The sequence below is a fragment of the Haliotis asinina genome, chromosome 14 (genome assembly GCF_037392515.1).
Source record: "Haliotis asinina isolate JCU_RB_2024 chromosome 14, JCU_Hal_asi_v2, whole genome shotgun sequence".
Classification (NCBI taxonomy): Eukaryota; Metazoa; Mollusca; class Gastropoda; order Lepetellida; family Haliotidae; genus Haliotis; species Haliotis asinina.
The window spans coordinates 28,969,478-29,041,566 of NC_090293.1; the positions used below are offsets into that span (position 1 = coordinate 28,969,478).

Sequence of the window (72,089 nt, forward strand, 5' to 3'; positions counted from 1 at the left end):
GCCAACACCGGATCAAAGAAGCTCTGGGCTTTGTTTCAACGTAATTATAGCAAAACGTGTGCCATTAATAGCATAGCTTTATCAACTTTACTTTCTAGGTTTCAGCTCTTTTTGAAACACGCATGTTCAAATACACGAATATGTGTTATTTCCACTTATTTATTTTAGTAGTGAGTGAGTGAGTTTAGTTTTACGCCGCACTCAGAAATATTCCAGCTGTATGGCGGCTGTCTGTAAATAATCGAGTCTGGACCAGACAATCCAGTGATCAACAACATGAGCATCGATCTGCGCAATTGGGAACCGATGATATGTTAACCAAGTCAGCAAGCCTGACCACCCGATCCCGTTAGTATTTATTTTAGTAAGCATATCTGATGCAAATCTTGATACCTCATTGATATTGAAAATGTGCAATATCTCTTGCCCTCACACCATCGGTGGCTAGGCAGGACACCCGAGCTGCTTAATATGTGTATTAGTATCACGGTATTAAATATCGTAAAGATGTACTCTTCATCTTGTTTATCTTGTAATGAATAGTTTTTTTCGATCCCATAAAAACACACTAAACCCGCTCACACGATCATACATGCAAATGAGGTCAATTAGGAAATTTTTAATACGCTTCCACGCATAGATGCAATGGATATTCAACACATTTGTGCAAATGTTATCAATACTAGTCACAATGTGTGCGAGTTTCTGTCCACAAATATCATTTATATTCACTCTGTATGAAACTGACATCTCTTCATCGCAGAACTGCATTCATAAGCGGTTTCAGAAGGTACTTAAGTGTAATTTTCCATCGATTATTTTCATCGGAGCATGAAATGAGAAAGAGAGTTTAATCTTCACGTTTCCGTATCCTGATTGTAAAGTGGGAATAGGAAATATGCATTATGAACGCCACATGGATGATTTTCTCCACAATGTATAGGAAAATGCGGATACTTTCTTTCTGGTCTGCTGCATGGGGCATCTATCCATAAAGCGAACTGTCGATTACCGTGTTCACGTTTCAGTCGTACTGTACCAAGGGAGGTCAAAAGATGGTACTTGGTGTTCTCTGCTTGGCAATCTTGCACTCGACATTAAGGGAATAAAACAAGAAACTGTTTCGTAGTCAATACGCTGTGTCTGAGTGGGATCATGCTGAAACTACTTCGAGGTGGCTTTGTTTGCCAACACTGTTTTTGTCCAAACTAGGGGTAATGCCAGACAGAGACGAGCACACAACTGAACACACGCCATATGTATTGAACGCGACTTTAAACGCCATTTTGATTCATTTCGTAAGAAAATTACTATCTTCGGACCAAAAAATAATATCTCCGGACAAAAGAAATATATTTATGATATCTGACTTTTCTGAACTCAGTTCACAATATAAATTGGAATCGACGTGTTGGGTCAAGAGAGCGTCGGCCTAAAGACGTAGGAACTGGTTTTAAGTGTGTCTGTATGGCTGCCTTTATGTCCGCTGTTGTGCGCCCGACTCATGGTCATAACGGTATTACGTGAACGGCAGTATTTACACTGCTAATTTAGTTAGAGGCAAACCTCATGCATGTAAAAGACCTTGAAGCAATGTCATCGGCAACGATGTAGTGCCGAAACACCAACACTATCTGGATCGAAGACTTGAAATTGCCGCATTAGTCTAAAACCATCGTGCAAACTGTGAGCCCAAATTCTTGTTTCAAATCAGCCATAAACATACAAAACCGCAAATTGATTTTCAAATTCATCTTTCATATTGAATATGTCGGTGTTGACTTGTTTTACTATTCATCACTGTCGCCCAAATGGTGCATGCATTTAGCGCCTGCATCTTGAAGATGGGAAGCAATTTATATACGGTGATATGTGTAATTTAAAGAACAGAAATAGGCAATGTACACAGTAGTCACAATGTTTTAATTTAGGGATTTTTGCTCAGTGACCAATGCGGCTGAAAGAAACTCGAGAAGTGAGGGAAGTGATGTTTCGTGATAGCAGGTATGAAATACCCATTAACTAAATTATCGCAGAAGTTGCGTTACACTACGGCTCTGTGAAGCGGGAAATCAATAAACATTTGAAGATAATCAGAAACGTGACCTCTTCTAGTAAATATCTCTCTTCGGCAATCCCTCCGCCGCCATATTTAATCAAAATCTGTGACCTTGTCGAAGGACAAATTTGTTGACTCATCTTACACTCTGAGCAATTGGAGTAATATTGCTGTCTCTGTTTCCACATCGGCTCCATCTGAGAGCATTAATGCTAAGTTTACAAGTAGGTCATCGTCTTGATGCAACGCACACATAAGATGAGTGTGATTGGCAGGAAATTGGGCCGAATATTTTACAGCATAACGTTTGTTTGGCAAATACACACTTCTATGTTATTGGTAAACATTCCATGGCACATCTCTATGCGTTGTTATTTTCAGCGTTTATGAATTTGGTGATGGAAGTATTCATGAGTTGCAGATGGATGGATGGATGATGGCAGGCTTGCTGGCTGGATGATGGATTAATGGATGGATGGGTGGACGGATGGGTGCATATTGCATGGCTTGCTGGTCGGGTGCAGGGTGGATCGCTTACTGGATGGACAGTTTTGTATACTTATCATGTTATATACGACCATTGGTACAGTTCACAGCATCTGCCCAGAATCAATCCAAAAGTCATCAAACATGATATTTTATTCACATGTGTCATGGCAAACCTGTTGATGAATGCGCTAAAAATTGATATTACCAATATTGATGCTGTAATGCCAATGATATAATTTATCAATGTCCGCCTCTAGAAACCAGGAAGCGCTTCCAGTGATAGCAGGTTATCCTTCATTACTCTCCTTATCAACGGACCTTACTACCAGAATATACTTCATATTTCTGTGACCATCTCAGTGCCCAAGGGTAAACTGTGCATACCCGTATACCCTAAATTGGACACCGCATTAAGGTGACAAAACAGTCATATTTCCGACTCCGAGAGGGATGCCTTACCTTTGATAGCTGCATAGCGATTGCACGTTAAATACACGTCACATAGTGTGTCCTAGACCTTTCATATTTTAGTTACGAATGTATTTTTATGCTGTATTATATATATTCATACGCGTTAAACATGACATTTTGTAAAAAGAACGATGTGCATATTGTATTTATATATTGTACTTATTTGTTTGTGTGTGTGAGTATGCGTGTGTGCATGCTTGTGTATTCAAGAAATTGATAAAGAGGCAATTTTCTCCGACATCTTTTAAAACCATAATTTGTTTGATCATCTTGTTTATGTTCTGGAGAATTTACGATTGTTTTGACCCAATTCCCATTTGTTTATTAAGATTCAGCCTCCGCTTTTGTCAAAATACGGATAACTGAACATGTGGTACTTTGCATTGAGCGTTAACCAGGTTTTGTAGCAAAATCACATTTAGCTGATGAAAAAGATCCAACTATTTGACGTTGCGTATACATGTACCATGTATGTTGGTGCACACGTCTTCCCGGAATTGGTGCAGTCCACAATGTCCAATTTTAAGAATCAATACAGTACTAACGGGAGAGCCCCTGTGCTACAATGATTTAATCTTATCAAGTATTTGGTTCGTGTAATGAAATTGTACCCCCACACACTACTGACAATTTAGACTTTTGTGGTTCCGCTGGGACTATAAATAACAACGATAATCCCACGTTCTTTCGGCACTTTTAAAGACTTTCATCAAGCTTTCAGAAACATCACTTCACGTACCGACGTATTGTGTTGATCGGCTTGCAGTAAACAGACTCAATCAATGTTACTCTACTCTGTGAATGTAGACACATGATGCCTCTGTAGGGAGGAACATCAAACCCTTAAGGAGCAATTCTTCTGTGTGACGCGGCAGCACCGAGACAAACTATCACGATCATGTTTTGCATGCTAATATAATCTTCTGGACATAGCTATAGAAGCCCGCCAGTACCTGAGATGATTCACACAACATCTCGAAACGGTGATGGCTAATGTTTCTGGCACGTTTTCACGTTCTATGGGGCTACGCTTGCCAAAATATGAATTATTGATACGACACGGCTGTTGTTTATCCTTCCTGTAAACGTTAACCAGTAAAAAATAAATGCCGTCGCATTTTTTCAAACAGTGATTGCGTTGTTGATACAAAAGCCGTGGATCCTCTCATTTCTGCTTCTCGAGAATGTACTCTATGGTGTCCATCTGTATTGGCAGATTTGTCTCGTGCTTCATGAGATATTACTCCGTCGCATTTTTTTCAAACAGTGATTGTGTTGTTGATACAAAAGCCTTGGATCCTTTCATTTCTGCTTCTCGAGAATGTACTCTATGGTGTCCATCTATATTGGCAGATTCGTCTTGTGCTCCATGAGACATTACTCTGTGGTGTCATCGCTGTTGGCAGATTCGTCTTGTTCTCATTGAGATATTACTCTATAGTGTCAGTCTCTATTGGCAGATTCGTCTTGTTCTCATTGAGATATTACTCTATGGTGTCAGTCTCTATTGGTAGATTCGTCTCGTGCTTCATGAGATATTACTCTATGGTGTCCATCTGTATTGGCAGATTTGTCTCGTGCTTCATGAGATATTACTCTATGGTGTCCATCTGTATTGGCAGATTTGTCTCGTGCTTCATGAGATATTACTCTATGGTGTCCATCTGTATTGGCAGATTTGTCTTGTTCTCCATGAGATTTAGCTATATGCTGCCCAGCATTGTTGGCAGGTTCATCTCGAACCGGACGGGAGATTGGAACGCCGAGTTCCTCCCACATGTCTAACGTCCTATGCTCTTCGCCGCTTTGAAAGAAAAATCAGGCGACAGACCATACGGTAACTAGGCGTCATAGTTTTTGTCTACCGAAACAATCGCAGAGCCGTTTCTTGGAACATTAGGAGAAATCATCACGTGATAAAACTACACATGGAAACGTGAATGACGTTATATTGGGTATAACAGGACCATTAGAGAAATGTACGAGACTCTGCTCTGGCCGTAAGTCAGGTTTATCGTTAGCAATAGGTTCGGAATTTCGCTTTTTGCTGTATCAGCATCTTTCCTCCTCTTAAAACATATTTCGCCCAACTGGAACTGCAGCCTGTTAACTCCGTAGACATGGCCAGATGCCGTCTTCGGAGTTGTTAATTTTAACCACCAGTTCACCTCTTACTGGCAATTCATCAGCCTCAGTTATCTGAAAGGGAACAAAAACTTTGGAGTCGATCGATAATAAAGATCCTCAAACGAAACGGATTTATTGCATGTTGATGGCGTTGCTTGTTACGTTCAAACGAACGTGAAAGACCACATCGCATGTTTTGGATGAATGTTGAAATCATTAAAGTATTTGGATATTTTATAAAACAAGCCAGTAGGGTATAGAGACAGTATAATGCTATGGTAAAGCGGAAATGTTTCAGGTCTTTGGCGTTAATGTTTAGATCCGTGAAGATTCGAGTAGTTAGAATAGCTCTTCAGCAATCGTAAGAGTCGACTATCGGATCGGGTGGTCAGGTTCGCTTCCTTTGACATTGTCTCTTAATTGTTGTTGACCATTGGGTTGTCTATACTCGATCATTTACAGACCGCCGTAACCTAGCTGGAATATTGCTGAGAGTGACGTAAAATTAAACTCACTCAATCATCCATCGTAACCGTTTAGGTTTGGTCTGAAATCAGGTGCCGACAAACCAAGAAAATCATCGAGAGGCGACAGGACTTCAACCCAGGAATCATGGGTTCACAGCATGCCCATGAAACGATTGGGGTCGCGTACTGGCAAACAAGGATAAGTTGAACACCGGTCTTACAAATGACCCGTATTAGCATGCATGCATGTCCCAGTTTGTCCGTGATCAAGTGTAATCACTTGCGAGTGTTATGAGATAGTAGTGTATAGCTACGCGCGGTATCAATTTCATCATCATGTACTGCACGTGTACCAGTTCTACCTTTCACAAACCAAATGGGTTTGCTTCTTGCCGTGCACCACCTACTTCTCGTAATTGCATTCTCTGCGCTGGTCCAACTTATCCTTGTAGCCAGGGTTTATCAATCGTAAAGACGACGGTCAAAGTGATGTTTTCTGAACCCTCAAACATGAAACTTGTGTTGTAAATGGTGTTGACATATCATGACATTAAAAGCAATAATTTCCTTTTTCACTGATAGTCAAGAAAATGCTAATCTCTACAACCCTCTAGTCCCTTCATTGCCACGACAACTTCATTTCGACTGCAGCTCCGTGAACGGCAATGCTTACCTCAAGGAGAAAGCCATTACAAATTAGGAAGTTTTCACCCGTGAGCCAGTCACGGGATGCCATCAATGTTTATCTGCTACTTGTGGTTGCTTGGCAACACCCGGAAGTTGGTATTATCTGGAAGCGCGTTTCTCATTGGGTCAGCGTGGCAAACAAATGTAATTGCTATTCCGTCTGAGCCATTTGGTCATTTCAAATTATCTTTGGGCATGACAAATATCTGCGGATTTTCTTTCGTACCAAAGGAGTGAGGTGAGGTTAGTTTTACGCTGCCTTTAGCAATGTTCCAGTAATATCAGCGGTGACACCAGAAATGGGCTTCACACCTTACACCCATGTGGGGAATCGAACCAGGGCCTTAAGCGTGACGACCGAACGTTTTACGCACTAGGCTACCCCATCGTCACAGGAATAAACTCAACAAAACATATCATAGATAAAACCTAACAAAATCATCATACGTTTGCGAAGCTCAATGAAATAGTTTTTCAAAAGACCTACATTATATTTTTGAAACCTCGGTCTTGCTGCTTGGGGGAACGCTCCAGAGACTAGGTTACGAATACAAGTGTAAACTGAAGTGAAAGACATCATCATCCATGTATCAAACATCCGATGACAGATTTATTGCCAACTGAATGCTTTACCCTTCAGTGACGTTAGGCTCGGTCGATGAATGTTTTCCTTAATAAATAAATAAATAAATAAATAAATAAATAAATAAATAAATAAATAAATAAATAAATAAATAAATAAATAAATAAATAAATAAATAAATAAATAAATAAATAAATGCCAACAAAGTTGGTTTTATCACAAAAACCAGCAGATGCTTCTAAGCAGGCGTTGTATTGAGTCGAAAAGGGCTTCTTCTACAACTAGCTGGATAATCTGTCTGCCCTTGTTTACCTTGTCCTATGAACCAAGGATAACACACAAGTCATCACGCGCCCTGCACCAGTCACGTATTGTCCCGTGACGTTGATATTCACGGCCTTCCGCGATAGAAATCCAATACCAGCAAATAACAAAGAAGGACCTTTCCGTCATCTCAGAAAATCACTTTTACAAGTAGAAACCACTGTGCGATTCAGTCATTCGGATACCCATATCGGGCTGTTAGATACATACCGAGGAAATGTTGATGAATCATGCGTTGCAAAAACAGAACAGATATGTTAAGTTACAAATCAATTACATTATTTGCTAATGATTGGATCGTGCTATCAGCTCCGATGGACAGCCCTGCATGTAAAACTGTTGATGAAATGTAATACGTGTTGACGGTTGGCTTAAACGGCTTGAAATAATAAAAGGAAAACTATTTTTTAATATGCAGTTTCATGTTATGACTTTACCAGATGCTAGTTTCCATGAACTTTGGACTGATAGCCTCACGTTGTATGTTTGCATGTGTACATCGCAGTGTTGAACAATGAAACCTTATATCCCTCACGAATGAAGACAGCATTTATGGATTTCTTGTATAAAAAAAATTAAACAAAGTTGAGATTCATAGGTATTGACAACATAAAGAAGGCATAAAGTGAAACCTAAGCTTGCTATTATCGATATTACAGCTTCTAAATCCTATTTAAAGATTTGACTGGTCTTTGAATGATAGTTCGTGTTAGATAAGAGTTTCTTGAAGTGTTTTTGAAGGAAACAGAGAAACATTGTGCAACAAAATATTGATTTAGGAAGGCATTACTTTCCTCTGTTCATTTGTAAGACGGAATTTAAGTACAAAATCTGATTTGGATCTAGACGTCTTGGCGATTGCATACATTATTAAGTGTTAATAGCAAACATACTTTCATTTCATGTATCGATTCGCGGTCGTCCCTGGTGCCTTGAATGGTTTGAGTGTCATGCCACCTGCAAGGTTGTTTAAATATGACTTCCTTGCTTTCCAGGCAATACATAAACACCCGATGAATTATAATTCGAGGGTGAGTTAGTTTAGTTTTACGCCGCACTCAGGAATATTCTAGCTATATGGCGGCGATCTGTAAATAATCTGGACCATACAATCCAGTGATCTGTAAATAATCTGGACCATACAATCCAGTGATCAACAGCTTGAGCATCGGTCTCTACAGTTAGGATACGATGACACGGTCAACCAAGACAGCGAACCTGAACACCTGGCCCCGATTTTTCGAAACAAACTTAAGTCTTAGATTTTACTCAAATTTGAGAAAAGGCACTTCCCAGAATGAACTGAAATCGGCACAAAACTCAAAGTATAGGAAACAATTTGATTTTCATGAAAAGATTAGTTAATTTGTTTGGGTTTTATATGTCAAAAATGCAGTTGAGTTAAAAATTCAGCTGTTTCAAATTGTGAAACTCAGTTTGAGATTTGAGTAAAAACTTAAGTTTGTTTCGAGAAATCGAGACCTGATCCCCTATCTCTAACCACAAGCATGGTCGCCTTTTGTGTCAAGGGATCTTCACGGGTCGAATTTGAAACATCAACACATTCGAACATTATTTCAGAACAATGTTAAGATTTCAGATTTTTTTATAAAACCCCGAACTTTCATGTCTTTGCAGTCGGTGAAGTTGGATAGACTTAACTTATTACGAACACCTGTTATTAACAATTTTGCTTGTGTTTCAAAGGCATATGCTCGGGATTTAGTGGATCGTCCACCGAACAGATTGCAACGCGTTCTTTAGGTTGTCCGTAAAATTTAGTCGCTTTTTTAAAGCACCTTCTTGGAAACTTTCTGACCTTGAATAAGTGTACGTTGTTTTCTTTGTAAGGAATACTTCTAGGAAATTTGGTTTAACCTGCACATTCATGTGTTTGTAGTCGGTGAGGCTGGAAAGACTTACCCTATTACGAGCTCCTGTTTATAGACAATTTTTATAGTGTTTCAAAGACATATGCTCCGGATTTAGTGAATCGTGCAGTGGACAGATAGCAACACATTCTTAAGGCTGTGCGTAAAATTTGATCGCTTTTGTATAACACCTTTTCGGAATTTTTCTGACCTTGAAACTGTTCATGTTGTTTTCTTTATTATCTCATGCAGGATTACTCATAGCAGATAATGTTTAACATTATAGACATGACAATGGTAATGTCAATACGAATTTCACTTTTATGAAATCGACACCGTTTCTCTGCTTTTTATTGTATGTTTACAAACTAAACCCGAAATAGTGTTTTCATATTGATCTAGATAAGGGGCAATGGCGGTCATTATATGTCCTATATACATGTATGTACCCCTTCCAAACTAAAGTGGATAATTGAACTACTGCATTCTTTGATCAGCATGCTTAAAGCAATGTTCAGATATTTATTGCCTTTGATGTCGTAGTGTCTAGCACTGCCATACTGTCATTTGCGAATGTTTACATGGGCTTTCACAGTGGAATAATTGGATTTGTTCGATTCCATAAATAAACATGAAAAGTGATGAAAACGAAAGCAACACAACATTTGGGGATGGATTTGTAATTATTCTTCCTGAAATACTGCTTGGATCGATGTCGAGCTCAAATCGTGATAGGAATAGCTGCAGCTACTCTTCAGAACCCAATATTCTCACTTGGAGTATTGATTTCGGCTTGAAGTTATGTTTATCTATTATTTTAATATTCTATCGATAATAAATAAGTCATTGCGAACAGCGTTTACGCCCTAGCCTGCATTGATATTTTCGTCCTGTAGCTTTCACTCTCCATTCGGGGCGTGGGGTAGCCTAGTGGTTAACGCCTCCGCTCGTCACGCTGAAGACCCGTGTTCGATTCCCCATTTCTGGTGTCCCCCGCCGTGATATTAATGAAATATTGCAAAAGGCGGCGTAAGACCAAACTCGCTCACTGACTCACCTTTGCTGGAATCATATAGTTTAAGTTGCTAGACCAATGTGAATTTGGGTAATAGAATCAAACGTTCTAGAATTGATGTTAGTATGTAATAAGCACTTGCATCTCTACAAATGAAGATCATTGGTTAACAAAGTTTTGTTTTGCAATATCCACCGTATTTATAAGATGTCTTCAATTATGCTGATATTCTTTTCTAATAATGTCTCCAGACCACCGTGAACGTTATGTATCTTTTCTTAAAGATGTAACATCAGATTCAAATGTCAAAATCCAGTCATGTTTACACTTCATGAAAACAGGCTACAGGTTTAGAAATGAGAAGCGGCTTAACCACAATGTTTACCAGAGTGATTTAGTTAGTTTCGGATGAACTGTACAGTATGTCGAGGTACGTTTTAAACCTTATCTCGTGGTTAAAACAACGAGCAACACAAGGTGCTGACAGACCAAGAAATATTATCCGGATCGAACAGGGATTCAAACTCATCTTGATAAGGATGTGGCACACTAAAGAGACGTAACTCTTTCATTGACGACGGTGGTTCACACTGCTAATGTCACAACATACGTTCAGTTCATTTGTGTATCGCACGTAATAACCTATGCCTGTGCCCTTTTGGACCCATGAAGATACGGGTCCAAAAGATATTGATCTTCACTAATACATGTTTATCTAAGAGGCGGCTAACGGAATATCGGGTGGTCAGGGTTGCTGAATTGGTTGACGTATCATTGTATCCCAGTTGCGTAGATCCATGATCATTCTGTTGATCACAGGATTGTCCGGTCCATATTCACAGATGCACATAAGTCCAATACTTATTGAAATTGTTCACATTTGCATGGTGTTGAAATGTGACTTGAGTTTTATTGGGCGGTAAGGAACAGTGTTTCACGTGGTAGTGTCCAAAGAGCTTATTGATAATCCACTGTACATTACTTTAAACTTTGTTGCATTTTAGCACGACTGATGAGAATGTACATAAATTCTGTAATATGAGAAGGTTTGATTTTGTGATCAGATGATATAGAGACAGATGATTATAGTACATAGATTTTATTTACTAGTGAGTGCGGTGTTAGAAAAAACCAACCAGCCAACCAGCCTTTTTGGGACCATTCTAAACCAGGTAATATATCAAAGTACATTTATAAGGAATCATTTGTCCTTGTAAAATTCGACCTTTGAATAAAATCGAACCCCTGCTGTTTCGAATTGTCAGGATTTCTGCAAATCCAAATCTGCCCTATAACTGTTAGACGACAGCAACAACCGTATCGCCTGGTGTCGATAAAACATCTGTGAAACGAGGACTTATACTATATCCATATTAAAGTATGTATCGCTTTTCTGTTCGTGTTTTTAAACGTTTTTCTTTCAACGTAAATCTTGTGAGTTCGTGATATGTCGTAAGTCGAGGATCTTGTGCACGACACGAGTGCTTCGCTGTTCTTATAAACGTTTTCATGGCGAAGGTCAGCGCTCACATTCCATTCAAAGTACGTGCACAAAGTTCCCACGCTAAATTACTCATCAACAGCAATATCCCTACACTAAAAACATATAAACCCAACAAGAGTAAAAAATTGGAAAAAGATGTTAAAGGGCTTCAAACACCATAACACATACAGGTTTCATTTTATAGTCTTATCTGGCAATCTTCAGAAATTAAATCATATTAAATCAACTGGATTTAAAAAATTTTCTTATACATGGTGCTCACACATATAATTAGATTCTGAAGTGGTTTAATAAACAGACAGGCACATATACTTATCACTCGTCAGAATAAGAGCCTATTTATCCAACTGACTAAACGTCTCTGATTTCGCAAAGTCAATTCGATGCACACACCTGTTAAATCTCTCATTGATACACTCGCCAACGAAAGTGGATATTATTAGATTGAGCAGGTTTCATGATAAGCGCAGCGCCGCTTAGACATATTCTTCAGGAGCAGCTACAACCAATTACTGAGCCTGTACCTGGTCCCAAACAAGGTATTTGACTTGCCCGATATACGGCTGTACGTCGTAGAGAGGATGGAAGTTAGCCTGAGCTTTTACTGCTCCGTGGTATAATTTCTTGTGGAGGCATGCCTCTCCTTGGCATGGCACGCACCTGTGGTTTAACAAATACTCGTGCCAGGTATGACGCGAGAAGGACTTGGTATGGGTATGCACAGACGTATAAACGGTTACAGAAGGTGTTTCATGCCAATGCCTAATATTTAAGTTATGCCAACTCTGTGTGTTTTTCCCTAGGATCATTATATGGTTACTGTGCCTTGCCGTGGCCTTTGGTGGTCATAGCCACTTAATATCTAGGCGGTGTCTGGCCTTGACTTACATGTACTTTGACTTAGGGGATTACTACTATCAGCGTCATTGCGCAGCGGAAGACTGTTCAACCAATTGTTGTGTTCGTGTGAGACCCGAGTAGCAGGATTCTGAACTTTCAAGATGATCTCAAGTTGTGAAAACAAACACGCATCACGGAATGGTTCTAATTCTCTGCTGTGAAGGAAATCAGTTTCCTGTAACGGTGTGTGCTAGCTGATATTACAGTGTCATCTTTCAGGAATCAATGTGCATTACAAATTCTAAATCAGATATTTCTTTCTTTATAAATCTGAATTCTAAATAGTTCTTGCTCTTCTTGGAATATTTTTATGTGCAACTTTTTATACATTGATAAGTTTGTTCTTTCATAGAACACAGCAGGATCTTCCGCGTCCAGTCGTTCTTTTGGTAAAAAGAGTTGCCAAGTTTAACCGACCCCAATTTCATAGATCACTACCACTTTTCCATTGATAATCAGATACGCCTGTTATCAATACAAGAGAGGATTCACAGCTGTGTCATGGTAACTCCACGTATGTGTTCCACCTGAACTTCTGTCTAATGCTCATCAACATTTTCTGGATGGTCATTTAAGCTATCACCGGTTTTACTGTTTGCTGTCATCTAGCAAAACGCCCTCAATAAAGGTAAATGAACAGTGTTACCTGACCATGTAACGCATGCGTGGTGTTATTGCAACATCCCGATTACAGTGTCTCACCTGCCATATTGTCATCACCATGGTTACCGTAAAAGAAAAAGATTGAACAAATTTGCTCCATGGTGCTACTTACTTATCAGGATATGAACTCTCTGCCTTCACAGGGTTCCATTTGGCGTAAACTTGGTTATTACCAGCCAAAACTGTGTTATATAACGGCATAACTACCATCCGGTGAAGACATGCGCAGTGACCCAACGGCGCTTCCACTGCTTATACAGTAATGCCTCTCATGATGGTGAAAATACAAAGGTAAGTAATTTGGCTTGTAGCATGGCATCCGCAAGCTTTCCTGGTGCATATTTTGCGATGCTCTCATATAAATTGTTGATATTGTGATATAGAAGGGTTATTGTTCTCAAGAGAATGTAAGAGGCCAAGAATATGTATCCCGCGGAAATAACGTTACCGATAATCGATAATCGTTGAAGTCCAAGAACTCCTACTTCAAGTCAGTGGAATCAGTTTGGCGATAAGTTTCAGAAAGAACGTGTAATAGATACATTTAAAAGCTCTAAATGCCCGGAGTGGTGCCATACTGACCTTCATTATATACTCGTATTCCTTGATGCTTATGCTCGTTGACGATTTGAAAATTCCATACTTACGCACCGGCGTAACAGAAAATTGTGCTACATTACCACTAAGTGATTTAAATGGAACTCATACATGTCTCAGTTCAACAAGAACTGTCAGATATATTACAACAGCCGCTTCGGGGCACACCATGGCAAAGTGTGATTATGGATATTTCCTTAAAAACCGCTTCTGACGTCTGGAGCATTACCACTCTGATTCACCTGAAATAACTCTTCCTTGAAAATAATTTGTTCGAACTTGCTGTCCCGCTTTCATTCTCACTTTTATCGACTGGAGGCTGGTTATCAGTTATGTCTTTAGCTTGGATTTGCTTATTGCACTCCGAAATGCAAACATATTTCTAGTTTACTTAAATAATGAAATTAGACAAATTTGATTATCCTATGAAGTACGCGCACCGTGTTCTGAAATCACACTGGCCTATGTTGATTTTATGCCTGCATAACTGGCTTAAACCAATTATTTTCCTATTCTTACACAACACGCAAACACAGCCATGCCAATGAAACCACAGTGTTAAGAACACTGGCAAATGGCCATCTACCGTTTTTCCTGTAAATACAAGAAAACGTCAATCCGCCGTAGTCTTGTTGAAAATATATGTATATATAGAATCTTCTGAAAGTCAACTAAAGTATGTTGTGTGGGTGTCGCCTTAAACATCCGTTTTTGTTAAACTGGCAAACGGCCATGGGCGGGAACATATAAAAAAACCGGAATGCGCCTGACTGTTTGCCAGAAGTGATATAACTAATATTCACCCTGCATCGTTTCTGCATGGTTGTCTGCCTTTATGTTCCCTGTTCTTAACATGATTGAATCAGCAATAAGTATCATAATATATGAAGGTGTTATAAATAAACACCTCACCTCATTCTTTAAAGAATACTTCGTTTTAAGCGTGTAAAGGTGTTTCTACAATCTTGCAAGGATATCGGAACATGTACCTAATGCTTTCCACAAGAGTGCTTAGTGCAGTTTAATACTATTTTCACATGTTCTATAGGAGATGTTACACCTCACGTGTGTAATACGATTACCGGAGGGCATTTAAGACTACTTACGATGCTCCGTACGGAACATAATTCTCGTTCACCATGTGGTAGGCATATTCCATATTACACATTTTATATCTTACCGTTACGCTAAAGGTCGGTGCAGACTAACATTAGTATTAATGTGATGATGTAGATGATTAAAGCAACATGAAGTTGGAGACGGATTCGGGATTCCAATGTCGTAATGCAAATGTTAAGAAAACTGAGATTTGAGTTTCCATTATAGAAAAGTTTAGTTTGATTGTATAATATAATTATGTTTTTTGACAGTACCCAGGTTCACAAGGAGTACCTCGGAGAGAGGAGTGAAATAATGTTTATTGACTTTGTTCTTCAAAATTCCGAAACTGAAAAAAAATCAGGTTCAGTATTCGAATCCCGAATCTGAAATGGCGTATTCAGAATCGGGATTCAAATGCCAGCTCAAATGTTAGAAATGTCAGATTTGAGGTTTAAATATTGGAAACTTTAGTTTTGTTGTTTATATCTTAAAGTTACCCAAAGGGGTCCCTGATACGTTAGAAGGGGGTGGAACAATGTCTATTGAAATTGTTTGTCAGAATCTGAAGAAACGTTCAGATTCGGGATTCTAATCACGAATCACGAATCCGTTGATATTGCTGATGATAAATTCCTTATATTGTGCTGTGTGATGGAATCAAAGCCGTTGTATGTATTTTAATTAAGTATGGAAGATGAAATTAATCATGAAGTGAGTGAGGAAAAATTTAACGTCACCTCGGCAATATTTCAGCCATATGGTGACAAGAAAGGTTTTGCACTCACAATAAATATAGCTGTGAAACATACAGCCATTGCATGAATATGAAATAACTAGAGTATCACAGATGGTGTCTAAAACTAGCATGGTAATCTAAAACTATTCTATTAACGAAGACAACTAAACATAAAGAACAATGTCAAAAATGTATAACAAATGCAAGGTAACACCTCTAAATTCTTCTTAAATGATTGGGCCCGTGAAGATCCGGTTTAATGCTGATTTCCAGTAACCCATGCTTGTTGTAAGAGGCGACTAACGGGATCGGGTGGTCAGGCTCACTGACTTGGCTGACATATATAATCGTATTCCAAATGCGTAAATCACTACAGTTGACCACTTGATTGTCTTGACCAGACAGGATTATTTACATACCGCCGCCATCAAGCTGGAATATTGCCGACGGCGGCGTAAATCTAAACTCACTCACTCACTCAAAATGATTTTTAAGGAAAAAACGCTCTAAGACTTTTAATGTCCCTTCAGGCGTGACAAAATTCGTGTCCTTGGTTTGTGTCGTCGCCCTTCTTTCGATTCCTGGTTTATTCTTCATGATACCTATGCTCATACGCCCTGACATGAACTAAATAACTATTTAAAGCTCATTAAAGGACACCTACTCTCTCATTCATTTACGTCCATTATAATGTATATTCAGCAAATTTGGGGTAGCCTAGTGGTTAAAGCGTGGTGCTCACCACCGTGATATTGCTGGAATATTGCTAAAATTGTGGTAACAATAAACTTACTTCTCCAAATTTATCAGTGCAACATAAACACTACTTTTTAGTTCATTGCAATAGCGTTTATATATATAACATTTAATTATTATTTTGAAACAAAACATACATGGGATTGTGCATTGTTAAATTTGCTAAATTTGAGTATAGTCGATTTATTTGCAGAGTTGAATCCAAGTATTTATCGCAGTTTCCCCAATGGAATTCTTGAACCAATTTGTAGACGTACTCAGTGGTGGAATTGAACTATATCGTACAACCTATGGTAAATGTATGGGCAACAAAAACGGGATGGCACGGCCTATAATCCATCAGTAGCTAATCCTGGCGAAACATTCCCATTACATCCCGCTGTTGGGAGGATATTTAGGAGCAAGTGAAACTTTCTGAGTTTTCTCTCGGGATGCAGACTAAATATAGTTGCTATGTAAATGACACAATTATTTCTAATTTGTCATCCGTATATATGCAACCTATTAAAAGTATACACTTACTTGTGTAAATGTATCCCCTAACTTCAGTCAACTGTTCTGAATTAGATTTTGCAAAATACTCCACTCTTTTTAAAGGTATTGTTTATTTGTATAGTGTAGCGCTTTGAGCATACTTCAGTATAGATATATGCGCGTTGGAAATGCCCTGTTATAATATTATCATTAAAGGAACTAATGCATTGCATTAAATTCGTAACGTTGAACAGGGAATTGTTATGAGTTCAATAAATGATGAAACTCAGTGAAAATTGGTGAATTCTTAACGAAACTTTATACCAAAACGCAACTGTTCACATGCACAATATTTGCACATATTTTTCAGTGATTTTATTCATGATCCCCATGCAATTCATCTGCATAAGGTTTGCAGTCGGTTACCCTACGGTAGTGGAGAAATGCACCTTCGATGTCAAAACATAATTATGTATATGTATGTAAAATATCCTGGGTAGTGTATGTGCGTCTAAGCTTTGATGGGTAGTAAAGAAAGGATAATGTAAGTATACTGAAATATATGAACATGTCTAGTGAAACAGCTGGATCTATTTTACATATAGTCTGGTTCATAATTATTGAGAATTTTTCTTCTTACTTTGAGCTACCCTAACACCTCAACCGATTCACTGATACTTAAAACTAAGTAATGGTATAAGGGAGGTAACTCATCGTGGCCTACTGAGTATAGTACAATTAGAGTTACCTCCCCTGAATTTGTAGCAGACGTCATTTTCCTCAGCACTGTCAACAATGTCTGCAGAAGATAAAAGAAGGTTGATTTTTGAGTTGTATAATCAAGGAATTGATGATGTAAATACATTGGCAGAGAGAACAGGAACTCCTCTTTCTACTGTGTATAGGATTAGGAAGAATTTTAAAGAGGGAAAGGATTTTGGGCACCAGAAAGGAGCAGGGAGACCCAGAAAGTTGGACTTCTCAGATCGCGCCCGGCTGGGAATTTTAGCGTCTAAAAAGCAAAGGGCAAGCATCTCCAACATCAGGTATGAAATGATAGAAAGGGGATCAACAGTTGTATCAAAATCTACAGTTAGAAGAAATTTGATTGATCTTGGATGGGAGAAAAAGACTAGAATTCCTTCTCCTCTCATGAAACAAGAACATAAAGACAGGCGTGTTGAGTGGTGTTTGGCACATGAAAACTTTGACTGGGAAAATGTGATTTTTACTGATGAAAGCTCAATATGGGTATATCCCAATAATGTGAAAATATGGACAAAGTCTGCGTCAGCACCGTTGTATCGACGACCTAAATACAGCCCAAAGTTTCATGTATGGGGAGGGATATCCTTATTAGGAACGACCCCGCTGTGTGTGTTTGAGGGAAATCTGACAAGTCAACGCTACACTAACATATTAGATAATTTTCTCCTTCCAAGTGCACATGTGTTTTATGGAAATGACTGGATTTTGCAGCAAGATAATGATCCTAAACACACCGCAAAACATGCCAAGCAGTGGTTTCAGGAGAAAAATGTGACTGCATTACCATTTCCTGCATATAGTCCTGACTTAAATCCCATTGAGAACATTTGGGGGATGATGAAGGAATGTGTGAATCAAAAGGGGTTGACAAAAATTAAAGACATGAAGAGAGAAGTGGTCCGATACTGGGACAGCATAACTCACGAGACACCAACCTCTCTGATAGGAAGTATGCCTACCCGTCTTAGACTGTGCCGTGAAGCTCAAGGAGACTTGATAAAATATTAAATTGTTACCTACACAACATGAAAAGGTCAGTTCACTTTCACAATACATTCAATTTTACCTGATTTGTTCTCGTTTAATAATATGAAATGCTTTAGCTATTCTCAATAATTTTGAACCATACTGTACATTTGATGTAGTTATATTGTTACTGAAACGTTTAAAGTATATACTGTAGGGATATTTGACTGTACATTAACAGGAAAGAAATTTCATGTCAAATATCAACGTTAAACCAAAATGTTCCTGCTTCTTTCAATACATGGGCCAGCTGTTTTCTCTTCTAGATTACAGTGTGAGGAAAAATCTTTTCACATCATGTCTCCGACATACAAATGATCATTTTTCATTTCTACCAATTCTTTCTGCTACTGGCAGTCTATCGCCCTTTCTAAAGGCACGTTTTCAAGCATGCATTGCTCTGTATTGCTGAGCTGAAGCATTGGGCATACCGTTTTTACTTCTTACTTCTTTCTGCCTGTTTAAAAATATCTTTCAATGTTTCCACTGTCATAAATATGTGGCCGTGTGTTGTGAATTATCAGTTCAGAATATTCACAGTAAGTAATAAACAGTACATGTATTTCGATGACTTATGCATTGACAGATTCTCGTCTTATTGTTGTTCTCTCACTTACTCGATGTTTGCTAATGTTGTCATGTTGGTGTTTGACATCGGGTGTTCACATCAGTTGACCACCCATCCTACTCTCTCTGCTATTGTGTGCTTTTTATAATCTGATTAACCTTAATCATGTGCACTTCGATTCTGTATTTCTTTACTATTGATTCCACTTGTCTCATGTTTAACAATGCTCTGCATGTTTTGAGACGTTAATATTTGAGTATGAGCCAATCCAGCTGTATAGATATTGTGAAGAACGAAACAAGTCATAGGGTACGGTTTTGTTAATTCTTTGCTAAGAGCATACATGGAGGTTGGTGTGTACCTTCACGTGCTTGTTGATTCGCCATTTGCTCATGAGTAAATTCCACTTTCAGCTAATGTTTCTAACAAGATATGTTTATGTGTGTGTTTGTATAATGCTATCCTGTTGTAACGAGTCCTTTTGGTTTGATATATCTTTTTTATATTACATGCCGTATACAAACAAAAGGTTAAATCAACTTTCGTATTTACTTTAATTCAAAGCTATTATTCCGAATGCTATGATGTCATATAATGTCTGTTTTTTTTTCAGTACTCCTCAGTGACAGGGTAGGGGGACAGTGGTGTGGTTAAAGTGTTTGTTCCCTTGGCGGTGACGTGTTTGACTTACTACTTGTGTACAACGCGCAAAGTCACCCCCCCCCCTCCCGTCAACCCTCCCCGCTCTTGAAAAAAAAACCCTCAAACCAAAAACATAATACCTTCCTCCGAGAGGACACGTACCATTAACATATATTGCTTTTACTGTTTAATATATTTTCCGCATTGAAACAAAGGTTCATGTAGCGATCATGACGTTATCTCTGCCGTAACTCTGTAGTCTATCATGTAATTACGAATCTCACAGAGCTACAAACGTTTTTTTCACATACTTTCACAGAAGTATACATATATTTATGTAGTTTTAATACACACTACATTGAATCCATCCGGATACATTTCAATGCCAAATACATTTTCAAATACTTTTCAACGAACAGTTATACTTAGCCTGGTACCATTGATCACTGAGCATACCAACAAGTGGTCTCTATTTTTGCTCGAATTTGTGTTCTTCGTTGCAAAATATCTTTCTATTTTCATTATCCCTTTGAGAGATTTCCTATATTTCCAAAATACATGCATTTTATTTTTATACTCATATCATGCATGTATTTCTTGGCTAGGAGTATGATATGATCTATAAGATAATCTGTGTACTAGGAACCAAAATAGATTGTGGACTTAGTTGAGACAAAACGTGGTATTTTGTCTTTCAGAAGAGCTTCAAAGTGGAGCCAGAAGTTTTTGGTATGCTGACAGTAACAATACACACATTCTATATCTTCTCTTTCTTCCGAACAAAATGAACAAACATCATCATCAACAATTTTCATATATAGCAGCTCACGTTTGGTGTAAATTTTCTTGTGATTAAATCTGTATCGAAAAACTGTTCGTAACATTACCACTGTTTTAACTCTATAGTCTATAATAGAATTACGACTGTCGCAGCGCTACAAATGTTTTTCTTTTTTTTTATGGAAACCCGGACCCTTACACAATTATCAAATCTCGACGACACTGATCAATACAGAATCTGGTCGTTTTCTCTTTTTTTCTTTCTCTCTCTGTCGCTGTCTCTCTCTCTTTCTCTCTCTCTATATATATATGTGTGTGTGTGTGTGCGTGTGTGTGTGCGTGTGTGTGTGCGCGCGTGCGTGCGTGCGTACGTACGTGATCCCGGTTCGCCCTGTTTCTTGGTCCCTCTGCACCAGACACCGTACTTGTAGTGTTCTTCTTAGTGGTAAATGGCTCATATCTACTACCTCTATCTCTCAGCTTCTACGTCATGCTGACATGCCGTAACATATCTAAACCAGTCTAGACCAGTCTAGTGATTAATATTTGTGGGGACAAACCATGCGGCAATGTAACACACTCGACCACGTCACCGAGTCCGACTCTCCCTTTGGTCAACTCTTAAGACAAGAACAGTTTGCAAGGAACCAACCAATCGTAAACTCAAATACCCACGGGAAGTTGCACTAAGTGAATGATGGAATGATTCAAGGTCCCTTAGCAACGATCTACAGCTCTAATAGCTATTTCACCCGAGCGCCCTGTGATGAAATAACTTGTATTGTTGATGTAGTGTTCAATTGTTTCACATCGCATTGTTTAATATCCTTTGTTTCAAAAGAATTATTTGAAGGCAGACAGTGTTGAAATGTACCGGTGAGTTTTCAGTGGAACAAGCGGGGCATTTGAAGGTCGAGTGTTTAGTCAAAATATAATAACTTAGTTTATTAACATGCATAATTGTCCGCTGTTCGAGACAAAAGGAGTGCACATTGTCACATGTTGATTCCCCAAGTATTCGCTGCACATATGTCCTGAAATCATTCCGTAAAAGAACTAGGTGTGACACAAAAAAACAACAAGAACGTGTGCTTAAAATAACAGGCATTCGTGACCAACTCGTGCTATTACGGGACAATCCGAATGGAGGTTACGGAAAAGGGCGAGTGGCGACGAATGGTTAACAGGTTACAGAGCCTCGCGAGGCCCTACTTCCGGTACTAAGCTAGTTCCTGGCTCATTTTGCGCGCCCCAATTTGCTATGTGCGAGACGAGGCCCAGTGTACTTCCGGTACTAGATTTCCGGTGACAAGCGTGTATTCAAGATCCAGATTTGGTTCCAAATTGCGCTACCGTCAAATATGGCTTTACAAGACCGGACCAAGCGTGCAACCATGCTTGACTTGGCCTGACAGTCGTAATAGTTAGCCGATCTTGATTGATCGGAAATTTGTTATTTCTGCAAGGATTATTGCGTTTTAACTCTCAGCTGACAACTACGAGGCCATTCGAAAAGGTATGAAACATTCTTTGTCACCGGTAGTCCCGAGTGACGAAGTGCCCCGTTCTAAAGTTAATACACATTTTTATGTCCAAAGATCACAAATCAATACAAAGGTATCACTCTGGCAGAACAGAAGTATGCGACACGACACATAAACTCGGAGTAATGTAGTACCGGAGCAGTGATTATAGCAATAAAACCAATGATGGTAATGTTCACCACCCAGCAACACTGATAGGAAGAAAGGGCTATGCAAGGTATGATCATCACAATGATGGTCTCCTTGTTGCCTGTGGTATAGTCTGAGATGAGAGGCAAGTGTTAATTCCCTTCATATACCTCTCTAAGGCATACGATTCTTGAATCATCCTTGCAGCTCAATCGAGATCATTCTAAATCTAGTTAAAGTTTAAATATATCACATCATTTTCCCTTGCTGAATATAAGGTACAATGAAAGCCAGTAAAATGTTATTGTACAACACTGCCTAATAACTATATCTAAGCATGACAGTTAAATCATACTTGAGTAATACTTATAGATCCTACTTCAAAATGAACGTCTCGCCACTCTCTTATAATAGTTTCAGTTAGGATGGCATGATGATTAAGCTAAAATAAATTATGATTAATGTATGTACAATGTTAAATGACCGAAGGAGAGTAAATATGAAAGGTTTGATCACCCTCAAACAGCGCAATAAACATGTGCAAAATGTATAAACACGAATGTTATTTCTCCTCCTTGTTAAAATAAACCGATCGGTAATGAAAGTTATCTTATTTCAAGAAAACATTCGTTATTGCTATATTTACCCCAGCAAAAGCACACACGCTTGATCAATGACAGATGCTGCTACTGTTGTTCTGTTTTCACAAAATGGCAAGAGCCGTAGACTCACGCCTAAAATAACCAAACATAGCCTTGAGACGGTCCTTTGGGAACCTCATTAGTAACAAAGACTGCACGCAAAGTCTCCAGATCCAGTAATTGACCATCACAGGGTACAATTTGGTCTTCTGTCCTCTCTTTCTCTCCTCGTCTCGTAAAAACGCACGAGATTAACGTAACCTTCAAACGTCAACGTCAGACACATCATGGTGACAGTAGGCATCCTTAACACGTGTGGTTGGGACGCATTGACACCAGCTCAGACAGAAAATGCTCTTATCAGTCAGGATCTATAGGTTTCAACTGCTCGATCTAAATATACATGAGTGATTGCGCCTTCTGCGGCCACGACGCACCAACATTCCTTCATTTTAGTGAATGAATTTGTGTTTACAGCTGTATACATATAATAACTGTATATATACAACTACCAGTTCTTTATCATTCATAAGTAGGGAAAAATTACAACTTTAAGGATAGTAATCTACTATACATACTTGAAATTGTACATTGTCAAAATATTATTCCATATTCGGCGAGCTTGTCGATGACGTTGTGTCAGGATAGGTCGTATCGTGTGACGTCGTTCTCTGATCCCGTGATGACGTAACCGTTGTCGAACTGTGTTGGGGTGAATACGGCGAAGTGCTTTGAGGGTCCGGGCAGTCATCACTGCAGTCTGATACCTGTGGCGAAGATGGGTCACTCTTATCCATCTGTCCTATCTTGGTGTTCTTACATGTGGACGTCCACAACGTAGCCGATCGATGACGTCATTTGTGTTCTGGTAACGTCTCACCACTGGAGAAATGGTGTTCCAGTGGCTGTGGAAATGTGCAGCTACTTGTCGTTGAGACATCCCCCCACAGACCATCCCAGTGGCCTCATGACGTTGTGTGACCCGTGAAGGTCCCGGGGTTGAATAGGCCTTCAGCAACCCATGCTTGCCATAAAAGGCGACTCAGCTTGTCGTAAGAGGCGACTAACGGGATCGGGTGGTCAGGCTCGCTGACTTGGTTGACGCGTGTCATTGGTTCCCAATTGCGCAGATCGATGCTCATGTTGTTGATCACTGGATTGTCTGGTCCAGACTCGATTGTTTACAGACCGCCGCCATATAGCTGTAATATTGCTGAGTGCGGCGTAAAACTAAACTCACTCACTCACTCATGACGTTGTGTAGACGTCATCCTTGGCAAGCTATGCGCTTTAATAGCCGTATAATTTTTTGAACGATCGCAAGGGCAGGGCTTGAGCTTTCCAAAGTGACAGCATTGTGTGACATTCTTTTGCTCTGTTTCTTTTTCCCGGAATGCACGTGCAACAGCGTATTGCACGTCTCAAGGACGAAACCACTGACGTCACGGAACGTGGCACGTGCATGCATGTTGGATACATGTCACTAATCTCTGAGTTTAAATCCTTATGTGTCTACACAGGTTTTAAATTTATGTGCCTAGTATATAGTTTCTTTATGTGCCTAGTATATATTACGCTAGACGTAATGACCAAATTATCCTTGTGAAATTCTTGAACCTACTTAGTGTATTTTCCTCACTACTTAAGTTTACATCTGCGCATGCCAGTCAGCTGGAATCGTTTCATTCAACATGGCATGATCTATCTGTAAGTTCTAGTTAATGGATTTAGAGAAATTTAGATGTCGACGTTTTATTCGTAAACTATGCTTGCATGTATGTTCATCAAGGCATATCCTGAAAAACACTCAATACTCTCATGTTAAAATTATATGCAGTCCCCCAAGTCAACTTGTTTCTTATTTTACATTGCTTGTTCTGCTGCTGGACACGTTACGTGCCTCTGTTGGTGTATTCGTACATGGTTCTTATAGACTTTCAGTGAGTGAGTGAGTTGGGTTTTACGCCGCTTTGTACAATATTCCAGCAGCATCATGGTGAGAGGCACCACTAATGGCTTTACACATTGTACCCAGGTGGGAATCGAACCCGTGTCTTCGGCATGAAGACGCTTCAACTAACGCTTCAACCACTAGGCTACCCCACCGCCCCTAAGGCATACCGTAAATACGTGTACCTGAGGAAGGTATTCAAATTGCTAAAGACTGCTACAAGCAAGTAGTCTTCACACATTGTTCCCGTTTCGGGGAATGGAACCCGCGTCTTTGTCTGATAATGAATTATATTAACAATATTAATGAAATACTTCATTACTGGCTTATCTCCTTTGGTTGTTTCCCTTGTCTTCGTCAAGCGCATACGAGACAGTACATTACAGTTTACTCGAGAGACACGAGTGGGTGGCCTGTCCAACCTATCATTTCACCAAGAACATCAGGAACGCGGTTCATCTTGCTGTGTCTGTGTTGGAAATCGATCCTTCAGTCTGTGTGTCCCGAAAGTAAACACACAATACTGTCCCAGCCACCCCACTACCAAACCCCTCCATCCCCGACAAACCTGTCTTGATTTTGTTAATGACAAACCGATGACAAAATAAAATGAAACACCTGATATACAAAGAATATCAACTAAACTGTTCACGTATGAATGACTGCATTAATATGACAACAGTTTTATGCTGCTTATGGTGTTTGCGATGATGATGATGATGATGATGATGATGATGAAGTGATGTTGATGATGATGAGGATGACGACGACGACGACTGTGGTGGTGGCAGTGGTGGTGGTGGTGATCCTTGTCCACCTACTTAAATGCCACTTTTCATTTGTTCGACAGAATGGACATTGACATACCATATGAACCATTTCCTTTTCAGAATGATCATGAAAGAGGCCAATAAGGATCCAAAGCAGCTGATAAGGTCCAAATTTTCTACAAAGGAGTTTTTTCCTTGCCCAAACGATGGCGCCAAGACTGCAGCTGAAAGAAAGAGGGCGCTGACCCGGTCATTTTAAAATAAGCTTCTAATCAGAAACCTCCTGCAAAGCCTTGCGGTAATTATGGTATTTAGACAGCCATCATTCACTTTACGCTACTCAAATGTTTTTCTTTCAGTTGCCGGCAACAGACTTTGAAGTTTCTGGACAGCAGACCCGCACTGATTGCCGTGTGCACACTGGTCGTCATTGAGTGTGTCTGCGTACTGGTAGAGCTCATGGTCGACCTGCAAGGCATTAGGTGTAAGTAATGTATTTTCAAATTGCAGCTAACGCTTGGGTTGTAATATTGACCCCTGGTGCCTTTGTTGAAGTTTACGAGTGGCTGTTTTGTTTCATTTCCAATCTTCAGTCAAACTGCAGCCAGCACCGCTTACCTAGGTACAATTCATTACCACTGAATCCAGGTCCCTGTTCTGTATGGTATGGTAGGCTAACCCAGTGGTTAAAGTGTCCACTCGTCACACAGAGGACCCGGGTTCGATTCCCATATGATTACAATGTGTGAAGCCAATTGCACGTGCTCATCCATCCCCCATCACCCATATACACAACCATAACACATCACTGACTACCTGTCATTCACCTTTATCAACGAGTGTTGATATAACTGATATCAGTAGACACGCTGGTGAGATTCTATATATCATCCAAAATCATTCTTCATTGGTTTTCAAAGAAACATGCACAACTCTGAACATAGCACTGCCATCAGATTTGCAGTGAAGCGATGTCATAGCATTGTGATGTCATCAAGTTCATGACGTCATAGCATTGTCAGGGCATTGTGCAAAATGTAATGTCCAAACGATATCTCGTAGGAGATATCGTCTGATCTCAAACAAGCGATATCTCGTGTAGAACACAGTTTCGGATGATAAATACACGAACATAACACATCATTAACTACCTATTGATAGCAGGTAGTATATGTTGAAGTTGTGTTTTATCGAAATAAATAGCCGAACACATATGATTGACAGCATAAAATGGTGACATGCTAAAGTCGTTTCCCATTATCGTAATGCATGCTTGACCACCAACTCGACCACAGCAAATGCGAAAGTTATTTGATCAGAAAGAAATATGGACAGCAGGGGATCAAATGAATTTCCATTACATGAAAGTATTAAGCCGCAAGGCTCTTCTATCGTTTTATATTAAAATGTATTATTGTATTATTTGAATGTATTGACTGGGCCTCGTGTATAAAATATGATACAGATCAACATCTTTGGAAATATATGTGTTATGTTTATAGAGCATCATTTGATGGCAAAGATCGAAACGTGTTAAGACTAAACATGTGTCTTTCATCTTTCGGTCACAAAAAGATTGTTCTAAGTCAGTTATTAATGGTTTATCTAAATAATATATGCGACACTCAACACTCAGCTCTTGTGGCTGGAGGGTATATTGTCGAAGACAACATTATCATGTATCTTAGGCGGCGACAGACCGATTACACGGTACATTAGACGATATATTTGCTCCAGAAAATGAAAGCAACAGTTTCTAAGGAGAGAAATTAAGAACGGCTCACTTGCTCTACAGACATAATGGGTTATTGACTCAGAGATATTGTTTCGTGTACAATATATAGCAGCGTAGATTGCTTTCCGTCATGTGCACATGCATGTAGAGGTATAGTCACCCTCTGTTATAGAAAACAAATAGCATTATTTGAAGATTGCAGTGAGGTGTTTAAACTTGATGTTATCATTCAGCTGTGAAAGAAATGTTTCATATAAATATAATTAGCTTCTGAACCCTTTTCAGAATTACAGTAAACATGTGCTAAAAGCAGAGACTGTATGATTTCGATGATGTCATAAGCATATGTTTTCCGAATCGATTACTTTAAAGTTAAGTCTATTCCTTTGTGAAAACAAACTTCCACGATAAAACGATCTGAGGTTGCCTGGTGAGGTTGTATTTGAGAATTGAGTAATATGCATAACACTTAGCGTGAATTAAAGAGTGCCCGCAAAGTCACTTTTGAAGACTACAGGGAATAGGAAGCTGCATGTGCACAGCACCATGATAACTTAACAGAAATACAACCCACATACCGTAACATGAACTAAATCGACTCACTTCAGTACCGCTCAGTAAGCAAGTTCTCCAGGTTGTAAGATTTTCAGCGTGTTCAACCTGATCTGACCATTATTGGGGGCTTGAATTCGCGAAACTCATTTCGTGTTGTTTTTCCTCAATAAACTAGGGATTCTTGCACTCATCACTCGAACTGATGTTGCAGAAAAAATGGAAGGAATCCAAAGCCTTGGCAAACAAGCAACTGATTTTCTGATTTACGTCGTAAGTGTAGGTTTATGTTCGTTCACGACCTGTGCTTCTGCGCATTAACCTTATAAATAAATAGTGTTCTCGGTATGCTAGTCTTTTTGTGCTTATCATATCTTAAGAGATTGAATGTTGCTGTAAACAGCAGCATTCCAGTGATTTGTGAATAAAAAAGCCTTGCTCGGTCACGTCAGTAGCACACTACTGATCAATGACATCGGGGAAGGACACTACCAAGGCCTAGATTTTGGAAACACGCTTCAATCGTAAGTTAATGTTAAGGTATGGCACTTAAGACTCTCCTAGAGTGAGTTTAGTTTTACGCCGCACTCAGCAATATTCCAGCTATGGCGGCGATCTGTAAATAATCGACCCTGGGCCAGACAATCCGATGACCACCAACATTAGCAGCAATCTGCGCAATTGGGAACCTATGACATGCGTCAGCCAAGTCATCGAGCCTGTCCACCCGATCCCGTTAGTCGCCACTTATGACAATCATGGTTGTTTTTTGTGTTTTTTGTTTGCTTGTTTTTTGGGGTTTTTTTTTGTTTGTTTGTTTGTTTTTGTCTGTTTTGTTGTTGTTGTTTGCCAAACGCTGCACTCAGCAACATTACAGTTTATAAAGCGGACCAGACCACTAGTCGTCTCTTACAGCAAGCAGGGTTGCTGAAGGCCGATCCTAAACCATTTCTTCGCGGATCCTAAATTGTGTGGCCGTACTAAGATGTCAGTGAGCTTTGGACAGCCTGATGTTTTGTCACCTTTACCTGATAATGTATGATGACTCGATCAACCTGTCCTTAGCAATGGGCGGTTGGGCTGCCGCGCGGTCAAGCGTTCGCCACTCCGAGGTCCAATGTTCAATTCCTTACACAGTATAGACAACGCTCTTCTGCCCACCGTGACATTTCGTTATAACGACCTGGTTGTCGGGTAGAGTAGCAGCTAAAGCGGTCGCTCGTCACTCTAAAGGCCCGGGTTCCATTCCCCAAATGGATACAATGTGTGAAACGCATTTCTGGTGTCTCCTGCCGTGATATCGCTGAAATATTGCTCACTCACTCACTCTTTAGAACTACCAAACGGAGTAAAGTCACACTCATTAACTCTCATTAACATTTTTAAGACAGTAACAAGACTTCAAAGTACATGTACACCTCTTTTTATGATCTCGTTATCATTTGCTTGACATCGTTAATATGTTTGCAGGGTTCCCAGGGGTTTCTGCATGTGTTTATATTTTCTTGCTTCTGTTGCACACAACAAACTGAAAGTTCACAGCATTATGACCATTTCCAATTAACCCGATTGCTTTCCGTTTACGAAGTTCAGGATGTAGTTGTCGATATCTGTTTATTTCGGGCCATCATTTCACATGGATCGTTATTATTTCAAAGGCAATATGCGATCTGAAATAGCACTCATAAAGCAATAACTTGTTCGATTCAAAATGTGATGTAATTACTGCGACCGTGTGTGAGACGAGTTATGTTACGTAACAAATGTTATTGATGTGCTCTCACAGCTTCTGATTTTTTTCCTGGATTCACAATGGAATCACAATGCTAGTCATACAATGTACAGACCCGCGAAGAATGCAGCCATCACTACTGTAATTTCAACACATGTTTTCAAGAGCAAAAAGAATTTTGTTCCCTTAAGAAGATGCCATATTTTCAGTTACCGAATAGTGTATTGGTGTCCAATTCATTGAACCGTTTTGAGCAATTTCTCTGTCCTAGGAATAAATAAAATCAAAGTGGACAGTTTGTAGGATCAGTCATCATAAAGAAGTAGGATTCACAACATATGGTCTTCACGTAACACGCAGTTAAGGCCGGTCTGATCTATATTCTTCAAGCATGAGTGAAAGCCCTAAGGGGCAGTTCTGTTACTCATATCTGTAAAAGAATCCAGCTAAAGTTGCAGAGTGTAACACTATATCGATTACCCGTGAGCATAGCAGGATACGACAGACAGAAAGCTGCTAAATTGGAACTTTGAAAAAGGTTCTGACTTCAGACTCAATATAGCTTTAAGTATTTTGTTTAGAAACCTAATTCGATTTTCGCTGAAATGCTACACTTAGAGAGAGGTGTCGCTTTTCTCTTGCCTACTTTCTAAATTTAACCAGGTTCCAGTGCCTTCGAGTGTCATCTCAGTTTGGAAGGAAATAAAAGTTTGGACAGCGGAAGACAGCATGTATGTCGGCGAGTCTCGCAATACTCCCCTAGGCAAGGGTCCGTTAAATCAGAAGTGCTCTGTCATGAAGTCATGATTATGTCAGTAACGTTCAGGGCCGTATACCCTTTTCATATTTGTCAGGGTTGTGACTACAATGACTATTTAGTTGGTGACACATCGTCGTTTTTGTAAGGTGTCATTATATTTTAATTACATCAATATTATGTTATTCTGTAATTGTGACGAATTTATTCGTCACTACATATAAATAAACAGAGTCATTGGCAAGGAACAATCAGTTTCAATTATCTGCCGAGACATGTTCCATTTGACTTGAATCGCAATGTATTTGTATTTGTCTCTTTTTGAAAATACTGCCTAGCATTCGGCGCTTGAATTGTCAAGTGACTATCTAGTGCAACTCGATTGTTTGAATAACATTGTTGAAATCAACTGGACGACTAAATCCTTCGGACTCTTCACGTTCAAAAAGGGGGTCTATTTTCTCATTTCTTACTTTAAAGGAAAATGCCATGGAAGGAACTCTTCACCAATGACATACCTTTGCAGCTAAGAACAACTTCGAATGAATAGAGCTGATCCCTTCGGGGATGGGGGGAGCAACGGAAGCAAATAACTTTACCCATTGTCTTATATTGATGATGTCACACCGTTAAAGATCTGGTTTAGAATATGTCTCAAGTAGCCATGCTTGTCGTAAGCGGCGACTAAAGGGATCGGGTGTCAGGCTCGCTGACATGGTTAACACATGTCATCCAATCCCATTTGCGTAGATCGATGCTCGTGCTCTTGGTCACTGAATTGCTCTGTTATTTATAGACCACCATATAACTGAAACACTGCGTTAAACAACACACCAACCAGACAGCCAAACTAGTTGAGGTCATCCATAATTACGGCGTAACATTTGAATGTGGCATGAAGACTGTTTTACATGGGAATAACTGTACATTTCACCAAAATATAGTCCCCACTGTCCATATTGTCTGACTAATGACTATTTGTATGTATGCAATAACACGGCCTTTCTTTCTGTTTGCAGTCAGATTTGAAAATGAAGAACACGAAATTCAAAGATTTGTGGATTATCTGAAAAAGACCTACCCAGAGGAATTTCATTCTTTTGAAGGGAGGACGATGGAGGATATTATCTACAAATTGCAGAGTAATATCAGATTAAACAATGAGAATGATCTATACTGTTTACCTTGCAACTGTAAGCAGAACCCCAATACAACTATGCCAAGTCCTAAGGATTACACATTAGTCAAAGACACAGCTAAAGCCAATGAAAAACCTGTAAATAGTTCCTCCAAATCTTCTCTGAGTGATATTGTGACTACAAAACCCTTGACTAGTGGGATATTTGACGATGGAGGAGGTGGTGCTACCCATTTTACGGAATTGCGTGATGGCAATAGTGTGATTGAAAACAGGACAACGTCAAGTAATGATACAGTTGCTCTTCTTGACCTCAGCAAATTATTTGTTTTGGAGATTAACAACGTTAAGGAGAGTTTCTTTCTTGTTGCGGAGTACTACCCAGAGCACGTGGCTCAGGACACGACAAAGCATCAACATTTCCACAGCGAGTATGAGAAAATACACGAGGTCTCCACTGGAATCCATCTTGGGAGTCTGGCGATACTGTCAATTATGGTTATAGAGGTAAGAATCAGCCAATCAGTGATTACTGGACTTATTAAAGGGCGACTCTGCTTGTCGTATTGGCATGCCTAGCACATTTCATTCACCTGGGTTTGTTAGGAGTTACTGATTACCCCGATTAACACAAAGGCTAGGTCTAAGTTCCACACATGGTATTATTACAATGTCTCGAACTGGACACAAATTGGCCCCAGAGCGATTAGCACTACCGTCCTTAAAACGAATGGAAGGAGTGAACGGGAAGCCTCGTTGGGTTCCTAGATTGACCATCAGTGTGCCGAATCTTCGTGTCCAGAAAGATTCAAGTTTGAATTGAATTTCATTGAGTTTGGTCCCGATCGCGATGTTGCTGACTCAGGCAGTTCTAGAGACGTGTTAATCAAATCATATGGGATAACACTGCCCGGCGAGTAGCAGTTGTACACATCTCACGAGTTCCACGAATGATGTATCTCTAGCATACTAGACAGTACCTGGCAGTACTTGTCTCGAAGAGGATGTCAGGAAAGGGTTTCAGATAAAATTTGACCATGGCCCGAAAAGATCGAAGATCTCTGACATTATCTTGCCCTTTATTGCCGCATTGGTGGTATATACTTACGTTTTCGTGAACAACCCGGATGTAACTGTTTTGCAGTGTTTCACAGATATATTGTGTCGCAAGGTTTCAGTAAACTTAAGTTTAGACCGACCAACTTGCTTCAAGAGTATGCGGTTTCTTGTGACAGTGGTATTAAAACCCCTAGTTCATTGGCGTGTTTTAAGTGATATGTGAAACTGCATCAGTGTTCAGTCATCATCATTGGCCATCACTTCACATCTTGAGACATATTTCCGAACAGGAAAAATATAGGTTAAAATTATGGTAGAAAATCAAATCTTTAGGAAAACAAAGGTATGTTTGATTCAAGTTTATATAACGTCACAGATATTGTAATGTTTACACTTGTGATGTTTAGGGCATCAAATATCACAGAAAAATATTTCCAGCCAATTGTAAAGAAACCCATTTTCAAAACTCCTTGTTTAAAACTAACGAGGTTTATCGACATTGTAAAATAACTGCTCTCGAAAACTTTTGTTTGCCGTCTTGTTGACGCTGGAAGTTTCCGAGACAGAAATGGGATTGCTTTGAAACACATCGACGTAAAGGAACAATGAATAACGTCATAGGGTTCCTTGACAACTGAACACTGATTAGTTTAATGCAGACCAACATCAATACCGAGCCCATTCTTCCTGAAATTGTAGTCAAGTGGAATATATCATCAACACTATTTTCAAGTTGTGCAGGACAAAACAAACTTCACATATTTCATTGGGGTGAAGACAGATGAAAGGTATTCAAATGTCCTAAGTATATATGATCATTGGCGTTCGTTTGGTTATTTGTCAATAATATCCCTTTATCTCAAAGTTTTAATACTATATCCTTTATCTCAAACTTTTAATACTATACCCTTTATCTCAAAGTTTTAATACTATACCCTTTATCTCAAAGTTTTGATATTATACCCTTTATCTCAAAGTTTTGATATTATACCCTTTATCTCAAAGTTGTAATACTATACCCTTTATCTCAAAGTTTTGATATTAAACCCTTTATCTCAAAGTTTTAATACTATAACCTTTATCTCAAAGTTTTGATATTATACCCTTTATCTCAAAGTTGTAATACTATATCCTTTATCTCAAAGTTTTAATACTATACCCTTTATCTCAAAGTTTTAATACTATACCCTTTATCTCAAAGTTTTGATATTATACCCTTTATCTCAAAGTTGTTATACTATATCCTTTATCTCAAAGTTTTAATACTATACCCTTTATCTCAAAGTTTTGATATTATATCCTTTATCTCAAAGTTTTAATACTATATCCTTTATCTCAAAGTTTTAATACTATACCCTTTATCGCAAGGTTTTGATATTATATCCTTTATCTCAAAGTTGTAATACTATACCCTTTATCTCAAAGTTTTGATATTATATCCTTTATCTCAAAGTTTTAATACTATACCCTTTATCTGAAAGTTTTGATATTATACCCTTTATCTCAAAGTTGTAATACTATATCCTTTATCTCAAAGTTTTAATACTATACCCTTTATCTCAAAGTTTTGATATTATACCCTTTATCTCAAAGTTTTGATATTATACCCTTTATCTCAAAGTTGTAATACTATACCCTTTATCTCAAAGTTTTGATATTATACCCTTTATCTCAAAGTTTTAATACTATACCCTTTATCTCAAAGTTTTGATATTATACCCTTTATCTCAAAGTTGTAATACTATATCCTTTATCTCAAAGTTTTAATACTATACCCTTTATCTCAAGGTTTTGATATTATACCCTTTATCTCAAAGTTTTAATACTATACCCTTTATCTCAAAGTTTTAATGCTATGCCCTTTATCTCAAAATTTGAATACTAAAGACTGAGAAATCATCATATGTATGTTCTTGTGCACACATATATGCACACGATTGCTTTAGACAGGCCTAAGAGTGGACGTAATTTGAATTTGTCTCATACTGTAAGAGATGTAATAGCTCCATGCTTCAGTGCTCTATTAATAGGGTCTGTATGCAAAATGTATAAGTACTGACACTTAACAATATGTAATTTTGGGTAGAAGATCAATCTTATCACTGTCCAAACATTGATGAAAGTGTTGATAGTATTTACTATCTGTATGCAAGATATATGAGTACTGACACTTCACAATATGTAATTTTGGGTAGAAGATCATTCTTATCACTGTCCAAACATTGATGAAAGTGTTGATAGTATGACATAAAAATGATCATTCTTATCCCTGTCCATCATTGATGAAAGTGTTGATAGTATTTACGTAAAGAAAATGTTAATTGAAATAACAAACATTGTCATAATAAGGCGAGAGAAACACGAGGTTTCAACATTACTCCTCTCAATAAAGCAAACAACATGTGCTGCCTTGTTTCACATCTGAAAATATTGGCTACAAACATCATCACATATGTGTCTCAACAGGACGTCGGGCATTCTTTTTCATGTGATACAGGCAAATCTCACTGAATTTTACAAGGCAAGTGAGTGAGAATTGCTCTTACTAATCCACAATGGTTTTGTGGTTTAAAAACGCAACATACCATCCCTATTATGTGGTAACAAGTCAAGCGACAGATGCCACCATATGCACCGTCAGTGTATCTGATCTGATCCATGTACATTATACAGAATCAGTTTTAATTGGCAAATCGAAATGATTCGGCGAATGGGTTTAAATGAAGCTTCAGTTATTTGGTGTCATTATAGTGACATTTTTATAATTCCGTAATACAACGCTTGCAAGAAAGTCTATCGCTGAACTTATAGCAATGTGAACCAGAAATAAACTACATGGAACGTAGTTTGCTGTTGGAACGAATGTGACTCCCTGGATATGAAAAATGTAAAGTATTTGACTATGCTTCATCAGAAGTGAAAAAGTACACACGAGAGACTGAATACTTCATCAAACATGATTTTCTTCTGTATCAGCTTCAAACAGTTCCTGTACACATCAGAAAGGATTTGATCCTGAAAGAAAACCATATTCTTATTTTCAAGTTATCTCTTCTATCAAAGACTGGTCCACAGTTCTGATGAAAGACAAGCCTGATTGGTCATATACCGTTACTGACTGCATTTATGTATTTCGTGGTGATTGGTCAAGTATTTCCGATGTCAGTGCGGTCATCACATCCTTCCAACGAACACTATTTGTATTGAGGTACTCTGACTACAATACATGAAATGTTATATATATATATATATATATATATATATATATATACATATATATATATATATATATATAGACCCCAACTAGTAAGTATATAGATATGAAGTTCATACGCATATGTATAAATCTCCAATATCCTTCTTCATCCCAGCTTTATGATCATTTTGTATTTTGTGTTGTTCGTTTTGCGTACTGCCCTTCATAGCAATGGAGGAAATATGCTAAATTATATCATGGGTCAACATTGATACACAGTGATCTATTTATATATTTTTCATCACGGTCTTGCTATTTACTCCTAACTTAATGTGGGGCGGTGGGGTAGCCTAGTGGTTAAAGCTTTCCCTTGGATTGCCGAAGGCCACGGTTCGATTCCCCACATGGGTACAATGTATGGAGCCCATTTCCGTGCTGGGCTATTGCTAAAACAGCGTAAAACTCAACTCACTCACTCACTGATTACAAATGAATCTCGTGTCCATTATGGGCGTGACCATCTGAGGACATGTGTGTTATAAAAAGGTCACCAGAATACTGTATTACAAGACGTCTACTTTTGAAAAGTCAGATTTCTCTTTATGTCGGGTAATATTCCAAAAGCTGAAGCATTTAGTGTTTACACTTCACAACTTTTGTGGTGCAATGATCGATCATGCTCTTTTTATCGTTATTTCGAAGGGCGTTTTATGACCTCTGTTCAGAATTTCTTCAAACAGGGTTTCAACTTTCAGAGCCCCAGGAAAGCTTTCAAAACATTTTGTGATGGGCAAATATCCAAGTCTGACCCTTCATTGACAAACATGATGCCCTATGAAATTCCTTGTTTTGATTTGTACTTTACTTCCGGTGCAATTTTCAGTTGAACAATTTCCTATACTTTGCGTTTGTTTCTGCCAAGTGCCATCCGCGGTCTTAAATGCTTACCTGATATCATCACTTTTTCACTAAAAACGGCGTAAACCAATCCACTAAATGAGAAACACAAATGCAGATATCTCTTGAACTATTTCATCATTAGAGACACCGTTTTTCAATGATACCACATGGGCAGCACGTGATTACCATATTTGTCCTTGACATTAACTTTATGATCTCTTTATATGGAGAAAAGTCGTAATATTCAGTTTGATTTTGACTTGCATGCAGTGGCAATGGAAGCTCGGTAACGCTATTTGTGCACCAGCCCTTAGTTGAAATTATTCGTAATTTCACAGCGTGCATTGACTGAGAAGAAAATGTTACCATCATTCCAAAACCAACATGAAATAACGACTAGTAAAATTGATTTCGGGACGAGACTCTGCTGCGTGACCCAGCGGGATCTCCAGCTGTGTCGAAAATAGGCGCGAGTGTCGCTATTGATCAAACTTTACGGCAAAGATGTCTGAGTGCCGACTTTTGGCAATGCTTCAGTCACCCCTCTTGATCATGTCTATGATTTGCTATGTATGATTGATTACTAGAAGTTGATCCTTGGGACATGCTTTCATTTCTTTATCATTACATAATTAGTCCAAGGCTCGAGTAGTTATATGGAGCTCAATTCTCTAGACTGAAGCTACCGAGGCGTTGATTGGCTTGTAGTGTGGGTGGGGTGGGTCAAAATAATATTGTGTTTAAACTTCGGAAAATATCGTAAATTATACTTATGGAACAGTAATCCCAATATATCCGGTATGCTGCCATGGTGTTAATAATTTTGTAAGATGGCTGTTTACTTGCTTGCCTTCCAGTGATGCGTTGAGTGTCTTCATTTACCAAATAACCCCAACTATATCATCCTCAAGATTTATTTGCTCTACCACTCTCTCCTGCTCTCTCTCTCCTACTTACAAGCTCCTTAACAATAACACTCTACCCCCTTCTCTCTGCCTGTTTGTCTGTCGCTCTCTCTCTCTCTCTCTCTCTCTCTCACACACACACACACTCCTCTGTCTCTCACCACTCTATGTGTATTATCTCCATCTTTCTATATTAATGACGAAATGTGATTTACTCTGAATACTAGTGTCATTTAGGTATTCTGTAACTCTGAAGAGCTATGACCCGATCGATCGATCTTACTTTCCGCCCCTTCGCATTCACTTGCCTCCAGTCTCATGCCTCTCAGCACTTCTACCCTCAAGGTCTGTCGGTCCGCCATACTTTATACATTAACCTCCCTTTCTCACTGGTACTACCACGCCAGAGTTTCTCGGTCTCTCTCTCTCTCTCTCTCTCTCGCTCTCTCTCGCATTGTCTCCCTCTCTCTGACTCCCAAATTCATCTGTCTGTCTGTTTGTTTGTCTCTGTCTCTTTTTCCTACACCGTCTCTGTTTCTCTACCTCTCACTGTCTCCTATCACCCCTCTGTATGTTTCCCTTCCTACCCTTCTGTGTACCCTCCTCTCTCTACCTCTCTCTGTCCCCTATCACCCCTCTCTCTACCTCTCTGTGTCTCCTATCACCCCTCTGTCTGTCTCTCTTCCTACCCCACTCTCTACCTCTCTGTGTCTCCTATCACCCCTGTCTCTCTTCTTACCTCTTTCTCTACTTCTCTCTGTGTCTCCTCACACCTCTCTACCTCTCTTCTTACCCCTTTCTCTACCTCTCTGTGTGTCTCCTATCACCACTCAGTCTGTCTCTCTTCTTCCTACCCTTCTCTCTACCTCTCTGTGTCTCCTATCACCCCTCTGTCTGTCTCTCTTCCTACCCTCTCTCTACCCCTCTGTCTGTCTCTCTTCCTACCCCTCTCTCTACCGCTCTCTCTGTCTCCTATCGTCCCTCTGTCTGCCTCTCTTCCTACCCCTCTCTGTGTCTCCTATTACCCCTCCGTCTGTCTCTCGTCCTACCCCTCTCTCTACCTCTCTCTCTGTCTCCTATCACCCCTCTGTCTGTCTCTCTTCCTACCTCTTCTCTCTACCCCTCTATGTCTCATATCACCCCTCTGTCTGTCTCTCTACCTCTCTCTCTGTGTCTATCACCCCTCTGTCTGTCTCTCACCGTGTCTCTGCCTCCGACCCCCCCCCCCCTCCGTGAATTTGTATTTTCACCCTTTATCTCTCTCCCATCACCCTTTCTCTGTCCGTCCCTCTCTCTCCCTGAATGTCAATCTCCAACTATTTAGAAAAAAATAGGATTGTCTTCCATCTTTCTCTCTCACTTTTTCTTTCTCGCTATGTGTCTTCTCCGCGTCTTCTCATTCTCTCTCCCACCACCCTCTCTCATTATCTCTCTCCCATCACCCTTTCTCTGTCCGTCTCTCTCTCTCTCTCTGAATGTCAATCTCTCCAACTATTTTAGATAAAAATAGGATTGTCTTCCATCTCTCTCTCACTTGTTCTTTCTCTCTATTTATATGTTTCTCTCCGCCTCTAAAATTTACGAACTTAATTTAGAACATCTGTCAGCGATGTCAAAAGATTTGCTATACTTTTTCATACCCTCTTTGCACTTGAGGCGAAATGAGCCGGAACGAAATTTTCTGGAGATTCTTGGAAATTCGAACTGATTTCTAAAATTTCTTACTGCACTCCAAATACATTCTAACTGTCTAGTTCAATTCTTGTATCATGGCCGATTGTTTTGAGCATGTTCAAAACGTTCGATGTACATTCGAAGTGGAAATATATCGAACGGCACATGAGGTGCATTCTAACTGCATTCTAAGCATTCTCACTGCATTCTAGGTATTCTAACTGCATTCTAAGCATTCTCACTGCATTCTAGGTATTCTAACTGCATTCTAAGCATTCTCACTGCATTCTAGGTATTCTAACTGCATTCTAAGCATTCTCACTGCATTCTAGGTATTCTAAGCATTCTGAAACCGTTCGAGGCAGAATAGAAAAGACAAGCCACTTCCAAATCCTGCCAGAATGCCTCGAATGAGTCGGAATGTATCTCGATTACTGCTGGACTTCAGGTGGAATATGCTTCAGAAGTATCGGAATATTTTGATTGAAGTTGGAATACATGACTGATAGCATTTGGGAGTAGCATTCTTACAAAGCTTGAAAAAAATTGTTTATTTTGACATTTCCTTCGGAATGCGATTCGAATTTTGCAAATATTTTTTCCGACTGATTCTCCTTGATTCCTGGCAATTCGAAAAAAGTGTGAAGTGGTCTTTTACACAAAGACATCATTGGACTAAAACGCCGCTTTTAAGGTCAAATATCTAAAATATCAAAGTCCGTCTTTTGATCTTAGTAACTTTCGAATAGAAATTTGATACAGATAGACCGAAATAAGTAATAAATATTTAATACTTTTTCTTTGATTGTCACCTATGCGAAATGTAATTACCCAACCAGAATGAGAACTGCCCTGATTAATATGTTTACGGCATGCTGCAACCTGTTTTAGAAAACCATATCTTTATCTGCATTAATCGTTCATGTAACGCTATACTGAAGACATCACATTCAATTCCACTTGCCTCGTGACCAAGAATATCTGTTTCGCTATAAGGAGAGATTTGACGCCAGCTGGTGATTACAGGTCAGCATGCATTCCAGCCTGGAAGATGAAATCGCAGATTACACGTAACAACAGAATTGTGTTCTTTGGTGTCCTGATATCGTGAAATAAAAATCGCGGTTTGTTATAGTCGCGGATGATTATAATTATTCCTGCATTTAAATTATTTCTCTCTAATACATGTCTGTACTAGGTAACCCTAACTTTAATAATGGTGGATGATAACTGAAATGAAGGGATTTGATAACTGAACAACTCTTTTCTCATTTCCGTTTGATTTTTCTCGCAAATGTTTGGATACGCATGAACACGAACTAGTCACAGCTATGAAATTACAGCCTAATTGGCATCGATTGTGTACATGAAAAAAGACGATCGATAGCACGAGCACCAACAACATATAAACCACACATAATAATGGGTCCACCTTGTAGTTGTGATATTATAGTCACGAAACCTTAATTATGCTCATACCACTGTGGTTGTCTTCCCAGATATGTAGATCGATTTCCATGCAGTTCATCACTAGATTGTCTAGCCCAGATTCGATTATTTACAGACCGGAGCCATAGCTGTAATATTGTTGAGTGCGGCATTAAACAACTAACCAACCATTTTGTGCAGTCATATCTCTTAACAACCATAGAGTTCCTGAGACATGTTATTCTCAACAGAATGGACCATTCTCAAGCAGAAATTAGATTAAAGCTTTGGAATCCCATAGCAATATGTTGATACATGGGGCACGTGTTGACTATATGTAAACTAGTTTCCAAGTAGGTTTCCGTATGGAAAATACCACATGTCCTGTATACAGATCGTGATGCGTACGAGGGCTGGGCAATAGCTTAATTATGATGGACTACAAGGGTCGAGCTGGATTCTAGGTTTTCACATACAGTTAAGCCCAAGACAAATCACGTTTGCCGCCGAACCTGGAGTGAATTTACCTGATGAAAGGATTTTTCGCATTAGAAATGACGCCACCATAATTTCCTTAATGATTATCAGACAGTTCTTCAATTTGAAAACAGATGGAATCTGTCAGGGACAGATCACATGAAAAGGATGGGCGAGTTCATAACCAGTCATTTGTGGTATCTAGGGCTGTAAGGATGCCTCGAACTATCGATGGATTGCGATTGCCTCCGATAGCAATTAATCGATGGTAGAAACAATAAACTATCGATGCATAGATAGTATGTGTGACTATCGATACTGTTTAGTAATTGACTTCGGTTGACAAATGCACAACGGAAATTACAGGGAGTTTTGGTGTTGACTTGGAGTTTCGTTGAGTTTATGTGCTATTTATTTAATCTAGGTGTCAAGTTTCTTGTCAGTTATTAGATGAGACTACTTCAGTTTGTTATTATAATATATTAACTAAACAATCATTTGGAAAATGCCTGCAAGTGCGTCAATTCAAGGCGAAGAAACTATCGCAATAATATGTTGCAATAGACTATCGCTATCGCAATAATTTCCCCGTCAGTAGGCAACCCTAGTTGCATCACTGGTAGTCATCATATACTATAAACAAAAAAGGCATTGGCGATTTGTAGGTTTTAGAAATCTATTAATTACCTATTGTGTTCAAACAATCGTCAAAATATGTAACAAAAGTGTTGATAGTATGATTTTAGAGATTTGCAAAATTAAAAAATCGGTTTTACCTGTTGATTTTGATGATATTTCTTACAAGGAATAGAAACGCATCGCCACAACGCACAACGCCCGACACGGGGATCGTGCTAAGTCGTCACCATCGCGCTCAGCGTTTCCGTTATCTAAAAGTATCCACTTGGTCGTTCACTTTAGACATTACCTTCTTCTTAACTGGTGTAGAGAAGTCTATTTAAGTCGAGTTAAACATGTTTGAAAATATAACATTTTTGCAACAGAATTCTCGTCTATGCGTATCTAGAATAGCATATCATTTTTAAAATAATCAATCATTTTTTAGCTATTTCATTCAGGGAATGAACTTTTATCACTGTCAAATACTGGAATGTCAACAGTAGTACAGCTTTGATAGTGTTGAAGAAACTGTGCATACAAAAATGTAAAATCCACATTTATCAAACCTGTGTCGACACATAAGGATTAAAACTCAAAGATTAGTGACATTACCCAACATGCATGTACGTATCACGTTCCGTGACGTCGGTGTTTTCGTTCTTGAGACGTGCAATACGTTGTTGCACGTGCATTCCAACAGAACAACAACACAACACTGTCACTTTGGAAAGCTTGCGATCGTTAAAAAAAATAAACGGCTATTGAAACGTATAGCATGCCAAGGCTAGAGTCTACACAGCGTCATGAGGCCATTGGCATGGTCTGTGGAGAAATGTCTCAACGACAAGTAGCTGCACATTTCCACTACCACCGGAACACCATTTCTTCACAGGTGAGACGTTACCAGAACACAAATGACGTCATCGATCGGCCACGTTCTGGACGTCCACATGTAAGAACGCCAACACAGGACAGATGGATAAGGGTGACCCATCTTCGCCACAGGTTTCAGACTGCAGTGATGACTGCACGGACCATCCCAGGACTTAGCCGTATTCACCACAACACAGTACTAGTTCGACAACGTTACGTCATCACGGGATCAGACCACAACGTCCCGCCAAACGACCTATCCTGACACAAGGTCATTGACAAGCTCGCCGAATGTGGTACCGAACATTTCCCCATAGCTTATAGACGTGTGCGTGAAGGTTATGCACAGACCTGTGTATTGGAGAGGAATCGCTTTGGTGGTGGTGGTGGTGGTTCCGTGCTGATTCGGAGTGGAATAAAAGCACGCCAAAGAACTCTGGTTATTGTTCACTGCAATCTAACTGGTGTGGGTTACAGGGATCAGATTCGTCGACCTGTGGCAATGCCTTTTCTGCAACGTCATGGTCCTGGGTTAACATTCCAACAGAACAACGCCTGACATTATAGGCAAGGGTTGCTATGGATTTCTTGCAACACCACAACGTTGATTTACTCCCTTGGCCTGCAAATCCACCATATGTGTCCCCGATAGAGCATGTTTGGGACGAGATGGATCGACGTCTACGCCGTTCTCGTCATCCGCCAGGTAAGGTCCTTGACCTTGCAACAGAACTTGAGAGAAACCGGCCTGACATCCCACAAGCCTTCCTTGCCCATTGATGGGCTCTATGCGTCGTCCATGCACTGCTGTTCTCAATGCCGATGGTGGACATTCCCGTTATCGAGCTTGTGATATGGTCGTTTGGCCCCTGTCCCGGTTGTGTACTTCGTTGTGATTTACTTTCAGCTGAAATTCTCCCGACTTGTTATGATCTCATGATCCCTCCAAGAAGGTGATGAGAATACCGAGCGCACAGTAGTACATATAACAAGTAGTTTCCGAAATTATAACATGATACAGATCATCTCCTACATGTTTCAATAGTTTATCTTCAGGGAGAAGACTTCTCTGAAACATGTAGGAGAAGATCCGTGTCGTGTTATCATTTCGGAAACTGCTTGTGTGTGTGTGTGTGTGTGTGTGTGTGTGTGTGTGTGTGTGTGTGTGTGTGATTGTGTGTGTGTGATTGTGTGTGACTGAGTTACAATGTCAGTTGTACATTCGACTCTGTTTTTGCCATAGATTTCGTAGGCATGTGAAAGGGTTTTGTCTTTTTATAAACATTTCAATACAACATAAGCTTGCAGTGACTCATGTATTGGTGTTCCAAATGGCACAAAGCCGTGTTGTAAACAGGAGCACTTTCACATAGAACAACGCTACATAAAGGTGCGTGAGTGAGTATGGTTTAACGCCGCTTTTAGCAATATTCCAGCAATAATTCGGCGGGGACACTAGAAATGGACTTCACACATTGTTCCCGTGTGGTAAACAGAACCCAGGTCTTTGGCGTGACGAGTGAACATTTAACCACTATCCCCACACACAGCCTCTGCATATAGGTAGTGAGAAAGATTGGCCAAGTAACTGACCATAAGCACAGTGACTCTGCATATTTCCATTGTGATTTAGTGTGAATTTATCGCACCTAAGACAGACAAATATAATAACAGCCCGGGCTTGTTTCCTTCGACAGAGGGGAACATGGTCGACCTTGCAGTAAAAAACGCATTATTTCGTTAAAAAGTGTAACGTCAATTAGCCTTACTCGAACCGGTTATCATCAAGACTGTAACCACAACAATATTTCCTGAACTTGTAATTGATTTATACAGTAATAGATCTCAATAAAGAATAAAACACATGGACGGGAATGTCCACAGGTGTAAGGATGTTAAAAGTGTAAAGAGTTAATTTGCAACTTAATGAATCACCAGAGTTTCGGTGTAGGCCTCTGTAGCTGAAAATGATAGCATGGCAGCGGTTATACATACATTTTATAAGCTCAGTTTGTTTCTTACACTCGGCTGTAGGGTTGCCAAAGTTTTACGGTATGTTGCCGTATGTGTTAGCGTATTGCAATATGTTGTGAAAGTGTACACATGGTTTAAGGTAATGAAATTACTGTTTCCTTTCTTTTTTAATAATGGCACTGCCTACTGCCAGGAATCAGATGTGATTATACAAGAGATCAACTGAAAATGTTTCCAAATTGAAGACCCCACTCTAAAGTTTGTGAGCTGGAGAAAAAGAGTCTGACGTGGCTTCAGCCATTTTGGTTCGTTTATCCCCGCAAAGCCTGCCAGTACCAATCTATAAAGGGTTCTTTTTTTATTCATATGGTTATTCAAAAGTCACGGAAATGCAATCATATGACCAATTGACATTCTCACAACCATTCATGTGTCATAATATAAAGGAAATACAAATCTTATTTGTATTTTTTTATTACATCGAGAAAATTACCGTTTATGGTCACGGAAATTGCCAGCTGCATCGGGTGAACCGGTTCGCGGAAAGTGTACCGCAACATATCGTATAGTGACGTTTGAATTGGAATATACCTGTTAATCGGTCTTATCGCCCACCCCCTACTCGTCTGTGGATATACCAGAACGTTTGCTAAAGTATTTCCGTACCTCCTCCAGGTTCAGAGATTCTAGCCTATGTTACACTCTGTTCCGAATCTTCGAACCATTTGAAGATAGATGGAGGAACCGTTATTCAACACAGCGCTAAGAGTTGTCTACCTTGCTCACTAGATTCGACCGAAGAGATTTTATGGCAACATATGTGCAGTTACTACATAATTTTCTGTTTCTGTTTTCAGACATTCATAAAGCTGTTCTGTGTTGGTTTAAAGTTTTTCAAGAAAAAATTCGAGGTAAGGCGCATTTAAACAATACACAATGTATTACTGAATATCATTTGGCAAAATACATATATATGTTTCTATGCTTGATGAACCATGATGTATTATTTTGTGTGTATTCGTTGTGCACATACACGACATGCACATACTCTCTCACACACATGATTACCCTTTTGCCGAACATATGGTTTTAATGCTTATTAGCGGTGAACCATTAATATAATTGTCAATTACAGTGACGTGCTATTTGATTATTTGATGGCACCCAGTTTACACGTTCTGTTGTTTAGTCTGTCCTAAAGGAGTGAAAAGTTTTTTTCACATGGCTGTAGGCAATATTTCCTGTACTGGCGCCGTAATTTCACAGGTTCAGGGTGTTGTTCAACTTTATTTCAGTTGTAATGATCTGTGTCTGATGTATCAAAATCGTAAGTCATGATTTCATTTCTTGCTAAAATTTGAAATGAGTGTTTTCTGTTGTAGGTATTTGACGCCTTCATAGTGATAGCATCCTTTGCCTTGGATTTCATCTTTCTGGATAGCCGCTGGTATGAGACAGGGAAAGATGCTACAACCATCCTTGTCTTGCTACTACCTTGGAGAGTAGTCAGGATTGTAAATAGTGAGTCAGCCGCATAATACGTATTGTCAGTTGTAGGAGACAACATGGGAGAGCTGATCTTAGCCCTATTCCAGCAATAATTCATCAGAAATGGGCTTCACATATTGTACCCTTGTGGGGAGTCGAACCCGGGCCTTCGGAGTTCCGAGCGAATGTTTTAACCACTAGTCTACCCCACCGCATGTTAAATATAGGAAGGCTTGTGTACCTTCTTTCTGTCAATGCAATTCAGAAGCTTAATTATGTCGTTTCGTCCTACGCTCCGGGTATTGATCATGTCTTGTCTCTCAAGTACTTGTTTGTGATCGAGACACGATCCACGGAGACTTTGAAAAACACTGGTGTCAGTGTGAAACTTTATGAACAAATATAATTTTTGTTCCTCTGTATATGGATAGATTGATCCATGTCTTAATGATTGAAGGAAACCAAGAGAAGCACTTTGGATCTGAAGTTTGATGGCTGGTATTGCCCTTCTTGTACCATTGGGAATAACTTTGGATTAAACGCTCCGATGTAATCACGTATGACTGCATTCAGGGAATGTCATGACTCTTTATTCAGGCAGGTCTTATACATTAACCATAGTATAACTGGTTGAGAATGACAATGCGTGAGTGACTGAGTGAGTTTGTTAAGTTTACATCACTTTTAGCAAATTGAATATTCCAGCACTATCACGGGTCAGAGACTCGAACATTTCATTAGTGGAGAGGGATTTCAAATCGGAGGGTCGAGGTTCGAGTCCCACTTAAGAAAGTACATTTGCAAAAGTTTCTTTAGTAGTCAAGCACGTGCATTGTGACGTCACTTCCGGTTGTAGACCAAAGATGCAACTCTGTGTGTGGTTGTACGCCATTAAAATAAAAAACTAACTAAAAGTGTACAGTTTCAATGAATTTTAGGTTTCGAAATCTCATTCTAAATGACACACATTCATTTCAGGTTTCTTAATGACGGTGAATCATAAACATCATATTGAAATGATGACCATAAAACGCGCCAAAAAGAAGAGTGAGGTGAAGAATGCAAAGCTGAACACATTGCTGGCAGAAATACGGGTATGTATAACATGTGGTGGGTGGGTGAGGCATGCTTGACATCAGTCACGGATATGTGCCACATCAGTAGTGTGTTTGTGGCAATCAGTCATGGATATGCATAGCAGACATGAGGAATATGAATAAAGTCATTGAAAGGTTTGTATGACATCAGTCACGGGTATGTGTGGCTTCTGTGGCTAGTATGTATGACAGCAGGAAAGGCTTGGAAGAAGTGGTAGGACGCAGCACACTAAGTTCATCACGCTGCTGACTGAACCAACTTATCAGTGATGGGTAAGTCTTTGAAGATGTACGGATGTATTGGAATAACAAAGTCAAGTATGGCCTTGAAGGACGCATGCAGATATACGGATGTATTGGAATAACAGTGACGAGTATGTCCTTGGCGGACGCATGCAGATATACGGATGTATTGGAATAACAGTGACGAGTATGTCCTTGACGGACGCATGCAGATATACGGATGTATTGGAATAACAGTGACGAGTATGTCCTTGGCGGACGCATGCAGATATACGGATGTATTGGAATAACAGTGACGAGTATGTCCTTGGCGGACGCATGCAGATGTACGGATGTATTGGAATAACAGTGACGAGTATGTCCTTGGCGGACGGATGCAGATACACGGATGTATTGGAATAACAGTGACGAGTATGTCCTTGACGGACGCATGCAGATATACGGATGTATTGGAATAACAGTGACGAGTATGTCCTTGGCGGACGCATGCAGATATACGGATGTATTGGAATAACAGTGACGAGTATGTCCTTGGCGGACGCATGCAGATACACGGATGTATTGGAATAACAGTGACGAGTATGTCCTTGACGGACGCATGCAGATATACGGATGTATTGGAATAACAGTGACGTCATTTATGGACGTTTGTAGATATACAGATGTATTTCAACAATATTCAACACAGGATGTATTTGAGCAACAGTGATCGGCATGTATTTGAAGGACGCGTGCAGATGTATTTGAGCAACATTGCCGGGTATCTAAACACGCATCCTTGGATGATAATCTATGACAGTTGAATCATGCATTAAAACCCCAGACTAGTTGAACCCAGTACAATACGGGTAGGTATATGACATGATCCTATGTGAAGTTCGAAGTAATCCAATCAGGGCGAAGGGGAAGGCTAGTGACTGAAACCTTCATGCAGCACGCAAATCACCTATGGTGTTTTGGTAATTCTTTAAAAGTGCATGCTATGCTTCAAGCAGTGGTTTAGTGATCCGACCTGATGACCAAAATTACAAAAAAAACGCTGTATGTGCTTTTGCACACTCTAAGGCACATCTGATTGGTACATCTTAAATTGAACTATTGAAATAATGTACTCAAACTCCACGACAGGCCATACCAGTAAAAGGTGATTAGGTGTTCTAAGGATGCCATTTCACAAAGAATTCATTCTTTCAAATCGATAAAGTCTAGAGTAGACTTGGCGTCTTCCGAGTTTTGTGAGAGATTTCTTTAGGTGTGACCTGATTAGGGCTCCGCAAGTTTGGTGATGTAACATCCTTTTTGGTGAACCGTTGGAACAGTAGCTTATGTTGGAATGGAATGATGGGATTTCAGACTGCAAAGAAACAGGTAACTTTATAACTAGACAAATTTAGGCTCCCTACGTGCATTCATGACAAAGCATTGTAATAAAGACATGAGGCACTTTTTGAATTCAACGTTTTATTGATGTGGCTTGTCTAATAGAGTCGTCTTTTTTCCTTTGATGGAACTGTTGTGCAATGATACGCCAACTTGTTTGATTGTCTTGCTGCGACAAAAACATGTGCTCCATATCACTCGGCAACGTCGTTTTACAACTGATCGAAGAGTACCTGGTATTGATGGTGTCTGTGTACGCCTACTTTTTGCGTAGCCATGAGTTGTTAATATAATGGTTACAATAAAATTAGGTCTATGCATTCATTAAATACATCCAGATGAAGGCCCGTGTAACCGAAACTTTTCCATCACGTCCATCGTGGAGAGTTATACACATCTGTATAATACACTGGGAACAGGGAACGTTTTTACAGACGGATTCATTTTGTTCATGTAGTGATTGCGTGACTGAGTAAGTTTAGTTTTACGCCGCACTCAGCAACATTCAGGCTATATGGCGGTGGTCTGTAAATAATCGAGTCTGGACCAGACAATCCCCTGGTCAACATCATGAGCATCGATCTGTGCAATTGGGAACCGATGACATGTGTGAACCACATCTGCGAGCCTGACCATCCAATCCCGTTAGTCGCGTCTTACGACAAACATATGGCATTGTTCTTATATACATACAAATATGTGACTGTTTCACCCTAATGACTTGTTGAAATCGTTTGTAAGCTAAAGCAATTTCCCTTTGCCTGGCAGCTTATTCCATTAATGAAATGAAATGCAATAGGGCAAGGGAAGTAACTCCATTAGACGATGCCCCTCTCTATCGTAATCCCTCCCGAAGTAAAGCAGTACTTCGAGGAAATCAATAATTTGTCCGGTACTCAACACAATTATGCCATGTTTTTGTTAAAAGAACATATTTTGAAATGGACCTGCAGCATATATTTTGGGCATTACGTGAAGTGAAAATAATGTCAAGTGATGGCAAGGTATATTTTGATAAGTTCACCCTTTGTCTACTTTTTTACATTTTGCCAGTAATTACCATTCGTACATTCAGATTGTTGATGTTGTCATGATGTTGTTGCAGAAAGATGTCCAGTTGTTAATCGCCCTGTGCAAAAGCAGAGATATACCTGAAATTGAAATATCAGCATGTGTCTGTAAGTACAAAAAACTAAAACATTTTATATATTTATAAGAACAATGTCATGGTAACAAACCCTTCTGCATGGAAGATATGCATGTACACAAACAGGTAGAAGGGTAGAAATTCGCTTTCTCGTGTTGGCACTGTCTTATCTTCAGCTAGTAGGCATCTCAACTGATTCTCTTCACAAAGAGGATGTAAGACTTAATGTTATCGTTTGGTCATTCCTGAACAGGAATCTCACACTGTTTACACCTTTAGGGCAGGATACGCTGATCGTTTCGAGAACAGTTAGTACCGTCGCTATTGAGTTATGAATAAATGAATGTTTATGTTTAGAATCGGTATAAAAGGGGTTTGATGCTTATGTTTGAAGATGCACATTAGAAGACATCTTCACGTGATTTCAGAGTAAGTTATCTGATAATTGTAAGGGTTCTAGCTCTTACATAGAATCATCGTAAATTAAACGATTAGCAGAAACTCATTGCATTATGGTAAGGGAAATTACTAGAATATAACAATTATACCTGATAATTGTTGTTGTATCTGTAATGATATGAACTCTATTGATTAACTATTAACTCTGGTATTTTCTAGAACAGTCACTTACACATAAAGCATTTTCTTTCAGTCGGATAGGGCGTCACTTTCTTTCAACCTCTCGTTCAGCGAATATTTATCCATTATTTATTCGCTAAATCTGGCAGACGACTTTATACTTCTTACATCTTCAAAAGGCTTCAAGAAACATTCTTCTTCTTCTCTCAACAAATACAAATAAAGTTGTTTTGTGTGTTTCAAAAAAGAAGGAAAAATACTTTATTTCTCAAAGGTCTACAGAACTAACTATACAATTGATTTCAGATGGCAAAGGGCGACATAATGCAACAATAGCCGCCATGTCTTCATTCGCATCACTAATGCTGATCAGTACACTGGGTAAAAACGCTATATACGAGGACGAAATATATGGCAAACTCTTCCGAGAGGCGCTGGCAGACGAAGACGAAGACGAGGACGAAAACGGAAATGACGTAAAAGAGGAAACGGAAGTGGACGAAGCGATTGAGATTGATGTAAAACCAGCCAAAAAGGTAGAGACTAAGAAAAAGAAGCCCAAAAAAGTTCTTTGGAAGCGAAGTCATACGGTCCCTCGTAGAAGTCATAGTATTGAAAATATTGAAAATGGGAACGTGTTTTACGTCAACGATGGTTTCTTAAGTGCGACAGCCAAAGATGATAGAGCTGCGTCGGAAGAAGCACGTAGAGCTAGTTTTCACAGTAAAGCCTCAGTTCGTAGTACACCTGGGTACACGAGGGGGAGCAATTATGTGGTGAGTGGTGAGGACTATTTTTCTTCTATTATTCATCCTCTGACCAAAGGAGAACACTTCAGGGAAATCAAGGCCCTGCACCAACTGGGGGACATGTTGTCGCTTCGTAACTACTCAGTCACCGGGCACTTGCCAATAGATACACACACTACTGGCCAGTAAGATGTAAACATTCATATAATAATTTGTAGTTAAGGAAGGTTGGCGAGGGTCAATGAAAGTTGGGTTTTTTTAAAAAATTTGTTACAATCGTTAAAAACACCGTTGTTAGAATGCTAAGTTTATGATGGAGGTCAGTTAAACTGTTAACTATTGATTTAATAATAATTGACAACACATTTGGTGACATGGCTTGTCGAGAATAGTCTCAAATAGTACTGTTACATTCCAACATGCTCCAAATAGTATACGTTTGATATAATTATTCGATGACAGATCACAGGGACTTTTCATGTATTCCAAAACGAACCAAAAACACTGGCCAGTTCTGGCTTGGGTCTGCTTGTTGACTGAGTAGAAGACTTGTGAAAAGGTCTGTACGGAACAGACAACGGGTGCCAGTTTAGGATATGTTTTTACTGTATCCATGACAAATGTGTCATGAGCTTGTTTTGGTTTGCTTATCTATTCTGTCATCCTCGCCACGAAAACCGTTTGATACACCTTGCTGCTTTTCTTTTGCACTTTAATAGGATTTTAATCTTTTATTTGACAGACCATGTTGTGACATAGCATCGGTAAACGTGGTCGGCGGTGGCGCATCGTGACACTACGATTACGGCGAAGGTTAAGGCTACCACGTAAAGCACAGGGCGTACTTTCCGTGAAGTGTATCATTTGTTAGAGGGTGTTCTTTTCTATTTAAGAATTACTAACAATTTGTCTGTTTTCTTTTTGTGGGACAATGTTTCTATTAAGTTGACAAGGAATAAAGTGTATATCTTTACGTCTTGCAAGAGGTGTTATTAGTTAGTAAAACTGAAGGAAAACCTTTGTTTTGGCTCTCGTACAATAGCAAATATATGTAGGTTCAATCGTGAATGAAGTATTTATGTTTTCACTTTACCTGCTTGAATTAATTATATTTTGGCTTAACATCTCACAACAAGTAATATTTATAAGAGCAATCGTGAATTATATAATCATTATTTGGCTTTACATCTCATAACAGGTAATATAGGTAAGTGCACGCGTGAATGAAATAACGATGAAGGCTTACATCTTACAGTCGTAAATGTGAGTATGTACGCAATGACGTCATCGTATACAGGTATGTCAGTGCGTTATCTATTATCAGTGTTACCTTTTACAGACCATGGAAATTTGAAAAGACACAAATTAACCGTAAAAAAACTCTTAAATGAATTAAAATCTATTACACATGGCATATCTTGTTTTATAAAATGTCGTACATAGATTAACAATAGATTATTTGAAAACAGTTCATCTTATGTAATATACAAAAAAAATCATCAAATAAGATTTTTCAGATCTATCTCAAATGAATAATTGTAATATTGTTGTTTTACAAACTGCAAGGAAAGTTACGTGAATGAGTAGAACAGACAAACAAACATTACATACGATAGACAAATAACCACATTTGATCAAGTCATACTTATTCTGACATGCATCACAACACCCAAAAAGCGTGAGCAAGTTGATAAGAATAGGAAGAAAATAAGATTACGTTGAGCCACACCATGATTAAATAAATATCAATATCAATATGGGATGTACTCTTATAAATTCAACATTAAGCATATGGAAATCAGTGAGTCCCATAATATATATTTTTCCCAATATACTGACACTGTCTGACATTCTGATAGTTCTGTTGCAGACTTTCGAGGTGACAACACAAGTCACATACCTCTGAGCCCCGACGACTCTGAAGAAGAGATCAACGTGTGATACGAGGAGCCTACCAGGACCCAGCAATGTGTAGTATTTCGTCAAATATCCCATTATTCTTCTAATGCAATATAATCCTGCACGGGGTTGTTTTCTACCAGCTTCATTTAGAACGTTGTCTGAACAGTTCCTGTTCTAGAACATTATTCTTTTCAGGAATTTCCACTATTTCTTGTTGAAATGATCATTGTTGTCATAATGCCTTACATTTCTGTAACTCTGAGATCCCTATACGCAGATACACGTATAGGATATTACATGTATAGGATATTACACGTATAGGACGCTATTACGGTAAAACTGTCATTAATGGCATGTCATTTTCGTGCCAAATGTCATATGCTGGCGATGATTATTGAGCAGATAAATTCTTATCCTCAATACATTCTCAAAACCATATCATTTGTACTTCTTCCTTCATCCTCTACATGCACAAAACAGCAACTTTTCTGGAGTTTCTTCCGGAGAACTGGTTATCCTATTTGGTACGGAATTAACTACTTTGAAAATCACAGGTTGCTTTTAGATTGTCGAAAAAATAACATTGGTCACAGTGTCTTTGAAAGAAGTCCAAATATCCAGGGATCCCTGGTCCAAATGACGTCATGAAAAGGAAAAGAAGTCGACACTGAAACCTGCAAACAAAAATCAAAATGGCCACTTACTAAACATTAATATAAACAATGTACCTACATATGTTTTATAACTTTATTCACTTAATACCAAATATCGTTAATAGTAGTTTTGCCATTAGCATTACATGGTGCATTAGTGCATAGCATGTCTGACAGTACTTACAGATTTCCGAGTACTTTTCAGTCGTCACTCACAGTGTTTGTTCATTCAGATAAGTAAGGCTTCTCACATTGTCGGACCCGGGTCTACGGCGTGACAAGCGAACACTTTAGCCACCAGGCTACCCTCGTTCAGATTAGGGCAGATGGACATCCACCCAGGTGGATTAAGATTTCCATCCTTATAGACGTACGAGAATGCAAAGATCACTCCCCGCGGACTGAAGTAGGTGCCGTATTCCTGAGAAAGTATGCCCACTTTGTTGGGTGTAATGGGGGTCATCGATTCATTTAATCCACATACTTTGGCAAATGGAAATGATATATGTGATGGAGAGTATAAAATGTAATGGGTCATCATGGATGATGTAGTGAAAGTGTGGAACACTGAGTCGTTGAAGATGCCAGGATCAAATTCGAAATTTGCAACCGTCTACTGCTTACGTACAGATGGTAAACGTGGGTCCGATTGCTGGTCATGGCATGATATGGATGTTTAGCCGTTGGAGGAATGATTTAACAACCCTGGCAAGTGTATTATCATTTAAAAAGATGAAACATTTCCCAACGCTCCGTGCATATGACATCACTAATGGTGCGATCATGTTGTTCCAAAAGCGTTGGTCTGAGCTCTGCCATGGAGTATATTGTGCACAGTTGGTCCAGCCATGGTGTACCACCCTATACGTGTAATTTCCCACCTCAAAAGCTGGGTAGACGATTTTCCACGCTCTTACCCTGCCATCGTATAGTTGTCACCGAGACTGAGTTATCCAATTATCAACAGCATCAAAGCTATGTAATACAAGCTATGTAAAGCCATCACAAACGCGTTTCAATCATGATACATGTTATTTAAACCTTTCGATGAATAAGATCTAGTATTATTTATACATGGCCTTTGAAGTAGCCATCTTGATTTTTGGTTTGTGACCATTTCGACTTTCCAAGATATTATGAATTGGGTTGATGTGGGTGGTCAGTGTGACTACTATGGCCATTGATTTTGACGTTTGACGTTTTTACCTCAACCCTGAAAACCCCTGAGATAGATAGCGCAATACTGCATCAATGCTTGACTCGTACTAAACATAAAGGACCCCCTCCCTCTAAATTAAGATCCCGGACAGAGTAGGATTTAATAAACAACGTATCTTATGCTTTCAATTAATTTCAAAAGTACGAAAAGGTACAGTTATCTTAAAAATTAAAAATACATGTGACCTACAGGCAATCACTGTGCTATGTCCTTACTGAAATACAAATTATGTTAAATCTCAGGATTAAACTGACAAGAAGTTCATGCATCATCTTTTTTAAATTTAGTATTCTTTCTAAATTCATATACAAGTTAATGCAGCTTCATTTTCATTTTTCACTGATGTCTGAGGACATTGTCACATAAAGACATCTGACATCCAGGTGGTTTAATCATTACATGCACATCACGATGTACTTTACTGTAACCTACTACACTGTGTAGTCTTTTACTGCACTGATTTGTCAGAGTATCAGAAGCTTAGGTCCATTAGGTTTCTCAGGCAAACATGAATGTCTGTGTTTTAGCTGTCAGTGATGTAAACTATGCATTTGTTTCATGTGAACGTTTCTGAAGTGCGCTTCTGAACTAAATTCAGTATTTCATTGGACTAGGTTCATCTTTCTGGTTGTTAAACCCTTTCAGAACAACGAAAGAAAACCAGATATCTTGTAGAATTACATTTCTTATTCGAAGAAACCACTGGCTGTCAAGACATTGACCATCCTCTTTCTAATCCATTACCATGATTCCAAAACGTACCAAAGAATGAACGCGCAGGCCCGTCATTTTCTACCTTAAAGAAATTTAACATCCAGACTGAGAGAATACATTCTTTCCAGCACACCCGTAAAGACAAGGCATTACTTGTACTCGTCTACTCGTCGTACAAACACAAACGAAGCTGCTACTTATCTTCATGGCAATATGTACCATTACCTGTTTTGTGTCCAGGAGTGACAAGTAATTCCTAATGATTTTCGCAGTGACAGAGTGACGTATAATGTCGCTTTAAACAGTATTTTAGTTATATCATGGTCATCGACTCAGCACATACTGAAACGGCCAAGGGACATAACTCCACATATGCTTCACGTCACTAGTACAAAATATCAGAAGTACTGTACTTGAAGTTGTGATCTATTTTCTTTAGAAACAGTTTTGGGCCCCAGTATTATTTGTGGGTCTTGCGACGGGCAGTTTACGATTTTGTCCCGTCATCGGGGAAATACGATGTAATCTAGACAGACACTCAAATGGCTTAGATTTAGTCCTGTGTTTTTAAATCCCTTTTGAACGTTCTGTCATCTGAACCTACTGCTTTTGTAATGAATAAGTATTTCAGGTTTCAGAAATGGGAGTGATCATTATTTAAGGTTTTTAATCAGTAACACGAAGTAGAGTTCATTCCATATTTCTATACGTCTCTCTTGAGGATAGAGGTTTAGAATATCTAAAATTTTGCCAATCTCTGAAGCAAGTTATAAAGATTTAATTTGTATGTTACACAAAAATGTGCTACTGATTCGGCATTCTGGACATATCTTGCCGTTAAATCTTTGCATGCATGGCGGTGTTCGTTTACTGAGGTGAGATGTATTTCTCACTGGATATTTGCTCATGTAGTGTAGGTTTCGGTTCAGCAGCATCATTAGAGTTGTCAGGAAAGTACATTATATATTATTCCTCACAGGAACAGGACTTAAATAAAGTACACTGTGCAAAGAAATTGATTCGCTCGAGTTACGCGTGCAGCGTGAGAGTCTGTCTCAACAGCTGAAATCAAATGTAAAAGCACAAGGACAGGTATTCTGTTATGATGTATGGCTGATTCAAACCTGTAATACGATGGTGTTGACATCTGTGCCGTATTATATCATTGCTAAAAGGATCATGTATCTGAAAGTATTGTTCTGTTCAAATCGATGTTTTATGTCAGTTTTGACGTTAGCCACCGAGTGTACAGAGCATGTCAACAGTTTAAGCCAAACAGCAAATAATGATTCAGGTTTCAATGTTCTGTAGTGCAGTGTGATCATTATGCTGAACGCCAAAGGTTCATCCGTAAAACTGGCTCAATGTGTCCCAGACACCGTACTAAAATGTCAGACACAATCTGTATTCAGGAATCAATGACATAATTGCCGGATGCACCTTAGCGAGTGATCTGGATTCTAGTTTAGTAATATTAGTAAAATTCCAGCCAAATCACACAATTTCGCCACTGCTGAACAAGATAAAGTATGACGTCAAACAAGCAGTCGACTTTATGCAGTCAGATTTTAAGCAGTAGAAAGCAGTTCTTGTCGAGCTTTTCCGCTATAGTTTCTAACCAGCATCTATATTACAGTCTTTCCTTTGAAATCTATTGCGTTAAAATTTCATAACAGTCTAAAACTATCTCGATATATGCCTGATGTTAAAGAAAAGGTTGCAACTTTGTGTAGTATGATGTTTGTTCGGCGGTGGCGAAACCTATCAGTTCTTGCTTTCAAAAAGCACTTAAATCACTAAGTTAACCTTAGTGCAATGTTAGAGAATCGGAGTTGAGGTTAACCTTAGCTGTTGAAGGGAGACCCTGGTTGATTATGTGACACCAATAATGTAATTGTTAAGTCTCCACACAATGTGCTTTATGCAGGGCTAGGGAACCCCGTCTTTGGTGTGACGTGAGAACGCTTTATTTAGGTTATCTGAACGTTCCTACACAATGAAGATCGTCACTCGTTTGTTCCCATCGCTGTATGAGGGATTGAGGGTAGATAACTCTTCACTTGATTTCAAGTCTGAACAATGTGATAATGCATATCACAGCTGGCAACCTGAGTCCAACAATCCCATATGTAAAACCATACCTGCAATCATGTGTGAGTGAATGCCATTTTCAATTAACGGACATGAAAACATGTTTTGATTCAGGAAGTACACGTATCTCTGTAAATGAGCATTTTACCCAATTTTCACTTCTCAAAATCGGAATGCAAAGATGCAGCATGTTGTCATCAACTGAAATTGAAAAATTCGATGTTTGAAAATTTCAAATTCTGGTATTCGTTTTCGATACCATTTTTTACTACATTGCAATAAATAGCAACCTAGACATCTTTGTAGATTTATGTAAATAATTCATGTATATAAGCTAATGTCCACTTTACCAGGTATATTATGCAATGACCTCGTCCGGTTAAAAGACGAATGATATGTTACGATATATCTATAACACTAGGTTTAGATGATGATGATCATGATGATGATGATAAAGAAGATGAAGATGGTGATGACAATTTTGTACTCTTCTACATGGTAGCGTTTGTGTTAAAATGTATAGACGACATTTGTTTGAACTATGACCTTCCTGTATTATTATACTGTTAAAATTCATTGTATATAGTTGACGATTCCACCCGAATGTGATACTGGCATTGCATATGCACCTTATTTACCATAGATATACTATAGCAGTTCTTACTGCAGGTATTTGTGTCCTCTTCTCAGAATAATAAAAGATATTAAAGAAAAGTGGCATTGTTTTTTTCCTTTGTTGAGAATCTAGTTTACGTACGAGCTGAAGGATCGGGGCTGTTGGTTGGTGGTTGGTTGTTGTTTAACGCCGCACTCAGCAATTTTCAAGCTATGAGGTGACCGTCTGTAAATAATCGAGTCTGGTAGAGACAACCTAGTGATCAACAACATGAGCAATCAATCGACGCAAATAGGATAGGTCACCTTTTCTAAACCGAATCATTAGAGGTCAGGATCGGGAAAGACGATAGGTTAATACACGATAGGGTAATGGTACCCAAATATTTCCAAATAAGTTAAAATAAATTTACAAATGTACCAGTGAACATACGGGTTATAAATGGTCTTCCGTAAAGCACGTTTGTCGGAAGAGCTGACTCATGGGGTCAGGTGGTCAGACTCGCTGACTTGGTTGACGCACGTCATCGTATCCCAATGGTGTAAGTTGATGTTCATGCTGTTGGTCACTGGATTGTCTCTTCGAAATTCGATTATTTACAGACCGTTTCTTTATAGTTGGAATATAAGTGGGTGTGGCGTAAAACTTAACTCAGTCAATCACTTTGAGATGTTCAGGCCCTAACAAGATTATATCAGGTGAGTGAGTGAATGAGTATTAATATTTATTTTAAGTGTGACAACCTCATTGTAAGAAGAAAGAACAAAGTGGTGTACTCTGTGAACACGTGATTGAAGCCAACGATTACGGATATGGTACTGAAACCCCTGGAAATTCAATCAGTGCAAACCGGGATTCGAACCCATGATCACATATTTCTGGTGTGTCCAAACACATGCCTGTGCAAGTGCAGACCAGCAAATCACTGGTTGTTTATATATAACACGCATCTACATGAAGACTGAAATTGTGTTTTAACATTATTAGGAAACATAAACTTCTTAAGATTAAAATGATTTTGTGTTGTATATTGAGGGAATACTCCCAGTTGAAGAAGTGTAATGGTTTCTTATCAAAATGCATGTAAAACGGAAGGCTAGTAATAATTATGCACATGTGTAGACTGGGTGGTACATGTTTATCAGTGTCATCATTTCATATTCCATGAACAAGTTCGGGTCAAGGTTGTTCTATGTGTTAAGAATAGGCAATACATTTGTTTTCCTCATGTGCGAATTCCTTTCGCATGTTGACATTGCCCTGTCATTAATAAATGTACAGATAAATAACTCTGCTGGCATAGCGTAAACACGTTAAAGATAGATGCTTAAGGGTGTAAACAAATAAATAATAAGTGTAAAACCTGAGTTGTTTTGATTTGAAATAAGATAAAAAAAAATATGAGCTGGGGCAAAATGACAAAGAATGTAAATGGAACAGGAAAAATAAATCATCTTGATGACGTCAAGCTATTGTTGCCTTTAGGTCTAGACCAAAAGACTCAAGGTACACTAAAAGTACTGACGGATATGTAATGCAGCATAGCAGAAACATACCCTAATTTAGGTAAGAGAATTAATTCACAAAAGTTCCTCTTGCAAGCGCTATGGCCATCTTGAGGCTATGCTAGGTTTACGATCGTCACTAAAATCGCTTTTGTCCAAGTTGGACCAGTTCCTCACCTGTCAGGGCGGTGGTGTAGCCTAGTGGTGAGAGTGTCACGCCGAACACTCGGGTTCCATTGCTCACAGAGATACCCGCCATGATGTTGCTGGAAATTTTCTGACAGCGGCGTAAAAACATATTCATTCACTTACTTTCCTCATTGTAAGCAGGAATTTAGCTCATAATTGCTGACACTGAGTCTGTGTCTCACCATCTATGATTGTTTTCCCCTTTATCGCTTCAAGAACGCCAGTGTTATCACAACTCGCTACAAACGTTGAAGCGATTGTATCGTGAAACTTCTTGAAAGGGAGACAACCCGTACAGGTCAGGTAGGCAATCCTGTCGCAAAAGATGAGCTGACTTTGGGAAGGAATCCAATCTGTGTTATTAAGACAGACATTATCGAGTTAGTCCCACCTGTCCGGTTTGTTTGATGTGCCGACAGATAATCCCAGTCTTGTAATCAACACTCAATCTGGATTACGTCGGATTACCTGACCGGACAAGTGGGACGACCCCGAATTTACACATTTGAATTACTGTTAGATTAAGGTTTAATGTGTTTAAAGGTATCCACTGGGAAACTATAGGCCACGCTGGTATCTCTCTAATGTCACTATTTATGTACCTGGAATATTGCTGGGTGCGGTGAAAACATAAACTCACTCATTAACTCACTTATGAACATACAGTCACGTATGTTTGGGCCATACATACCATATAAGCAGAATCACTTTCAAAATGTATGCATTTTTATTTTTAACTGAGGACAAGAGGGAAAAAAACATAAGTGACAATATACACTCGCTTGATACAACCATGACTTCATGACTGCGGTGGTTGCTTATCTCTTTCCTAAATATTCAGTGCAACGGAATCTGATTTGCCATTTGCCATTTCCATTTGAGATGCGATGACATGTGTCAACCAAGTCAGCGAATCCCGTTAGGTGACGACAAGCATGGACTACTGATGACCAAATCTGACCAGGATCCTCACTGCGACAGGAGAGGCAAGACGCATGTTTAGTTTTGTCCGTCTTACACAGCAGGCCCATTGAAACGTTCGTATAATATTTACACGTGTGCTCTTCACCTAATGCATATTGTGCGACTTCTCTACTGCTGTCGTGTATTTCACGCATATGGAATGTCAATGCGGTGTACGAAGGATTGGTTTCTAAAATAGGAAGACACCTGTGTGAATGCTGTTACAAGCAGTTGCTTTCCCACTCCGCTTCAAAATACTCATATCTTCAACGTTTGTGTCTGATTATTCTGTGCGTCATTAAAGTGACGATTGTGTGGTGATATGCTTGTTTCAAAGACTGTCCGTTAGATACAGAGCACGCATCTGAAGGTTTAAAGAGCACTATTGCAGGGAATCATAAAACAGCGAGAAATAAAGTTCGATTCAAGAGGTATACAGACACACTATGCTTGTATCAAGTGGTAGGAGCAGAAACAATGTATCTATCAAGGGAAGGGATTGTACCATTAATGGAATGGAATAGCATAAAACCACATACTGTTTGAATGTTTAAATCTAGTGATATTCAGATAAAGAATTCCGAATGTGCAAAGGAGGTATAAACAGATGAAGGATGTCTAAAGGAATTGTGTATAGAAAATCAATCAAGCTGTACACAGACTAGTATCTGAAGTGGTAAAAGGATAATGAGACTAAGGCTAATCTCCAAAATGAACATATCTTACAAAAAATAAAAGTTAAAGGAACCCAGAAACTTTCTTCAATTTCAGATGCTTTTGAAATCTGAACTTGTCACATTTTCATGGATATATTTGTTCCAGGGTCTGTTTGGCAGACTAAAATATAATGTCAGATAAAAAAATGTATGGAAGAAGACGTGTGTACTGAAAGCGGTGTGTAAAGTGGTACAAAAGTAAGTACTTCCACTGAGACGTGCCTCAGTGTCAGGATGAAGTGTTATTCTGTGTCTGGATGACGTGTTATTGTGTAAGTCTATGTCTTGATGAAGAGGTATAATGTGAGTCTGTCTGGACATCGTATGTCGTATTGTTATTCAAAATGATGTTTTGATATGAATGGTTAACTTGCGCAGGCAATAACTCTTCCGAGGAAACCAAAATCCATTTTTGTGACAGAAGTGGCACCATGTTCAGAGCAGATGTGCATTGTAGTCTTTGAACCAAACTTTCAAAGATTCTTAACCTTAATTATACACATCCTATCCGTAAGACAGTAACGGTATTGATATCATAAAATGTTTGCAAAGTAATCAACGTATAAATGGCTCTAAGAACGACCAGTAAAGATCCGGGTTAGAGTATGTCTTCAGCAACCTATGCTTACCACAAAAGGCGACTATGCTTGTCGTAAGAGGCGACTAACGGGGTCGGGTGGTCAGGCTCGCTGACTTGGTTGACACGTGTTATCGGTTCTCAATTGCGCAGATCGATGCTCATGTTGTTGATCACTGGTTTATCTGATCAAGACTCGATTATAAACAAACTGCCGCCACATAGGTGGAATATTGTTGCGTAAAATTGCGGCGTAAAACTAAACTCACCCACCTCTAAGAACGGACATGAGTGTTTTGTCAGGCTTTGGAAACTGTTTAGTCTCTAGAACATCATTTGGAATTGGGAACATTTGACTTGTTGTAATATCAACACCAGTCATCTGTCTAACATACCTTCAGTAAATATCAAAGCTATATTCCGAACATCCATGTGATATTCGAAAGGTAACTCTATTTAACAAGTGCGACATTATCAACACTTTATTTTCCAAGGACTTCTGTAGTGTAATATTACACAATCGAATAAACGTTTTGTCTCAGCGTATTTTCAGTCCTGTGTTTCCATAACATTTGTCTGTCTGGGAACATCTGTACTTCTCGTTTACAGTAGCAAAATCTTGTAAAAGATTTCAGATTAGAAGCTGTTACCCGGACTGGGTATCCTCTATGGTCAGTTGAGTCGGTGACTCGATCATTGGACGCGCAATACCAACTGGGCTGATTGAAAACCTAATCCTGTGTTTAATATCATCTGCCCATTAATATGTTAATACATACCAGTGTTTGACCGGAATCACGTATACTTTTTGTTTACTTACAGGTAGTAAAGCATTTTTCGTATTGCTAGTCAGAAACTATTATGATGTTTGGACAACCTCTAAAGTCTTGGAGTCGGTGGTTCGATCCATGGGCGCGCAGTACCAAGGGTTACTTGTTGTTCTACTGTCTAACTCACGTTTTAACGGACATAAAATATTTCGGGTACCCATGTTAACTGCATAATGTTGCTTCAATAAAAGCTGCAAAAGACTGACGTTAAAGTCATTCATCTGACCACATCATGTCTTGTTTACACCTGTTCCGTCGTTTCAAGTGAGTGAGTGAGTTTACTTTTACGCAATATTCCAGCTATATGACGGTCCGTCGTTTCGATAAAAAAAACAGGTCACCTGTATACTAAACTATTTATACCAACGTTCATAAATACTCTGCCTTGTGTAATAGGGTTATATATTGCTCCTGTCACCGGTATTTGACCAGTTGTTTTGTCTAACATGATTGAAAATCTAATCCTAATGAAGTGTTTCAATATCATTTGTTCATCAAATACATATTAGCTTATTTCACAGTATAGTTCAGTACGCTCCACAAAGACGTTAGCATATGCCAGTTAATAGACCTTGAAGTGAACACGACTACATACATTAAATGCATTGTCGCCCTATGGCGTATTAACCTGATTCCTCACCTCGATATATTATGTCGATACTAGAACATAATAAGTATCAGGGGTATCGGACTTGTTGTGCGGTAAATGGCCGTGATGAATGTCAATGTCAGGTTTAATAAGATTCCAAATATCCCGAGGCAGGACTGATACTCCAGACTTAGTGGTCACATGTCCTATATAACATTGAGACTTCGGATGTCAGTGCAAACCTGAATTAAGAGAGGCCAGGAGGCTCCTCGGGCCAAAACAGACTTAAGAAGTGATTCAACAAATGCAAATCTTTAAATGAACAATAACAACAACAACAAACACACACACATGAGCACACGCGCACAAACCCACACATGCATGCACGGTGCGATGAAAGTGTAAACACATACCAATAAGCCTCATCTATGCAATGTTTACTCCTTTGCTTACAGGAGATACGTGCGATGGATGACAACTGTTATGACGTATCTATTCCTTTCACTAGCTCGGACACCCCTGGGAAAGAGCGACTGAATGGATCGGGAGGCTCCACTGTGTGACTTACACTGATTACATGTCATTGAAACCCAGTTGCGAATAACGATGTACATGATGTAGGCCACCTGAGTCAGTTATATATGGTATACAGCTAGTATTGCTGGGTGTGGTGTTATACAACAAGAAAACAAACAATCCTTTCCTCTGTGTGTCTCCCTGCCGAAATATACTGAAGTGTGATATATCAACCCTCGTATTTCAATATATCATGGAGGTAAAACAACACCCATTACGAAGTCTGTGTTGTCAGAAACATATAGTTGGTGGTTTGCCATTTTATTGGTTGACAGCTTTTTTGAGTGCAAAACAAGTCTATTTTATATGGAGAAATATATTATTATAACTTAGTTGCGTTATTATTGCTTGTCTTTCATGACCATATTGAGTGGCTATTCAACGATGCGTTAAAACTTACTAATTCATTCTTTTCTTCTGTTTTAAATATTCACGAGACATAAATAAATATGCAGATTGTCATTTTCAGTATATTTGTGCAGTTGAGACCTTTTAAGGAACATCAGCTCGGTTTTATGGTAAAATGACAAAAATATCCAGGGTCTCCTTTCACGAAGCAACCTGTGCTAAGGTTAACCTTAACTCCCATTCTTTAACATTGCACTAAGGTTACCCTAGTGACTTATGATCGCCTCAGTGCTTTGTAAATAGAGGCCCAGAACTTCATTCTCACTAGGCATCCACATAATGGTTTCTGCGGAGTCTCACACAACTCATCTATCGTTACTCGTCAATGAAGTTAGATCTATCTAGCTAGTTCTTGGTTGATTGATCAACATCCCGTTGTGAATGCGAACCATTTCCGAACAATGTAATAATCGGACAAACAAAGAACGTGGCATGAAAAATACAAACTCCATAAATCTCTTGACCAGCAAATATGTCATAGTCAGAGAACTCCTGTGTGATGGACACCACGTGGGCCGGATGCCATCCAATGAGGTCCGTCAGTCCAACTAAGAATGAAAGGCGAATGATTTGTTTTGCTTCCTCTAACAAATGGGCAGTGATGTCGGATTCTTTAGTAACTGCATCGGTTATAGATTTAAGTGCCTGGTACCTTTGAAGTTGTAACATGTAACCAAAACAATCGGTACAACGTAGAGGAAGACAAAATGGATAAATGTGTCAACTTGGCGATCAGTTATAGGACCTAAATTTCTGGTGCAAATGAGACTTGTTTCTGTGACCAGGAGAAGATTTTGGACCTGGTAAAGCCAGAGTCTTGATGTCATCGTCAGTAGGGAGGTACACCATATCAGCAGCATAATAATAGTCATTCTCTTCCTTGTTCTATAAAAGAAGAGACAGGAATATTACTTTTGTATTGTACATTTCGATAATAAATAGTTAAAAATATGAAAAAAAATCGTTAAGCAAACATCTTTTTGACATTTGAAAACAATATAAGAACACGCATATTTCCCCACTAAATAGTTTACATACATTGGTGTTCAGTGCAAAAGTAACAAACTAATTTGCTTCATTACAAGTTTAAGAAATATACTTACCTGACTGTTTTGCTTACAAATGTTCCTATGATGAAAAAATGATAATTTTCAGTCGCCATGGCAACCAATGACATGGCATCAACAGCCGCAAACACGTCATCAAAAAGTTAACAAGTTTACATGAAAGCAAATTCAACGTACTAACCTTTGATTTTATTGAGGTTCTATCATTGTTTTCTAGTTTTCAGAGCACGTAATAAAACTTTCTGATACACATTACATTACTTGATGTAGCTGCATTACGAAATGGCTAAAGGTCACCTCTAACAAGATAAAAGGTTTCTCATCTGGTGTTATTGCAACTGCTGGGATGTAAATAAACTCACAACAAAAGCACTGTCTGAACATTATTGTCGCACACGAAACCTCCGCAGTTACGTGAATGATTAGTACAGATCAAGGAACTTCAACATAAAGTATTGTCTTGTGGTACTTAGTAAAAAGATACAGCAACCTTAAAGGTATAAACTATAAGATATTTTTATCCTGAGTATTGCCTTACTTGCTAACGCAGTTCTTGGGTTTTTTTGTCACAAACGCTTAGACATTCCAAGAATATATTTTAATTTCTTAAAGAAAAGAACGCGTTTACGCCCTATCTGTTCTACTGCCAATATTCATAAAATGGTTGAAAACTGATGGGGAGTATGAGTGGGCATGTTAAGGAGGAAATAGTAAAATTATTTTTCTTCAAATGCTGATGAGCTGTACATTTGTTATGCTTCAAAGTTACAGGAGTAATGCTGTGCTGGGGTGCTGTGTAGGACTCCGTCAATATGTACGCTACTTTAAAAAAATAGAAATCCTATCCATAAAAACTCGGAGAAATAATCGTCACACTTGATGCGTATTTTTAGATGGGTTAAATTACCAGACGTGATCATGAGTGAGTGAGTATGTTTTTACGCCTCGTGCTTCGTAAGCCAGGGCCTGGATTTCCGAAGCTCTCATAGCGTTAAGTCGTAAATGTCATACGTTACCATTCACTTACGACTATCTTAGCGCTAAGAGAGCTTTGAAAATCTAGACCCAGGTCCCAGAGCATGAATATAAACTTATGACTTTGTATATAATCTATGAGATATACACTTGCCTTATCCTTAGTTACTTTCGTACTTAGTTACTTGGGGCGGTGGGGTAGCCTAGTGGTTAAAGTGTTCGCTCGTCACGCCAAAGATCCGGTTTCGATTCCCCACATGGCTACAATGTGTGAAGCCCATTTTCTGGTGTCTCGCCGTGATTTTGCTGGAATATTGCTAAAAGCGGCGTAAAACTATAATCACTCATTCACTTACTTATTTTTCAAAATGACATTGAAAGAAAGCATAGAGAATGATCAGTATCGGTGTTCTCATGTTGCCCTATTTAGGAACTTGAAAATACATATTAAGGACACTGTCAGTCTCTGATGAGTATCTGTAACACGAGTGAACAAATATTAATCTGTTTGTAATAGATAAAACATTAAGCCTAATGATGTGCTGAGATCTAGGATGCCAGTCCATAACATATTTGTAATTAAAATCCCGTTTGTAACCCAAGACTCCCTTGCTACGTTTTATATCTTCCTACGACAGCCCTGTGTCAGTTTTTCGTCATGAAAACTTCACAAAACATTCAACAACTTTGGGATTTTATGTATCAGGAAGGTGTGCTAGAGAGCTCTGTGTCATTTTTCATCATGAAAACTTCACAAAACATTCAACAACTTTGGGATTTTATGTATCAGGAAGGAGTGCTAGAGAGCCCTGGGTCACATTTTCATCATGAAAACTTCACAAAACTTTTGACAAAATTGGAAATTTATGTATCAGGAAGGTGTGCTAGAGATCATTTAAAAAATCAAATTTTGACGTATGGTTTGGATCGGTTGCTCAGTCTTAGGAATTTGACTGATTACGTGTCATGCTACCCGACTGCATAGGCCGTTTTTCCTAACATAAATCAGTGGTTCGTATAGTATAGACTCAGTTAGTTACAGGACGACGCGATAGTGCTGGACTGTTTTACACTTCATAAATACACAAACAAACATGGCGGTGAACTATCTGAGTTTCCCTATTCTCTATTGTTTGCGTATTGCACTATTATTACGTGGAAATATACTGTAGTATTCCCTATGGACTTGGAGACACACTTTCAATTTGCCATGTCTTAGAAGAAGATCGTTCAGCCTCTGCAGTAACCTCCCAACTGTACATTCCTTTTGTACATGGCAAAGAGAGAGGTTTACTTGCTTTTGTTTAACATTCCAGCTATGTAACGGTCTGTGGAAGATGGAGTCAAACAGACACTGCATTTATTCACAGTTTGATCATCGATCTAGGTACGTCCATGTGGCAACAATGACAGCAAGCCTGACCACCCGACCCTGCTTGTTGCCTCTCGTGACACGCAGGGTTGCTACAGATCAATGCTAACCCGGATCCTGTGGTGGTGGGTGATCCTGTGTCCAGAGCTCAGGTCACAAATCATTTAAAATTTAGCAACGAATTATGACCTCGCGTGAAATATCGAATGCTATAATGGGCAGATTGTAACGGGAAATGTGGATAAGAGTGACAAACATGGGGGAATTTCTGTTCGAGTGATTTTGCGATGTGATTTTCTCATTTTTATGAGTTATTGCAACACGAGAGCTATTCAAAACTCTTCAGAAACGGCTTTGCGTCTAATCTTCTTGCCATGGGAATGGACTGGAATTTTGATTCCTATCTGTAAGTCCCTGTCCGTTTATTCCGTATGTGTTAGAACACGTTCTCGCCATTCGTGGATACACTGATTTCGATATCAGATCTGTTAGTTGGGCAGTGGGTAGCCTAGTCAAGTACGACCCTAGTGATTAAAGCGTTGGCTTGTCACGCCGAAGACCTGGGTTCAATTCCCCACATGGATGCAATGTGTGAAACCCACTTCTGGTGTGTCCCGATGCAGTATAGCTAAAAAAGGGCTAAAACCATACTAAATCACTAACTCAGTCAGACATGTCACTCACTACTGCCAAATACTGGATTCATTACATTGCCTTTTCTGAAAGTAGTAATGAAACGGTGCTTGAATATAATTTGTAACTTAACCATAACTGTGGTCAGCTATTGGTTTCTGTTTGAGACTTATCTTATAATTTAAATGCTGCATTAAGTGTTTTATGTCGCAACTCGCAACAGTACATGCACGTAAAGCTATACGTGAACTTGGGGTGACATGCAATCGGTTAGTGATATCTGGTTCTTTGGACGTGTCATAACCAGAGCGTTATCGGTCCTTGCTGAGTGGCCGCGTTTGGCAGACTGACTCAGAAAGAGTTCCACCCGTACACCCTTGTTTTCAGATAATAAATTTGCACCTTCCCCGGTGTAACATTCCAACACTGATATAAATTCATTGATCGTTTTTTTATACCTGGTCTAGTTTATTGAATCATGCATATTTACCGTGAAGTATGCATGTCAGTTTGTTATTTTTTGTTTTTGATTGGGACGGGGGATACGGGCGGAACTCTTACCCTTGAATCCTTAGAGTTTCCAGGAATTCATTTCTGGCCAACATGTGTTCCATGTGGTCTGACCCTAAGGAAGTGGGTTTGTTAATATAAATTGCTTGTGTTCACCCAGCAGAAAATGGGTACCCAGTGGGATAAGTCATATGACTATTAACCTTCTAGCGCTTCACAAGCAGCTTGGCTTTTCCATTTTAATGTCCTGTACTCTGAATAGTGAGTGGAGATAAGCGCATTATAACTTATTATTATTCCCTTTACCTTTCTTTTAATAGCTAAAATATATTGCTTGGTATCTCGGGTATAGTTCGAACAAATGATATTGCATACCTGATGGTATATTTATGCAATACGCAGTGCAATTACTATTGTTAGTTAGTTGTTCACACTTCATTATTCCCAGTGTATGACAGCAGCGTGCATAGGTATCATGATCATATTTAACGATTTATGCATTTTGGATACGATGACAAGCAAGTCATTGAACCAGCTATCAATAGTCTTATGGGATTCTCAAACCAAGTGTCCTCAAAATAAATAAAACTCATGCATGTGAAGCGGTGGGACCTAGAAAAGAGACCCAAAGGCTGTGCCACAATATATTCCGAAAATAAGGTACTTACTTTACCATTCATGTAGCCTTTAAACGCTTAGTTCCAGTTTCCGGCGTCACATCTTTTTGGGTATTTAATTTCACCTACGTCTTATTCAGACCTCTTATAACTATGCTTTTCAATCAAGATTTTACCGTCAGAAGAGTTCCGCGGGATTTAACAATATAACATGACACTTCCCTCGACCGCAAGACCTCATTAGTCAGTGGTGTCTTTTTACTTTCTGGCACGGAACTGTATATTGCTAATTGCACATACGTCTTTAGAGGACTGCGTGGTAGCTCGTCAGGTGTCATCGCTGGGTTATAGTGATCCATTCATGCATTAGATGTACCAAATGTATCTAAATCTACAGATATTCGAGACTAATTAGCTTCCTCTGGCCCCGACGTTGTCAATTATACATGCCAAACAATACTTGCTTGCAGGTATGGGTGAGTATGGTTTTCTGCCGCTTTTAGCAATATTCCAGCAATGTTATGGTGGAGGAGACCAGAACGCTTTAATCACAAGGCTAGACTACTTGTCTCTGAAATTAACATATTTTGTGATGAAAAATAATAAAATTGAATATAGCCTCAGTTTTGAGAAACTAGGGGAACCTACACTTGCCACATTTCCTGGACTTGCGTGGGCTTTCTTGGACAGAATTGCTTCAGGGTCTGTACCACAATGCTAACCCATCGCCCTGCTTGTCGCTGGGGAACTCAGCTGTAACCGAGGTGCTCTACATTTTCTTTATAGATAAAACGTCCTTTTAAAGCGGGAAAAATACATAATTCTTGGCAAAGGGATAGTAAACTCACTTAAAATGAAACTACCATAACAACATTAACACCTTCCTTCTGATAGAAAGTTGCTGGTAACAAATGACGGTCCATTCTTGTCCCCTCGTCCAAAGTGAATTCAGCTCTCTCTAAAATATTTCAACTGTCGGATGTGTTTGGATTAATCTGTTTACGTTAAAGGTATCCCTGTCCCGCAAAACTAACGTCAGCACACCAGTCAAAGATTTAAGGACTTATCAACATGAACGTATGCGGCACAGTTGGACTTCCACCTGGCCATGCTGATGAAACTAACTTCCTCCTTTCGTTTAATACACTGTGCAGGAAATAATTCCCCCATATAGTGAATCCTTCGTAGATTTCACAATCACTGTTATAAAATATTTAGTGTTTCCTCAAAATTTTCTATAGGGTCCCTAGATGTTCCAATGCTAAATGAAAGTGAATTGTACCCACACATTCCGAATGATATGTTCGACTAGTCTCTGATACTACATGTATTATACTCAGCCAAAAATTGTTAAAATGACAAAATAAATATAAATTTGTTTTCTCTGCATGCTGGCAGTGGGTTAAAATGCGAGTCGGGTGGTCGGGTTCACTGATGCACACCACCGCACGCCAGCTTCTCATTACATTAATCACTTGCCAAGTCAAATCTGAACTTGACTATCTTCACTGTCATGTTCAGAATGTACATCCAGCCCAGCGCTCCATTTCTGACGTTCTTCAAGGCAATGGCTAGAGTCTTGGTTCTGGCAATGACTCCAGTGATAGAGATCACAACTAAAGACACCAGGATACAGTGTGAGGGACTCAACATAGGCGTGTAGCTGTCGTCATCAACATCATCATTGCAGATCTAGGCGTTTTCATTCTTTCTCAGAAAACTAGACACATTCCAAATGTCTCCGGAGGACATTTTTCTGTCGTGATGCCTTGATAATCAGTGGTGATCTCTGATCACTTAGAAACAACCGCCCTGCATGTGTCACCGCATGGGGTATATGGCATGACTATCCTCAAATCTTATCCCATGGTGATAATCTTCTGATGCGGCTGATAATATCTACGATGAGATTTACCAAACGAAAACGAAAACGAAAGTTTTGAACCTGAGTTAGTTTCACTGCCGTAGAGAATTAGGCAAATCCATTTCTTTGAAAAATAAAGATCACGCAGGCTTTAAA

The 72,089-nt window shown here is 39.1% G+C and overlaps 1 protein-coding gene across 3 annotated transcripts; it reads left to right on the forward strand.

Annotated features, from left to right (window-relative positions):
• Positions 1-12,358: 12,358 nt before the first annotated feature.
• Positions 12,359-58,640, forward strand: LOC137261164 (uncharacterized). 3 transcript variants are annotated; one of them, XM_067798866.1, is made up of 9 exons: positions 12,359-13,451; positions 26,003-26,127; positions 31,439-32,064; positions 45,522-45,575; positions 46,047-46,185; positions 47,131-47,246; positions 49,978-50,050; positions 50,905-51,381; positions 53,218-58,640. In XM_067798866.1, exons 1-9 carry the CDS (start codon positions 13,423-13,425, stop codon positions 53,286-53,288), a joined length of 1,710 nt encoding a protein of 569 aa, XP_067654967.1. In that variant the 5' UTR covers positions 12,359-13,422; the 3' UTR covers positions 53,289-58,640. The 3 variants fall into 3 exon arrangements, with proteins under 3 accessions (XP_067654967.1, XP_067654968.1, XP_067654969.1); XM_067798867.1 differs by having other exon boundaries at positions 50,905-51,374; XM_067798868.1 differs by having other exon boundaries at positions 50,905-51,134.
• Positions 58,641-72,089: the final 13,449 nt, after the last annotated feature.

What these genes read in the sequence shown, in the direction of transcription:
- LOC137261164 (XM_067798866.1), top strand. Translation starts at nt 13,423, where the DNA reads ATGCCTCTCATGATGGTGAAAATACAAAG. An exon ending in ATGATGGTGAAAATACAAAG is followed by an intron (nt 13,452 to 26,002) that starts GTAAGTAATTTG and finishes TTTTTCTTTCAG; the next exon opens with TTGCCGGCAACAGACTTTGA. An exon ending in CGACCTGCAAGGCATTAGGT is followed by an intron (nt 26,128 to 31,438) that starts GTAAGTAATGTA and finishes TTCTGTTTGCAG; the next exon opens with TCAGATTTGAAAATGAAGAA.